This window comes from Sylvia atricapilla, chromosome 8 (assembly GCF_009819655.1).
Source record: "Sylvia atricapilla isolate bSylAtr1 chromosome 8, bSylAtr1.pri, whole genome shotgun sequence".
Lineage (NCBI taxonomy): Eukaryota > Metazoa > Chordata > Aves > Passeriformes > Sylviidae > Sylvia > Sylvia atricapilla.
In genome coordinates, this window is record NC_089147.1 from 29,700,940 (window position 1) to 29,773,028 (window position 72,089).

Consider the following 72,089-nt stretch of genomic DNA (forward strand, 5'->3'; position numbering starts at 1 on the left):
ACAATAATAACAATAATATATATAAAAATAATCTCAATAATATTAATTACATATATATAGGCAGTACATATATGTATATATAGATACATATATGTATGTATATATGTATGGGAGACCCTTTTTCAAATGTAGTTTCATGCAGTTTCACAGGAGGATTTTTGTCCTCTAGAAGCGATACAACTTTATGCAAAATACAATTGCTCTGTGGTTTTGTCAGCCCTGTTAATGAGAAAACCACAAAGCCCACTCAGTGTTCCTCCCCATGCCCAGATTTGAAAGAACTGAAAAGGATGTAGCTGATAATGTGAATGGTAACATTAGTCCCTGATTATTTTATCATCACTTTAATAGCGTGTGGAGCCATTACGCCAGACAGCTGATACAATTTCGAGGCTGGTTTAAAGGGCAGTCAAATATTGACAGTTCAGTTTTATTCTGATATGAAGAACTATTACTGTCATGTAAATGCGGTGTCCAAAGCAGGGCGGCAAGCTCAGCAGCAGTGGCCCTTGCTGCGCTCCTGCTGCCCGCCCTTACAGGTGAGGCTGCTGCGCCGTACAGGGTGGTTACAGTTCCCAGTGCCATCTAGTGGTGTTCTTCCCGAAAATAACTGCAGGAGAGACATGAAAAGACTGTAATTTCCCTGTATAATTTCCCGCTAGCCTGGTGAATTCTTCCTTTGGGAAATGGTTAAGAAACTGTAATAGGTATTGGTCTAAGCTCAGGGACAACCTCAAAAAGCCTTCCATTTTATATCCATGCATGCTTCTCTGCCCTTGCATGGGCCCTGGGATTAGGGAAAGGCTGAAGGAATGAGAAACAGGAGGAATCAGAAACACCTCATCTCATTTTCTGCACAGTGCTAAGATGTCTCCATACACTGCCCTTCTGTCCTCATCTCGTTCTTTTTTAGGGGTTAGAAGGAAGGCTAACAGGAAAAAAAATCTGGGTGTTGCCTATTTTCCTTTACTGGAAAATTTCAGTGCATTCATTTTACCTGATGTAGCAAACAGCAAGAAAAGCTCTGTTCTTCTCCCTCTGTTCTTACCCCTCCCTCACACCCATTCTGCCAAGGCCTCTTGTAAAAGCTCCCTTTTATATCTCACAGGCATATGTTTCAATTTTCACTTGCTGGGTGTGATAGTTGGTAACATACGGATGAGTCATATTAATAACTTACTAAATCAAAACATAAACTGCCCTCAATCATTGTGAGATGTGCTCTAGCCTTTGTTTTTGTGGTAGCACCTGTCCAGTCTTAATCTCATGGTGCTGCTTACTGCACCTGGGCTTTTCTCAAATGGGTTAGACCTAGAAACCTCATCAGTTCCAGCTCTAGCAGAAATATCTCTCTACTCTTGATTGCCTGACGTAAATTTTCATTTTAGGCCAAGAAAGGGCTATGAAAATCCTTTAACACAAACCATCTGATGAGTCTCTTTTTAGAGCAACAAGCAATGAAAACTGTGGAAATAATTTAAGTAATATTTTTACTTTTAAAATAAAATATTGGCAAAATATAAGCAAAATGTTAAGAAAACAAACCCTGAGACTGTGTGTCAACATAACCACATCTGCTACAAGCAACATGGGAGTATTTCTTTGCTGTACATTGTTATAATTTTCCATGCAATAAAACATCACAAAATATGCCTTAAGATGAGACTGGAGCCATCTTATTCTGTATGACAATGTCGGATGTCCTGTCCTACAGTAAAGTCTATAATTTTTCCTACATAAAAATTCTCTTAGAATATAGTGATCATAGATCTTACTGAGAGTGATACCTCTAAGGCTCCTCTCATTGTTTCATGGCCAAAATGGCACAGAACTGCTTGTCCAGTAGGAAAAATATTAGATTCAATTATGAATTCCTGCAGGTGTAGCAAGATAAAAAAGATTTCATTTTCCACAGAAACACTTCACTTTTGCTGGATTTTGAATTCCCTCACCGTCTAGGCAAACATCCTTAGTCCATGTCCCATGGACAGTGGCATTAACACTCACAGGTGTAGTGCACGTTATTTCCCACCAACTAGCAAATATTCCATCACCATTCTAGGCCACACTAAGATTTTTAAGAGGATATCTGAGCTGCTTGAGAACACCGAGGGAGCAAACCTCTCTCTTGGGAATAGATTCCTAACCCTCTAAATCAGCCTGGAGTCAGATTCACAGCTGGAAATTCAAAAAGGCCCAGGAGATTTAAAAGAGAGACAGAGTATTGTTTAGATGAAGGAGAGGAACAGGATGACACTTCTGTTGAAATAGGCAGTGTGGGTTATTGCTGTCCTGATTTTATGCAGGGTGAATTTGCCATGTTGATGATGACTTGTACAAAACCATCCTGCTGGTAAGAGGCAGAGCCAGCATTGTTCAATGCAGGTAATTTTACAGTTCTTCATCAGCTGTGCCTAACCAAACATGTAAGAGACTGCTCTAACCAGGATTAATATTTCCTTTGATCCTGTTTCCATTGTTCAACATTTTATTTGGAATGACTTTTTTTTTCTTTTGGGTATTCTAGAGATTTGTTAATCTATGGGAAATAGTCATTATAGTATCTTGTTAAAACATTCCTGGGAAAAGGTTTTAAGAAAAAAAAATTTATTAATTGCTACTGCTCAGATGTTTCTTTGTGTTTTGCACTACCAGAGCCATTTCTTGTTTTTATAATGATATTGCTATAGTTCAGGACATAGAGTCAATGGAGTTTAGTCCAGATTTCCATTTTTAGGGTTTTCTGTAAAGCTTTCATTTATACAAAGGGAAGAGGAGCAGCTTCTCATTGGGCACCATAGGCACTTCGCCTTAGAATGAGCTAGTCCCAGCCTTAGTCTGTGAGCTACAGCCTTCCTTGACAAGTGCTGCACTGCCTTCCTTTTGTGTAGAAGTTTACTCAGCCCTGACATTTGGATATATTTATCTTCTCTTTCAGCAGAGTAGAACATCTAAACTTTATGTTCTCTTATGCTGATTAAACAGTACTAGAGAGATGAGTCCCACTGTTCTTCTGCAAGAGTCAGTACAGATGTTTTTATTTCTTTTTAAATGGTCTGTTTTAATGATAAAAATCCCACAACATTCCTTTTCTTCTTCTCTCCTTTGAGCTGACTTCTTCCATGATAAAGTACAAAGTACAAAATGTACAAAAATACCAAGCCCAGGCAACAGTTGTGGTAGAATAAAAGTTCAAGAAATCAGTTCCCCTCTGTATCCACCCACTCTGTAGGTAGTAAGAAGGCAGAGCCAGTACATTTGGAAAATGCTTTTCACCCTCAGACAAGGTATGTGATTGCCATGGAGGGAACTGAAGGGATGCTTTGTGCCATCTATCAGAGAGTCAATTGAGATGTCATTCTGAAAGGTGAAAGATGAAGTAAGTCTGGAAACTAAAGGATCATCCACAGGAACCACAGAACCAGCTTCTGAAAGAATTAGTGCTGTGGTCCTGCTGTGAAACAAAGCTCCAGCTGCAAGGTAGGTAGTATAGGGTTAAAACCCAGTACATATCATCATTCTTGAATGCTGCCAAGCAGCATTGCCCCATTGAGCAGTATTAATCCAGCCCACAAAAAGACATATCAACTGCAAAGGAATAACCAAACTCAATCTAGGATATACAGTGCTGTCATAGTAAGAGTTTAGTCTGAGGTCACCTCAGGGTGACTACAGCATGTACTGATGGGATCTGAACCCCTCAGTGACAAATAGGTTTCAAGTAATCATTTCAATTGGCTAAGTTCAGCCAGATTCACTCCAGAAATTTCCCTTCAGAAGTCTCAATCATAAAGGCAAAATGCAGCACCTGAAAGCAAAGTTTCCAAATGCTTTTTAACATTATTTTTATCTAGCACATACTAGTTCATGTAGAAAGAAATTACGTGCTTTCCCTGGGCTCTCTTGATATACAATTTTATTCTGTGATAAAGATTGTAGTTATCAGTGCCTGTTGCTGGGTATGCTCATTAGATATTATCAGCTTCAAATACAGGAAACAACCTTTGCTCCTACTTATTTTCATGGGAAAAATGATAGCACACAATGATTTCTAGGCATCAGCCTGCTTTTCTGACTATTTGGTCATGCAGCATGCCTTAAAGAGATGTTTTTGATTAAAGGAGAATTGAAGTACATATCTAAGTGTGACCTATGGCATGGGAAAAAAACAAACAAGAATTGGAACAAAGAGGTACGTCTTTCTGATTTGTGCTATCCCTGAAAGCTATGTGGATAATTAGAGCTTTTTCAGAAATTGTACATGGAAGTTGGTTTATATATAATGAAAATTTTTTTAAATTAAAATTCTTTTAGTAATAGAAGATATTAACTGGCTGGAAGTTGAGAGAAAGATTCTGTCAACTGTAAATGCAAGTATTGCCAAACTACTTCTGTGTTTAAATCACTCTTGATTTACACTTTCTAAGAGATTGTATCTTCTGAATTTTATGCTGCTAGCTTGAAAAGAAGAAGGAAAAGATAGTAAAAAATTAGAACCTTTACTGCTCTTGTTTAATGTGCTAAGGACCCCTTCCTATGTAGAGTGTTTTGAGCTTATCAGTGGTACCAGGGGGTATTGCAGAAGAAGCCTGCCTGTGGTGTGAACAAGTGACTGATATCCTCTCACTGGTGGCCAAGCTTAGGGAAGAAGCTGAAAGACTAAGAGGTATTAGGGAAAGTGAAAGGAAAACAGATGGGTGAAGTTCTGCCCTTCCATCCTTGATGGAGGCCCACCAAGAGTCAGAGGACTCCCATGGCCCCCACTGCCAGGCAGTAGCAGAGGAGTTGGTGGGTGAAGGGGAGTGGAAATAGGTCCCTTCTCAGGGAGGTTGCAGGGGGAAAATGGGCTACTGAAATAAACCAATCAATATGATTGCAACAGAAGGCATTTATTGTTTCATAAAGCTGCATTTACAGTTTCTAGCACTACTGTTCACACATACAGGAGTCTCTCCATCGGCTAAGCCATTTGTCCATCAGACAGGCACACATCCTTCAGTGCACCTAATTGGTCAAGTGTCCATCACCATGCTGCGTGTCTTCTGAGTTTTGCGTTTCTTGTAGACACTTTCCCAGGCTCGTGCTTATTATTTTTACACCTTTTGTTGTTCCCATAGTCTTGATGAATCCTTGAGAACTCTGAAAAACAAGACTGCAGGTGTCTTCTTATCTACAAACAATTTGGCTGGTACAAGGAATGGCCTAAGTTATTCAAATACATCGCTACAGGAGGTAATAAAAATTCCTCCTGACCTCCATCACCTGCCCAGGTGCCACTTCAGAATAGGTATGAGGCCCTGGATGTAGAGGGGAAGCCAGATGAGAGGGGAAGCCAGATGAGGTGGAAGAAAACAATCTGCCCAGTGAGCCTCCCACTTAATGCTTCATCTGTCAGCTGGATCACCGGCTCTGACATTAAAAGAAGGGTACTTGTAGTGGGTGACTCCCTTCTGAAGGGAACAGAGGGCCCCATGTGTCAACCAGACCCATCCCACAGGGAGGTTCTGCTGCCTCCCTGGGGCCTGGATACAGGAGATTACTGAGAGTCCCCCTGGGCTGATTCAGCCCTCTGATTATTACCCACTGCTGATACTCCAGGCTGGCAGTGATGAGATTGAAAAGAAGAGCACCAGGGCAAATGAAAGGGACATTGGGGCACAAATCAGATGGATTTGTGTAATGTACACCAGAAATATTACTAACTGGAGAGCATTGTGCTTCTCCTAACCCTTGGAGTAAACACACTGCTTCAGTTCCCCCAGATCCCTCTCTTCACCTTAGCCTCCTGCTGTAATGTTACCACAGCATTTTTATGGTCTATTCCCTCCTCCAAGAAGAGATGAATGGGAATCAATAGCAAGCCCTTTCTTATTTAAATAGATTTCATCAGACAGCATAAATTTGCTCATGGATTAATATTTAATGGAAAATATTTGAGTTTCAGAAAACTTGGAGCGAAATGCCAGGTTTCTGGACAATAAGTTGCCTGCCAGTTGTTTTGCTTGTGCTACTGGAAATCTTCTGGTGATCTGATATCATTGCTCCAAGGAGCTTTGCAGCCAGGGTTCATGATATTCCTGTCTTCATGCTGAATACTCTGAGAGAACTCTGAGGACTTCCAGGTAGTTCTTACCACAGTATGGAAAAGGAGCTAAAAACTTCTGTCCTGAGTTGTTCCTACTATAGTGCAGCGTAAGGGACCTCTGAAGATAGACAAACACATCCTCTTTCCCCCCCACATTAAAACCTCCCTCTCTGAATTAGTTATTTTCCAGTTTAAAAAGTTACTTTTCAGATTGTTTTATATCCACAAGAATCTTTAAAATGCTAAACTTTCATACTTAATTGGAATTTACACTTGGGAGAATATTAAGCTCTAATGGTTTCTTGAGAAATAACACATTCTCAGCACCAAAACCCGATAATGTCTGCTTTTCTTGATTGGTTATCTGACCAGAACCTCCCACTCCTTGATGCTTATTTATAAGGACCCACACTGAACAACAGCCGCCTTTTCAGCTTCCATGAAACAAGATGTCTTTTTACAGCTGGGAAACTGAGGGCCAAGAGGAATATCACTTGCAATGTCATGCAAAAGTCAGTGGAAAGCTTGGCAAGAAAGATCTTGATCTGATCTGACTCACACCATCTTCTACTTGCTCTTCCATGCACACTCCAAAAAAGAAAGACTACTCCTTCTCTCTAAGGAACAATTCTAGTAGAAGTTGGAAGCAAAACACTCTCTCCTCTACTCTTTTCTTTCTTCCAAAGTTAATGTCTGGAGCCTTTTAGCGGCTCCATATTGCCATCATTTAACTCCTGGGCACATGCAAAACCGCTCACCGTTCTAAGGTGGTAAGAAATTGCAGGAAGTTGCAACCATAATCTCCCTATTAGAATGAAGGAACTCTGCCTTTGGTCAAGAACTTTTTGCCCTTTTTCCTACTGAGAATTATATATTTCTGGGAAATTTGCTTTTGAGTGCAACTGGCAGGTATTTTTTGTTATTTGGTTCCTTTTCAAGTGGTGAGTCTCTGTATACAGCCAGGCCTCAAGTCGTCAGTGTCTAACGAGCCTGTCCTAAGCTAATGCTTCGTGCCCTCCTGCATCCAGCTCTGCAGCACTAATATGCAGCCAGGTTAGGAAAGGTGAGAGTATAGTTCTGCAACACAAGCAGAGCACTTCAACACAGGGCTCTTCTGTCTTTCTTTTGTGTTGGTAAAAATGTTCAAGTGAAGTTATGACAAAAAACAAGAGTTGTTCTATTAAAAGAGAGAAAATAAATTTGTAAAGTGTTCCAATATCTTCCTAAGGTTCATCAAATGACCTGAAGGCAGACAACTGAAATAAATGTGAAAGTAGCTGAAATTCAGAGGTACAGAGAGAAAAGTACTCTTTTCAAAAGAAAAAAATACGTATTTTCTTTGCTGAAAGATGTGCTGCAGTTTGGTGTTCAGACAGTACCTGATCAGGACCAGCTCTTGGGTGATGCAGTGGCTTGAGCAAAGAGTAACACATGAGCTGGTCTCTGTGGATATTCTGTATCAGTAAGATGCCTCTGAGTCAGATTTCTTCGGCTGATCATGAATGGAGTGGGTAAGAATTTTCCTTCTGAGTTAAGTTAGAGTGATGACTAAGATGCCTTTCCTTCATCATGCACTACTGGCTACATCAGGCAGCAAGGAGCTGGGGTTTTCTCCGACCTTCTCCACATGGGGTGATGAAGCTCTTGGAAGAATTGGCTTTTATTTCCTTTGTGTTGATTTCCATCTTCAGAGGGGCAGAACTCACAGGACTCACTGTTCTGGGTTATGATAGAAGCAACTCACACTGTGAGTTGTGGTAGAAGCAACACAACTACTGTTGCTGTTGTGCAGCAGTTGGTACCAGTGGAGTCCATGTCAGAGGTTCCCCCTCAGTGAGTGCACTAACTGGATCTCCTTCCTTCAGCTTGCTATTTAATTTCATGGAACTGGTAGGAATTTTTCTGTTCAGTTGCTATTGCTTGCCAGGTTTAATTAACATTGGTTAGTGGGTGTCCAAGCTACTAGGGCAAGAAAATGGTGGCAGCAAGGGATGCAAATATTTGCATAGTATGATCACACAAGGCTTGTTTTCTTGTGTGTTCTTTTTCCTTTTTCTAAAGCCAAAAAAATTTCTGAATTTGGCATGCATTTTTGTAGTGCTGGCCTCAAAGTTCAATTTCTTTGTCAAATCACCCATTAAAAGATTTTCTTTAAGTTCCATCCAGTAGCCTTGGTTACTCTTCAGTGTAGGCTGGTAAACAGTTTGGAGAAGAGTGTGTGTTTTTTATTGCACCACTTAGATACACAGGTCATTTTACACTGTAATTCAAAGAGTCTTTCATATCTCAGGAAGGAGAAAATGGTACTAAGGCAGCAGGTAACTTAAAAGAAGACTCAGTGTCAGCTTCTGGTGCCTCCTGCAATTCATTACTATTATTATTATTATTATTATTATTATTATTATTATTATTACTTTGCTTAAGCTGAAGACGCATACCATAGGGCAACATGGCAAGGAAATAGAACACAGAATTTGTTGAATTAAAAATCTGCATCAGAATCACAATTGCATAGTGGAAACAAATCCTCCTTTTTTCTTACTTAGAATATGTGAACTGAATGATATTAAAGAGAATAAATATGGATCTAATAAACAGAAAGACTACCTTAATTCAGTGTCTGGTAAATCTGTTAAATTCATTGTCAAGGAAGATTACCTAGACTAATATTGAAGCAGGACACTTTAAGGGCGCTGAATAATTTTATGACCAATAATACCTCTAACTCCTTAAGCTATGTGAAATCTCATGCTTCAAATTGTACATTGATAGCAAACCACTTTTCACTGCTCTTTTCTTTCTTTTCATCAGTGGCTAGAGTTTGTCTTCATGGTGCTTTCTGCACTAAAGCACTAACTAGAGACAGGATTTTCAGGATGAAAATCTTACTGAAGGCAACTTGGTAGTCCCATAGTTCCTGTATATTTTACATGCACAAAAATTTAGCCATACTGTGAATTCTATTATAGCAACAGAGAGATTTTTTTTAAAATATGTCTTTAACATACGACTTTGTCAGGGTTGGCTTTCAACAGAAATAGGAACGGCAACTGACTTTGTTGTAATTCGTAATACTAAGAACTGTTTGTCCTCTGCTTGTTCATTTTATGAAATTGGATTGGTTCGTGTTAACTGAGAAAAGGGTAACTTTGCAATGGATTTGACTCAGCTGCACTGGTTTACCTGAGGTGGATGAAGTGTTGCGCTGAGGTATCTAATTTTCTGTAAGGTAGGACAAGATTTTTTTAGATGGGGCAGAATTTCACTTTGTTACCCTTTCATAGGAAATTCAGTCAGCATGGCTTTTTCTAGGACTAATTTAAATCTAATGTCCAGGATTTTTATTGTGTTTGTAGAAATTCAATATGAAATTAAGTTAAAAACCCCACAAGGGTGTACAGCAATAAGCAGGACTTTTCTTTGCAATTTATCACTGCCCTGCCCTGACGATCTGGACTGTTCAGTAGTTGGAATACCCATACAACCTGATGGTCTGTTGATCAATTTACCTGACCCCATCTCTCCCACCCTGCTTGGCAAGGGGCAGTTCCATGTCATGTAGTGTACACGAGAGCTGATGCTGCAGCAGCACTCTTAGGAGAAGATGCCACTTTGGTTCCAAAGTATGGGTGCAGTAAGTAATATTCTTTGTTGCTCCCTTAAAGAGATGACAGTGTTTTAAATAATAAAACAACAATGCAAAGACTAGAGGGAAGAGCTGTCACAGCCTAATTGAAAGTTCGTTATGCTGCTTATACCATTATCATAGAACTCTTTATCATGTGTCTGTAAATGTGCAAATTAAAAACCCAGAGGTAATTTTGTATTTTATCTGCATTAAAAAAGATTGTGAAATGATCATCTCTTTCATAGTTAAATAACTTTAACCTGTATGCTGACCTTTGAATATGCAAATAACATAGCTTTGTTGGATGGAATACATTTTGTTAATTGTAACACGATAAGTGGAGAAAATCTGAAGAAAACAGGAATTCATTTTGAAGTAATCATAGTGGAAGGTTTATGAGATAAGGAAAAAGGAAACATTTTATATTTATGTGCAGGCTCAGAAGAATGATTGTCTACTGGTGTTCAAATCTGTGACTCTGCAGCTGTAATCAAAACCAGCAGGAGAATTTCTAACTTACATCACCAGCAGCAAACTTGGTGAATACATAATGCATGCCTAGAGACTTGAAGAATGTCAAGTAGGTAACAGGGCTTTTTCTTTTTTTTTTTTTTTTTTCAGTTTGTAAGGCATCTTTGAAAAAACTTGATGCTGTGACCATGAAACTGAGTAATAATTAAACATTTTTCTGCAGGTCAGAATGATCGTTTTCACATAAAGAGGAGAGAGAATGTAATGAACACAAGGAGAGAATTAGTTGCTCTTAGGCATAGTACAAGTTGGTTTTGAACAAATCTGTCTTGTCTCTTGCGCAGACAAGCATGCTGCCATGCTATCACTCTGTCTCCAGACCTGCTCTCTTCCCCTGTGCGTGTGTGCTCAGGGACATTTTGAGTGACCATCTCTTCATTCTGTTATCTCTGGAATGAAGTGGGCTTGTATTTCCCTTTATACCTGTGACTTGGATTAGAGACGCCAGTTCACCTCTCCAGAGGTCTCTTGTGGGAGTCATGAGCTGCTATATTGCTGTAGCCATTCTGGAGTGCACTCACACCCGACATACCATTACACACCCAGAAGCAGCAAAGTTTAAGCAAATTTCACCACTGATCTCAACAGGAACAGTTGCAAACTCTCCATGTTATTTATGGCTGACTTGCAAGCAAAGGTTTGGAAAGAGCTGGTAATAAGGTCTGCAGAATACAAAGCTTTAAGCAAGGGATCCTGGCTTGAAGGTGTGCTTGGTATCTAAGACAGAGGAGGCCTGTGCTCCTAGGTCACTTACTGCTGCAGCCCCACGCACTGCCGGAGTGGCTGTGTCTGCTGGGCAGAGCAAACATCAATGTTACTGTAATAATGGGGCTTCTTTAGGCAGCTTGAGTTCTGTTGGATCACATATAAGAAAGAATGAGAGAATCAAATTCCAACTGTAAATCTGGGTGAATTCCATTAATGTCTTTTTAAAAGCATTTACTTATTTTCATAATTTCCATATTAACAAATGTAAATTACAGTCAAGTCTTTCTTTCATCTCTTATTTACTTTTCCAAGTGTATCTATTCTCTATTGAGCTCTACCATGACCAATTCAGATTCATTGCTTTGAGGCTGAACTGTTTGTTTTGCAATTCTGCTGTATAAAATCAGAAGATAACCTCCTTTGCTTGTGTCTCACTGGATCCTGCAAAACTGGCTCTTTCTCACAGTAGATCTTTCTGATTACTGCTTACTCTGTAAGTTTTGACAGGAAGTTAGACAGACTTGGAATTAAGATTCCAAGGGGCTGCAAGCACACTATGTTTTGACTACTGCATATGGATATTTTTAAAGGCTGAAAACTATGCTGTCAGTCAAAAATACATCATATTAGCAAAATGTGGTTTCTCTGGCTAAAGTGTGAAGGGCTTTATCAAGGGGCACGGACATTTTTAAAAAAGAAAACCTCCAAAGACAAGGTTAGTCAAAGTGTCTCAAAAGAGCTGGCAGCAATGTAAATAATTCTTGAGGATATTTTTCTGTAAACATTTTTTAAAACATTCATATGCTTGATCCCATAAAGAGAAACCTCTTAGGTTGTTACGTACCACAAAGTGCAATAAAGTATGTGAAAGTAGAGAAAATTGAATTTTAACATGTAGTGAAGTTATGGATCACTGGTTGAAACAGTCTAATATTTGCACCTGCCCTGGTAATGTTTCATACAGAAACTTCAGTGCTGCCATCATGCAAGTCACAGCAGCTGAAGTTTCTATCCTTTTCCTACAAACTCCTCCCTATGGGTTTTCATTCCAGAGTTCACTACTTCTGTTGTTATCTGGTTTTTGTTGGCATCCAAATCATAACAATATCATGAAGGACTTGGGGCAAATTCAAGTGTAGGCCAGACTTAGTTCCTTTCATTCATGGAGTGCGACTCTAGTTCCTTTCATTCATGGAGTGCAACTCATTTCTTGAAATCAACTCAGAGCTGAAATCAATGGGAATTGCTTAGTTCACACATTTCCTACTGAATTAAATCTCTTAGAAATTATGAATATATCAAGGCCTTGAGGACTGCCGAGACAGAACAGCAAATTATCACCCTTGGAAACTCTCTAGGCCTCCACGTGTTGGGGAGCTCCTAGGACATCACAGCTCCAACACCCATCCTGGGGCTGTAGGGGAGAACACTGTTTTACATGGGCCAGAAACATGCCAGAAACTATCTCGTCTGCCTAACTCCACAGATGTTCACAATCAACTACCTGCAAGTGTTTGGGGCATTATTTAATTCATTACTGCGCTTCAGCAAAGCCATACAGGGCCAAAGAGCTTCCATGACGAGGTATAATCCAGCTACCCATGCTTTATGCACTCCTGGGAGTACAAACAGAGTTGTCTGGGCAAGAGCAAGCTTCAGGGGTTTCCTGTGGTCTGAACCAGGATCCTGCAGGCATCTGCCTCAGGAACCCTTAATGGAAATTTATTTGCTGTGCTGGAAAAAGCTTTGTTAGATAAGTACCTCTGTGTCTTATCTTGTATTTCAGCTTCCTTGGCAAAAAAGGTGATTGCAAAAGTGATTGTGGTGGTGTTTGGATTACTGGTAATGGAAAAGAACTTCTGTGTAGTTTTATTTATTTTTGTGTTGCAAAGATAGAAGACTGCAAAAGTTTGAAACGTGAGCAGAATAGTAAAAAACATGTTGCTACTGTTTCTGGGGAGTATTCTTATGCCAAGAGCTCGTTTGTGCTCTTATACTGATAAAAGACTTATCCAAACAGGAAAGTCAAAGTGCAGACATACAAATCTAAAAAAATTAAATTCACTAATGTTTCTACCTGATTTCTAGACATGTTGAGGGAGAAAGTTGTCTGAGCCAGAGGAGGAATCTGTCCTAAGAATAAATCAAAGATTCAGTTGCCTATAGCATTCACTTGCTCTGACTTTCTACTAGCAATAGGAAGATACCTGAGGAAATCTATTTATTGTTGCTGTTCCTAAAATGGAGCTGAGCTGCTGAGGACAGAAATATAAGTGACAACTTCCCACACATCTTCCTATTTCCTCTGTTACCAAAGAAAGCCAGACCTCATTTAATCATATCTACTTGAGTATTCTCATCCATTAGAGTAAAAAAATAAAAAAGGAATGCCATCCTATGGGAAACCAGGGTTATCTCTTCACAGAAGCTACATTCCATCAGTGGGCTCATTATTTACCTTTTCACAACAGAAGAGCTAATTGTACCTCTGAAAACACAATGTTTCAATATTTGCCATTCTTAGGTATAAAAATGTAGTCGTACATTACCAACTCCAGTGACAGAACTGAGAAGCAAACATGCACGTCTTATGCCGAAAGCTGAATTAAAAATAGGAACAGATTATTACAGAAACTTAATAGAAAAAAAAATCTTTCCCACCACCATATGGTTGTGATATAACACGAAGTGTTTTCCTGCCAAGATATCACATTACAATGGCAGGCTGCCAGTAGCTTCTCTCTTCCTCACTTAAACAACAAAAATATCCAAAAATAATTCTTTGGCTGAATGATGCTGTTGCTTATAAACATACTCTTGGCTGGTACTCAATCTACATCTCAGTTTCTGTAGAGGCAGTCCATTCCACTGTGTTTTGTTTAGAAGAGTACTGAAAAATGGTTTATCCAGCTCAGATGCTCTAGGACATTTTTTTCTGTTCTTGATCTTAGAAAGAAGAGGTGTTACATGGCTGTAGTCATCTGTTCTGATTTCTAGTTCCTGCTTGAACTAATTTTGATGTTGATATAAATTTCAGCCCATCCTGGTCATCTCTTCTTGTCGTTACATTAATGCCTGTGCAGCTTGAAGAGGTGTGAGGTCATTATTTTCTGGACAGTTTGGTATGGTTCATTTGTTCAGTAGAGTTCAGACTCAGAAAAGCCTGCTGAACTGGATCTTGTCTCTGGTATAACATGCCATTGGTCATGGCATCTGTATTTGCTTCTTTAGGCTACTTTATGTGGCTAATACATGTGGCATCAAATTGTACTTTCTATGTGTCAAAATGAGGAGGCTGGGAACCTTCTTTCTTTTTTAATATCTGCAAGTAGAAAAAGCATAATATTTTAATCACACACCCTAAGGTAGTCATTAAAAACCCCAGTAATGCATGACTAGGTAGGGATTCTCTCCTATACAGCAATTTCCCACGGTGATGCTGATGTGTGTTCATGAAGCATTAGATCATTGTAACCACTGGTACCTGTTCCTCTACCTGAAATACTCACCTCTAGGAAACACACCTGTTAGCCTTTACCTGAAGTCTTTAATGAGGACGTGGTTGTATGTTCAGCCACATCCTCAGATGGATAAATTGTTACAGCTTTTTTTGGCCTTTTCATAGACATCTCCCATTTTCTACTTCTCAACTCTGTCTATCTCTACTAAGTAAAATGCTGTTAGAACTAGTTACTTTGTGACCTGAAAGCACATCATCAGTACCACAGGATATCTGACTTCATTACTGTTCTCTCTGTCTTTATCTGCACCTTTGTTTCTGTGTCATTCCCTGGAGATCATGGATATGTATCAAACCAAATAACTGTCCTTCAGGGGGCAAAACAATATTTGAAAAATATTGAACAATTTGTCTTGTGGCAAAACAATTTCTTACTGTGTGTTCTTGCTGAGCTTTCAGCCTTGTTGAGCATAAGGGTCCTATTTTTCTTACTGTCCTCACTTCCAAACCAGTGAGAAACTGAGTGCAGCCCAAAGAGATGCTCATATTGCACTACCAATAATTTTCCTCAGTTTCATCTGTGTAAGTATTAGTCACAGGTAATTTAATTTTGTGTGGACAGACTAATGTGATTAGCCACATTTAGATTTATATGTATGCTGACTTGAGCTGCATTACATAGCTGGTTTTTAGGTGCAAATGGTACGGTGGTTGATGTAATCTCATGTTCTAAATGAGATAAGTGTCTTATCGTGACACTTTGCAGCTTTTGCTAATAACTACATTACTTTTTAGTTCAGCTCATTTAGATGAAGATTGTTCACACATTCTTTTTCTCAGACAACTAATGATGGAAACCTTTGGAAAGCAATTAAGGAGTCATCTTGGATACTGCAGAAATCTTTGACAGTCCTTGAACAAATCAAGAATAATACATGGAATGATAGACAGAGGTCCCCATGGCTGCCAGCTAACCTGAGAGGTTGCCATTTTCTTGCTGCAAAGAATTTGAGGAAGGTGTGTAACCATTATGATTGGCTGAGTTGCAACAGGTCTGATCCTGTCATGCTCTGAAAACCTCTGAAGTAGCTTCTATTTAGCACTTCTCTGCTGTGCTCCACACTGGATCTTTTAGCCTCTTAACAAGTGAACAAAGAGGTGCAGGGACTCACATGTCCAGCTGCCAGGCTCTCCCCCAGGCTCCCTGCATTTGGTCACCTGGCTCTGCAGATGAAGTTCTGTGCTCTGCAATGGAGATGCAGTTACCATTGTGTACAGCACTTCAGCAAGCATATAAGCTGGCATGCTTGTAACACTGGAAGACTGCTTGCTGGTAGAGGCTCAGGAGAAGGAATAACAACACTTTCTTATCTGCACTTGTAGTTTACTGAACACTGGGGGCCCAGGCCTAGACTCAGTCTTCTACGATAACAGCACCAGCTGTCACAGTGAGACTGAGGGTGTTAGACCAAGTGCTAAATCTTGGTTCAGTGAATTGCAAGACCAAGAAATTTTGTTAGATTAAGAACAATAAGTGACAGATCCATTTCCTGAAACTCAAGTGTATGAAGACATTGAGCAAAAATCTGTAGCCTCCAAATGAGGAGTGGGCTATTTGCAGAGATGAATAAAGATAATTATAATATCAAAGTCTAACAGAACCAGAAGAGTTGGTGGCTGAGACACACAATACCCTATCCCTTATATAATTAATGATTGTCAGAAATGATCACTGATTTTTAGCAAAACTCATGACCTCCAAACATGAGAGTCCACTTGATATGCTGTTGTAGTCATAGGGCAGCATGAATAGGAAACTGTCCACTGCTGACTATTCTGGACCTATGGCCTGACAGCTGTGTTTGTGGTCTTCATATCCAGCCTCTATTATCTTTCTGTCGCTGTGGCTGAAAATATGAATATAGACAAATAGAAAACTAGATGAATCACTTGATACTCAGACAAGCTATGGAGCCCTAAAGAACTTTCTATCTTGTAAAAATTGCCAGAGAAAAGTGGGGACTGTAAGTCACTGTACATAAAAATCTCTTAAGTCTCAGATCAGTCTCTAAAATGGTGATTTAATACAATTTCTTTCTTCTGCTCACAAGCCAAATCCAGCAGTACTAGTTATTCCTTGTTAATTCTTTTTCCAGATATATTTGAATGCGGTCAGAGCCCAAAGTGGATGAGGCCAAAGAGGTCTTGACTGATCCCATGTGGGATCCCTATCCTCTTTGCTATTAAGGAAATAGAAAGACATAGGGAAAAACTGGAAAACTGCCAGAGGTGCTGTTTTCTACTCGGGAAAGGATTCATCTCTCTTTGGTCACTTCTCTATCCATTTTCTCATCAATGTCTCACAGTCTCTTGTTCCAGCTGTGAGCACTTATTTTGAATATACTTGTTCCACTTAAACCAGGACAGAATTCAGCCACTGCAGTTTGTCCTTCCTGGAACGCTTTCCAAGTGCAGGCAAATCTGAAGAGGTTTCTGCTGTTTTGTTGTGTTATGCACTGGACAGAGATAGCCTTGGATAATCTTCTTGTCATATTGTGGGAGTCAGCAACAGAGAAGGGAGAGCTTCAAGTCAGTAATGATCCCCTAAATGCAAGTTCAACAGTTAAGCATAAAAGTAGTTTCCTGATCTGGCTCTTTCCAGTTAGGTTATGTGAATTGTCATTCATCAGGCAGTAAGGCAACACAGCTGAGTTTATGCAACAATGCACAGGGCCTCCTTTCCCTGACTCTACTGCTTGATTTTCTGCTGAATTCAAACAAGGAGCTGCCAGTTGCCACCAGGTGAGCTCCAGGAACTGCAAGGAGGAAGGGAGGGACTTAGTGAACTGGCAGCTTGGAGGGTATAAACTTCCTGTTGCAGGTAGGGAATTAAATTAGGCCAAGTGTGTCTGTATATATTATTTGGCTCTTAGATATGAAGTGGACCACCCTGAAGAGAACATATTTAGTTCTCCTTTGTTGATAATGAAATTGTGAATTTAGAAGCTGGGTATTTTGTAAAGTTTTCCTATGCCTTTGTTCAGCGCAGGCTCAGAAAGATGTCAATCACAATGTGTATAGTCCCACAGTAAGGCGAAGGGAAGACCAAGCAGTAGTTCACCATTTTCTAAGTTGGCCGATTTAGGAGGATTCATTTGTATCCTGAAAGCAGATGAGAGGAAGGTAACCACTTCTAATGGGACTTCGTTCTTTTTGAGTCTCCTGAAGGTTTCCCATTTACAAGACAATTGAAAGCAAGGATATTGTAAGCACAAATGATGAATGCTACCTGTCTTTTCAACATGGAAGGTCTGTGGTGTGAAGAAGTGTATTTTATTCCAAGGCTGTGCAAAATTGTGTCAAGGCTGTTACAGGAAGCATTTGATTATGGTAACACTGGGGTTACCACATTAAGGAAACAGGATCTCTGCCTGCCCCGGGGTAAGGTGTAAATGCATAGCCTGTTTCTGAGTGAGTGCCTTTCTGCTCTCTCTGCTTCCCTCCAAATACCTATGGCCTCACTGCAATAGTTTTGTGTTTAAGCAAAGCACTTGCAAGTGACATACAATTTTACCTGAAATGTTACTAAGTTTTTGAAGAAGACATGGTCCCTCACTGTTTCCTTGAAATATGCAGGCAGAGGGTTTAGCTGCATGTTTGTGCATGTAGCTGAGTTTGAGCATGAACCTTCCTGTGATGATATCCTCTTTTCCATGTTCATGTGACTCTTTCCTTCTCCTAACAAAGCAGTATTTCCAGTTACAGTTAACACTGCATTCCACCAGGACAAAGGTGCATATGCAGCTTCTGTTCCCTTTAACTAGTGTTCCCAGCTGCAGGGAGATGCAGTGGGATTTGCTCACTCTTATTTTCAGGTTTTTTGTAGTTTGAGACCTATCATTCAGAAAAGGAATAACAAGGGATCCTTGTCTGTGCAGCTCCTTGGAACCAAACCTGTGTCAGAGCAAGGAGGTGAAAGTAATCTTCAGGACAAAGAAGAAAGGTAGAACAAAGAGAATTAACTACTCTTTCTGCCATAATGACTCAGTGAAGGGCTTTTATTTTTCGTTTTTCATAATTTTTTTAAACACTTGTACAGTTCAAGATTTTACTTTCCATTAAAATGTTAAACATAACCCATCCTAGGATAAATCCCTTCGTGCTCTAATTTAAGTGTAATGTTTAATATTGTCTTTGTTTCTGCTTAGACCTCTAATCTTTCAAGGTTTTTATGATAGCTGTGTTGCTAACTCCTCATCACCCTGTGAAACTGTGGGTTATCTCTTGTGGATTGGGTTGTTAATTGGTGGCCTGTTTTGTTTTTTTCTAGAGACTTCGAGGGCAGTATAAATCTGAGGTAAGGAAGTAGTACAAGCAGAAGCAATTGTGCCTGATGACAATACAGTAACCAGAAAAGAGGCTGAAGTCTATAAATAGGAAATCACAAAATACAAATTAGATAATGGGAGGATAGGGAGGGTAAACATGAAAATTGGAGGGCTCATGGTATTTTATAAGCACAGAACATGCTCTGTCGTGGCTGTACTGTCTTTAAGATCCAGGAGAGGCTGATATGATTCAGACCTTTTAAGATCTAACCATTCTGTGGGGAAAATATTGCTTTTTCTAGTTCCTAGTAGGCACCAGTTTTCTCAGTGAAGTACAATGAAGTTGCTTTTCTGAAAAGGCTTGGTTTTTATGTGATGTGAACAGTTGGTGTTATGCCACATCTGTTGAAACCACAGTGCCAGGCCCTTTAAATAGCAAAATGGAAATATGCTGAAATTTGTTATTGGAAACACTTCCATGGAAAAGCCACTTCTCAAGAAGTAGCTTAGATGTGTAGTCAGTTCCTGTTGTTTCTTTACAGGCCACATGTTTTTTCCATTTTCACTGCTTTAAAGAGAACCTTGGCTGCAGAGCTGGCTAAAAGGACAATTTGCTCAACAAAGTTCTGTCTAGGATGAGCAGTATGGAGGTAGACACAAAAATATTTGGTGCAAATTAAAATGTCATGAGCCAAAGATTATTTTAAAGGAGGTATTAAATGAAGCAGCTTCATGTGTGGTATTCCATCTACAGACATGGACCTTTAAAACACACACTTCAAGTTTTTCTGGAAGAGAGAAATCTTCCCTTCTATGTCCTTCTTAATTTCAGAAGGACATTATTTCCTTTACCCAGCTAATGAACTGAAGGAAAATACTGTAACTTCTGAACTATGATATTGGTAGCTGTGTTAGTTAAGTGGTATTTTCTGAGGAATTACTCTGTGGCTTTAAGGACCGCAGTAAACTTCCAAGAGGTGAGAATAAAAACTTTTCCAAGTCTAGTTTTATGATGTTGACTGTGTCTAGGCCAGTTTACCTCTTGTGTTTCATGCCCTTTTTCTGCAGTGGAAAAAGTGATGTAGCTAGTCCTTTTGAATAAGGAAATGGACTTGAAATCATCTGATGAGTGAGCTGTTGAGGTAACACAGTCAGGAAGAAACAAAGAGCCCTTTTAAACACACTACTTGTCCAATTGTGAATCCTTTCCAGAGTCCTAGAAAACTGTATCCAAACACAGTCTTGATTTCAAGTGGCTCAATGTTGACTACTGTGATGCAATAAGCTGCAGGCAGAATGTGAAGGTTGAGTGTCTTCTCCAAAAGCAGCCCAGCCTCTTAGCATGCTCCTTCATCATGGTGTGTGTAGGCTAAGCTCACTAGGCAGCCCCTCTAATTTAACAGCTTTTCCTTTGTGCAGTGCTGGAGATTGGGATTTCTGTCCGCATGTTTATCCATTACCTCACTGTTTGCTTGGCCTGTGATAGACAACTATCATTTAACTTTCCAGCTCTTACGAGATTTGCCTAAGCTTATCATCTTTTGATGTAGGGTCTCTCTTTCTTCAATTCTTCTCATATTTCAAAGGCATTGTCCTACTTCAAAGATCTCTTTTAAACCCACATGTTATACTTCTTCTTTTAATTATAATCTACCTGTGAGGTTTTGGGGTATGTCTTTGTTACTACAGTGAAGCTCAGAGCCTTCTGATATAGGAATTAGTGTTTCTTTCTAAGGTAACTTTAGAGTCAGTAATATTATAGGAGTGAAAATTCAGTTGCATCTGAATCCTGTGGAAAAGAAGCCCTGTAACTTTAGTCACACAAGCTTTCAGTTCTCAGCGTTGTTCATTTAGAAAAAGAGCATCAAAATCTAAACATCTCCTGGGTGCATCTATTTGTCAGAAATATCCACTTGTAACAGAGTATATATGTATGGATTCTAAAAGTTAGTGGGGGCTTCAAAGCATCCTCAGACCCCTGCATTCATATTTGGCTGCTTCTCTCATATGAAGTTTGCCCCAATGCTAATTTAGCTTCTCTCCCAACCATGTTTTTTGACAGGTTCATGCTACAATCATTGGCTCATCTTCAGTTGTGGTGAGCTTTAATCTGTCTCCCTATGCAACCATGGCATCTCTTCCTGTCTGAGCTATTGCAGGGAACTGCCTGCCTCTGTAGGGTTTAGGCTTCTCCTCAGCATTTGTTCTATTACCTGAAATATCTTGAAGAGGTGTAGGGGAAAAATTAAAAATGCAAAACAAAAGGTGATGGAATTGTGATAAATATTTTATGGAAGGCATATGTATTTTCTCTGTGTATTTCATAACAATGATTGGAATCAATTATTTTCAAACCTTTAGAAGAACCCTGTGCTCTTACTGCATTATTCTGTATTTTGAGAGGAGTTTTTATGCCTGTTCTCTGTGTCAGCAGTCCCTACAAAGGTCCTGAGTATTGTACTCGAAGGGAATACATTCATTGTAATCAGGCTACTGCAGTGTATTACTGTTCTCTGAAAGCAATATTACCATGAATTGATGGCGGTATAAGAGAGACTACTCTCCAGCTCCATTAGTTTAAACTTGGAGGAGGGTAATCAAAAGGAAATGCAGTAGTGAAATCTTCATTTCATTATACATGATTTCAAATAAAGAGCTGCAAAATTGCTGCTTGATTTGTTTGAATGTTTGTGGATTGCTCTAACCTGGCATTTATTATTGTCAGTTAAGAATTCCCAAGCCATCTTTTACAACCACCATTATATTTTAACTCATTTTATTCTCCTCACCCTGTCCTTCTCACTGTTCTCTAGCTTACACACTGTACTGCAACACCGTAAAAGGTGCAAAAATTTACATAACAGAGTGGCAACTGTATTTGTCCTTCTAGAACATACTCTACTGCAGCGTAAGTACCTTGTAGTGTAGAAATTGCCATAGTAACTACTCATTTCTTATTGATTAGATGGATAAAAATTCTCATAATACACAAGCAGAGTAACTTGCTGGCATATGGCTTCAGGCTACCCCTGTAGCAAATCTTACTCATGCATTCCCTCTTTTTCCTGCATGTAAGAGGTTTTTAAAATGAATTAGTATTCCTTGGATTAGACCAAAAATAGTTCTTTTTTTTTCTGCCACAATGGAGCTTAAATTTTAAGTTAGACTTGATATGCAGCTCCTAAGGCAGAATGTTAACTTGCATTGGTTTGTTACTGGATTAGGATAACCAGGTTTCACCTCAGTGTGAAATCTGGATGGAGAAAGGTGAAGAAAAAGCCACCTTCCAGAGTGGCAGAGCTCTGCTTCAGAGCTGACCTCTAAAGAGTATAATACAGTATTTTAGTTTGGCAGTTGTGATAGATCTTTTTGGAAAGTGCTTTTTGAACGTTCTAATTGGTTGCCTAAGAAAATGAGCTCTGTCTTTATGTTCCTCTAGTAATACTACAGACACAGCACTGCTCTTCAGCTGTGGCACTGTGAGTGCTCACTGAAGGCAGGATGAGGCCTGCAGTGAGTTATAGTGTCTGACAGCTGTCTGGGTTCATGTGCTGCGCTCGCCGAGCACACGATTGTCTCCTGCAATTCCAAAAGATGCTCCAACAAGGCTTCTATCAAGTTTGTTGTGGAAGACAAGCTTTTTGTGAATTCTATCAGGGGAATGAAATTGTGAAGCACTTAGGCAGGATGTCAGATAAAATTAAGCCTAACACATTCTTCAAATGTGAAGTATCAGTTTATTCAGAATAATAGAAAATGAAAGAACAGCAACACTCAACTGGTTTTTTACTCTGTAAATCTAATCTAATGTTCTTCTGGAGTCTTCCGTGAGGCCTAGGTATTAGTTCTGATTATATTTGTTCTGTCTGATTATTTTAGGATAATATTAGTTAGATGTATAGGAGACTGAAGATTTTAGACCAATTTTTAGTTCAGCTCTTCCAAGCTGTTATTGCAGATGCTACACATGCAGACCTGTTCTATTGGGCTTGGAGGCCTTTCCCATCTCCCAAAAATAAAAATGCTGAGTTGGGGCATCTCTTTTATATTGTACCACCTTTCAACTCCGTTATCTTTACCTACAGCCTGACAATCTCATTTCAAACTTTGTGTGACCCTACAGTTTGAAAGTGATAATAATCCTTGGGGCCACAGGAAATGATGCTGGTCTTTCAATAAGTTAGTCCTTCACAGAGACACTACTCAGGAAAAGATTTTTCTCCCTGCAGTAGCCTAAAAACAAATGGAGGAAATGCTTTGGCAGCTGTAGATAGCTTTCATCTTTAACAGGAAGAAGTAGGCTTGGCTCTTCTTAATCTTTGGCCTGAATTCTTGTGTGCTTTTGTCAAGACTTTCACAGGAAGCAGTGAGAGGTGCAGTGCTGAGCATGCTTTGTCCATGTGCTGAGATCTGGAAGGTGGGCCCAGAAAGCAGGCAGAAATGTGGATGAGCAAAGAGCAATATGTAGAGGGTGAGGTAAGGGTTTAGGTTGATAAATGAAGGGGGGTTTATAGTTATATTGCTTTCACTCCCATGCCTTTTGCTCAATCTGAAGGGAAAAGACAACCCAAAGAAGACCAATTAGGAAAACTTTGCACAGAGGATTTCAGTGATACCTGCAAGACAGACTTGGGAACACTGGAATTCCTGTCCCAGCACCTTGCTGCAGATACTGGAGGGGAGTTGGCTGTTGAGAACCCTTCCTGTGCTGGCTCTGGAGGGCCAGGAACAGTTTTCAGAACACAGCTCATATATGGTTATCATAGTCATTAATATCTGTTCCATTAGGTGTCTGCACTGCTGTATTTCCCTGCTGGTGCAGTGACCAATCTTGGGTAAACATCTCTGCTTCTTTTGCCACTGTGATCCAGCTTTGTTGTCTCACCACTACAGACTAGGAATGATCTGTTTTCTTTCCTCTCATAAGGAAGAAGACACTTTCCTCCTCATATAACAGTGTGAAAAAAGCGGAAAATTGAATCCAAAGACAGAGGGGCCAGGGACTCTCTAACCTGCTGATTTCAAAGCTTGCCTATTTTCTATTGACATAGCTTCAGAGAAACAGCCTTGTACAATTTCAAACACCTTTGTGCTGGTGTTGTGTTCTAATGCTCGCCTAAAAAACTTTATTTTTGAGGGGAAACTGATGTTTAGGTACATTGTATTCAACTGAGGAAAACTGGATGGAAAGAATATATTCCAGGGAACTTCATTCTTTATTTTTTTTTTTAAATCAGTATATTGTTCAGAGTATGGTATGCTTAGTATTTAAGTTTCAAGATACTTGTAATGCATAGGTATTTTCTGTTAGTATTTCGGAGGTGTCTGCAGAAGGTTCTTACTGTCAGAGTCTCCCAGATTGTTACAGAAATAAAAGCTGCATATTGGGCATTGCCAGGTGTGTGTGAGGGTATCTAAATGCATGCATGTATTTATATGTGTATTTAAAATGCCTCCTGTGTGCAGATATTAAACACATCCCCTTGGGGATTGCACTGTGACTTGCATACTTGGAGGCAAAGGCGCTGAATAAAGAACCTATCCAGAACAGAGTGAAATGAGCTGCAGTTGCTTGTGGGTTTTCAAAGCAATGGCAGCAGTCAGAATCTGGCCTAAGTAATTAACTTACGAAGCATGGAAAGGAAAAGCAGCATGTGGAAGATATAATTAATAGGAACATATAACAGTCAGCTCTCACATAATAAATTGGCAGCTATGCATGAGGTAACTGCCTTTTATTTGCAAAATGCTGTTGGAATTTTTTAAAAGTAATTGCACATTTTCTTCCATTTCCACATGGTCACAGAGAACATAGTACAGTACAAATACCAACAGGAATGCAATAAAATCATCACTGTTGTTTGTTGTTTTTCCTGCTTAGGGCTATGATCTTATTTGAGCCAATGTCCAAAAGAAAGGAGGAATACATTTTAGCTCAGAAAAAGACATGTAGTAAAACATTTTAGTGAGGTTTAATATGGAATAATTTAGAAGGACAAGGCAGGAACAACCAGAATAAATAACAGTAAATGGTCAGATAACTATTTGCAGAATAGATTTAGTAATGTGTTCTCCTGACTTGAGTAAATAATGGTTAAGATAAATGTTCTGAAATTCTTCCATTTTGGAGACATGAATTTTCCCCATCTGAAGGTGTACTGCAGCTTTCCCTGCAGAGCAAGCGTGACATCTTTGGGTACACCACAGATGCTGGAAGATCTTCAGGCAAGTTCATTCTACCCCTTACCTAGTGCAGAGCTCTGGAAGGCTGTGGGATGGCATCAGGGCTCCCCACAGCCAGCTGCTGCTTCAGCTGCCTCCAACAGCCTGCTGCAAAACACAAAGCTGCAGTCCTGCTCCAAACATTTGCAACAGGAAACTGAGGAGGGCTTGCAACTGGGGTTTGCTGCTCTGCCCAAAACATACAAATTACTGGACTTCTTATATGTGATTCCTCTCTCTACCCAAGTGGGAGTTTATACTACTGCTTTGTTAGTCTGGATTTTCTTTTGGTTTTAAGCAATTTGATTGCCATCACTGCAATAGTGGGGAGGAAAAGGGAAGTCCAAATCTACTCTATTGTAAACGTGAAGAGGATCTGAGCTATTTTTGTGAGTGAATGAGGATGGGACCCCGTAGTAACCACCTAACACTGGAGTGAGTTCTTATCACCATAAATGTGATTAGAAGCTTTACTGCTGTTTAAAATTGAACTGCCTGAAGACCAGGAAATAGAGTTTGCTGTGAAATATTCCTGCTGTAACCAGTCTCTGTACTGCTGACCCCAGGGGATCTTGCATTTACTGCAGGCTGAGTCTAGTAGGCAGCTTGTTGCTGAACGAAGACTTTAAATAGCAAGTTTTAAAAAAGTACATCCTTGCAATTTTTGTGCTGATGAATTTAGAATGATGTTCTAGCACGCTCAGTACACTCCAAATTAATTAGCAGTGATCCTTTTAACAGGATAATTACTATATCAGCAAGTGGTAAACTCATAATGAATACAAGTAGCTCCGGCTTGCATCCACAAGGAAGAGCTGTGTTGTGGTTCTACCAAGTGATTCCAAATTCATCCCAGTGTGAAAGGTTTTAGACACCACAGCTCATCATCAGAGCTGTCACTTTTTTACCTCTAGACTTGAATTAAAATCCTAAATGAAGTTGCATTCCATTCTCCATATGTCTACCTCACAACACCATGGCAAGTAGTGATTGGCTTTGTAAAACTGCTGCTGGAAAAAGGCCGAGAATAAGGAGAGAGGGTGTTGCACATTATTACTACTGTATAGATGGTAGACAGGGCTGTAGATAAATAAGTACATGACTGCTGCAATGATGGTAGAAACACTTCCATTCATTCCCGAAACCAGACTCTGGTTTTCAGATAGCTGAGGCTATCTGAATATATAAGAAAATAAGGTTTAATTTTGTGTTTTTAATATGGGAAATTACCTTAATTAGGTCACTCTATATGATTTTCTGCTTTCTTTCAGAATGGATGCAGAAATCTGTAAAAGCACCTGCCATTTTCTGTGAGAATATAATTTTTAGGCCGACATTTTAAAAAAAATCACTTATCTTACTTTCAGCTTCTCTAAGCTAAGTAAGTCCAGCAAAGTCAGCGATCTTACACTGATCTCAAGTGTGCTCTTGGGAGAAATTGGGGCCTATGTTGTTCATCCCAAATGTGAAAGTAGTAAAGTAATAATTATTAGCCATTTCTTAAAAATGGATCTTGACACTCACCAGACCAGACAATCTCTCAGGCTATTTCATGGGACCTTGTGGTGCTTTACAAAACATGAAATGCTGGCCTGAATCCTCTGGCTTAGATTGCCTTGAGCAGCAATGCCATCTTCTTTCTAGAGAAATTCTAGAAATGTCTAGGTCAGGCCACTTTTAAAAATCATACAAAATGGAGACATTTAAAAAACTGTCCTCAATTGTAAAAATAGAACCATAAAATCAAGAGGAATAAAGTATTTACAAATATTTTGGTGAGGTTTTGTCCATGTGTGTTCTGTGCGTGTTTGTTCTAACTGGTAGAAATAGAAAGGTAAGCAGCTCTGTAGAAAATGCCTGTAGCAAATGCAGTTGTCTTCGAGTGATCCAGGGGACTGCTTTTTCCTTCTCATTAAGGTTTAGGTAATTCAGACCAGGCAGGTCATAAGAGTCTTTTGTGTGCAGTTTCATGGTGTTGCATAGCTCTTAACTGAATCCAGCCAAAGATGAGGTAACATCTGAAGAAGGTTTCCTTACAGTTCTGGAATGAACAATGTTCTCATGTCACAGTAACAGCACTAGCATGCCTACACAGCTGCTGCTGAAGTTCCTCCTGCATATGGTGAACATACTGGTCATCACACTGCAGTTAAAGCCCCACCATTCTAGTAGAGCTCAATGCTTTTCTGCTTCCTGTAAAGGTCAAGCTTGTCCTTCCAATTGAATACATGCAAGTAAATAAGTCAGCACAGTGCCACCAATGGTAATAACCAATCTTGTTAGTACTCCCAACCTTTCTTGATACTACAAACTATGGCTACAAAATCGCTGTGAATAATATAATATGGAACTAGTCACAACCCACCATATAAATGGATTTTTAAAGAAGTCCCATTTCTGTGAATGTGCTTGAGAAAGTTCCCCTACAGTTTACAAGAAATTAATGTTCTCTTGATGGAAAAGATGACTTAGGCACCCAAGATGTATTTGATCATAGAAATTGGCAAAGCCCTTCTGAAGAAGCTATGGGAAATGCAACCTCTTCCAAGTCAGTAACTGCTCAGTGATCTTCTGATGGCGCTTGAGATTCCTCTTTTGGAGGAACAGCAACAAACTCTTTCATTTCATTCCCTTGGTGACCAGTAGCGTGAGCATGAGCTTCATAAGGCTCACATGGGCAGCAACAGACTTCTCCTTTCCTGCTCTTCTGCAGAACGGTGGCACGGAAGTCTAACGTTATCACTGCCAGCCGATACAACTGCAGAGTTACAACTAAGACATTCTTAGCTGTAAAAAACACCAGCATCTGATTGAATATTCTGAAGTGGCCCATCAGAATAGAACGCACAATGAAGAAGGGGCCGTCCTGGATGAAAAGGCTGACCCCGATGTTCCAGAGTTCCGCACTGTACCTGCACAGCAGCAGGCTGGGGATCCGCCTGGTCGATGCACTTGGTTTGCAGCCAATGTGCTGTACTGGAAGTAAAACAGTTATGTTAAAACAACTTTGGCAAGTGGAGCCAGGGCTGGCCTAAAAGGCATTCACAATACAGGGTACCCTGGATTATAAAAGCGTTCACCTGTAAACTGTGTAACATATAGCATATCCAGCTTCTGGGATGTTTTTCAGCAAACACACTGAACTCAGCTGAGGCACTTATGCCGTCTGATAAACAGGACTAAAAACCACTTCCCCTTTTGTATCCCTCAAACATACCAGTATTTATACACTTCTACAACAAGAAGCAGAAATAGATCACCTAATGATTCTTCACAACTTCCCCAAACCTTTTTTCTGTAAATCAACCTGTCTAACCAGTATGTGTCCTTAAGGAAAAAAACCGTGCTGAAAAGGAGCAGCCAGTGTTGTAGCACTTCACTTTGATCCAGGCTGTCTAAGACATTTCTTTTAGAATGTTCACCAGGTAGCCATTGCCTTTTTCATGTGACATAGTAAGAATAAGGCCTGTCAGTGTCAAGCCATATACAGCATTATGTGGTTTCTGTCTTCCATGGAAGGCTTGAGGCACAGTTACTTGTTCTTAGCCTTGTGGGTATCAATTTCACACAACTACTGGAACATGCATGCATGGGTTCCCCTTGGCTGTAAAGGTGGTGGTGGCCTCAAATGTTCTCTGTGGTGTAGTGCCCAGAGAAGGAGCATTCAGAAGGATTTGTGGGGGTAAATTTGGCTGTGTCTCACAGAAATACAGGAAGCTTAATTAACCTGTCTCTTGGACAGGGAGATTTCATAGGTTTACAAAAATCACTACTTGTGATTTTTTTAAACCAATGAAATCAGTGATAACCACAAAACACTTCAATTTGCCAAAAGAATTCTACTGTTTAAGTCAGTGCTGGGGTGGGGGGAAAAAGAGATGAGACTCAAATGGAAAATGAGTTGTAAAATGTAGAAATTTGCTGAATCCATTAGGCAAGGCTTCAGCAGCAGCTAATTTTTTAATATGCTTCTGTGCTGTTGCTGTTAATAGTACTAACTGCATTGCTGTCATCTAATCGTAAGTGCCTAAAAATTTCTTTTACGTCATGTTTGATATGTGAGTAAATATTCTGATGCTTGAACAAAAAGTACTATCTGTGCAACTGTATAGAACTGCCTAAAATAAACTGTACCCATAGTAATTTCAGGAAAATGTGTTCAGTAATTTAATTTTTAACTGGTAAATGTAATTAAGTAAATGGAAAAGCAACAGCTAAAGGAAAAAAATGAACAGATTGTTTGCGTGCTGTTTGAATTTATTTGTGTGGTGATGTATATAGGAGTTTTATTTGGTTGGTTGAGTTTTTTTAAACCTGAGTGCTGTGCATCTTTAATAGAATATATTTTAGTAGTAGTAGGAATGTTAGCTATGATAAAGCTGAAATGTGATTGCATCAGATTTTTTAGGAGGTGAGCTGCTGAGCTGAAATGCTGAAATATTTTCATAATTTCCCTGTGGAAACAAAGTCTAGCACTGTCCATAAAAAAAAGTTAACGAACAAAATAATATTCCAGGAATTTTTAATTTATTATTTTAGTCAGCGTGTCAGTCTATAAATCTATTTTATATAAGATTCTACTGAGGATAATGCATTTTTAGACTGCTATAGTTGTTGCAAACTTGTGTTTGGAGGCCAAAAAGGTTGGAACAGATGATGCTTCAGACAGCTTTCATTGTTCTTTTTGGACAGGGAGAAGCCCTTTCTGCCCAGGGACAAACACAGCCCTGAGCTGGCTGAATAGCTGGCCCTTTTAGATTGAGATAACAGTGAACAGTCCCAACATCATATGGTCCTTTAGGTCTCCTGTGAATAGGTAATTTCTCCTGTGCTTTTGGCTGTGCTGTTCTGTGATTCACAACTTCCTGACTCTCTGTAGGGTCTAGAAACCTACCCAAATTTGAGCTATAATATAATAGACCAAATGTAACTTGAAGCTCACATAGTGAAGTTTAAGGCAGTAACAGGCAACTGGAGCAATACAATAGTGCAATTCTTCTTTCCTTTTCCTGAAAGTAGAGAGCCCTATCAGAGAGATCAGAGGTTAGCCAGAAACAAGTGTTTCCTCAAAAGAAACCACAATGAGCTTTCTTCAAAACCTGTTGTCATATGAATTCCTCTCCACCAGAAGTCCTTGGTACAGCCTGTAGTGTGTGCACAGCCACAAGATGTACCAGCAAAAACTTAAGAGTATTTATTCTCTTTTCTTGTCTATGAGCAAGTACTGACCTGCAAGATCAAGTGGAAACTGTAACATACTCCAGGTCCATACAGCAAGAATTGCATTTATGAGAACGAAATTCTTCCTATGGGAGGGGGAAAAAGTGATAACAATGAAGATGCAGTTTCCTTATGTGATCACAAAAAAGCTTCCTGTAGTGTTTGGAATGTCATTTGAAGGGTAGTTGAGTGAAGCAGTGATTGACTGATTGATTTATACGTGCTTTTACGATGCAACACAAGGAAAACAGAAGCACCTTTTGGATGGAATTTTTGCTGTTAAGGCTTACATGTTCCAGCTGTGTAATTACACTAAATATCTGAAGCTAATGCTATAATAATAAGCATATGAGAATGGACTCTGTGGCTCAGGGGGGATATCGTTACCCTTGCAGTGATTACACGTTCCGTGCAAGCCTGAAGCTTCTCTGCCAAGTGGGAAGGACTCTCTTCCTGCTCTAAAGGCATTGCTATGATATTTACAAAAAAAAAAAAAAAAAAAAAAAAAAAGCTATTTGTTAGAGAGGACTGTGACTCTTTCTTTATGACGGATGTTCACAGCTCATCTCTCAGCAGTGTGAGGGGGAGGTGAGCTTACTTTCTCTGGGAGAGATCACAGTGCTGAAAATTCACACCAGACTGTGCCATTCCCTTTCTTCTTATCTTTGAACACTTTGTCACTCTACCATGAAGTACACATGAGATAACCAAAGCAGCAACTTGGATAATGAATCACTTAGGCCAGCTCTAGTTGCTTCCTTGCCTGTCTAAAACAATTCATTAACCTGTAGGAGGCTGACTGTGCATCCAGTGTTTCAGCTCCTGTGGCTGTAAGAACTGATGCTGCCTGGCAGTTATGCTGCTCGTTTGGCTCTCTGAACCCTTTCATTGTGATGATGTGACATGCTCCTCTGCTGGCAACACATGAGTAATCCCTAAAAAAGCTCACAGGACTTAGGCCTGTCAGAGAGGGAAAGGCAAGAGCAGGCACACGGAGCCCTTGAATGTAATCTTCTGTTTTCTGTGGGAAACACAGTTTTACCAGTCTGAACAGTGCATGTTATACAAATATCTTGTACAGTGCAAGTTATTTATGTCAGCAAAAAATCCTTACCGAACATCCTCAATGTCCAAGGTTTCACTAGCAAATTCAAGTATATCTGCTGCTGTTCCCACAAACATGAGAAGCAGCTGAGACAATTGATCCCGGGTGATTTCAACCCCAATGGGGAGAAGCCATCTCCCAACTACTAGCAGCAGTAGGAAAGTCTGGTGGAGAGCCAGTGTCCATACAGTCTCACAGATTGTGGAGAGCTGATTGACAAAGACTTTAGCCTGTTTAAAAGACAAAATAATATACTGTAACTTCAAGAGACTCATGTTATAGGTACCTTCAGAGATTCTATTTGTCTTTGAGCCTGCTTTTGTTCTCTTTCATATTGTATGAAAACAAATATTTTCCAGCTGGCAGTCTTGGTTTGAAAAAGGCACTTTAATACAAACTTTGGATAATGAGTATCAAATCTTTCTCTGTATAGTACTCCTCTTGTTCTCATTTTTCAATTGAGCATTATACTTTACAGAATCATTACCCAGGCACTTTCTAAATTCAGTTACTGAGATGTGCAAGAGAATGGTAGGAGCATCTCTTCTTTACACAGTGACTGGTCTTAGCAACAATAGTTGCTGTATTTTCACAGCGTGGTTTTCTAAGCTATAAGTATAGATAATATACATGTCTTGGGTTGTATGCTGCTTTTTTTTTTTTTCCCTCACTCTGCAAGGTGCTTATCTCTAATTGTCATAAGATCTCTACCAGAAACAGGAAAAGGTACCCTACCGTCTGAATGATGTGGTGATCTGCTCCCTCACTTCCATGACTGCTGTCTCTGGATTGATTGAAGTCTTGATTGCTGACATTGACCTGAACTGCCCCAGGCTCATTGCCACAGTACTGTTGTGAACAAAAACATGACACACGTGTAAACATCCCACCCAGGGAGCAGATGTGCTCTGTGGCTGAGTGTCCTGTTTTGCTGAACTGCAGAGGGTTCATTTGTGAAAGATATCGGATATTTACAAAGGTCCTCCCTCTTCGTGTAATTCCCCCCTTCTTCAGGTGGGAGGAATTCCTCTCATGAGAACACGAGTGCTGTGTTGGTAGATTCCTGAGAAATTACGGGGTTGTACTGCTGAAGAGGATGCAAATTCAAGGGCCCATAGAGTGGAAGATATCTCTGTGCTCTTGAGTCTGCGCCCTGTGAATATGATCTGCTTGCAGCTCTCCTGAACTGGCTACTGGGTTCTCCACATGGTTTCTCTTTGGTTAGAACAGTCTAAGTCTAATAAGGTAAAAACTGGTTATGGTCAGGTCCTACAGGCAAACTTGTTCTCAAAATATCAGCTTCTCTTTTCTACTATCCAGGAAAAGCTCTCTGAAAATGTCACTGTTTCATTTTTCTGTATGACTTCCCTCAAGGCTGAAAATGAGTTGAGGTAGGATATTGGGGTTGTATTCTCCACATCTCCTGCCCCTGCTGTGCCTTATTTTTTAAGGAAATTCATAGGGTGAGAAGTGAAATAAAGGCGTATTTAAGAGTAATAGACCTGTATTGTTTGTTCTCTATCCCTTTGAAATAGAATAAAGGGTATTTTTACTTTCTGCAAAAACAGGTGGTTTGGGAAATTGAGTGTTGGCTAAAACATGCTGTTACTCCAACTACAGTAAACCAGTGGTGGGGCTACATTCTGCATTCTGTCTGCAGCACTGTCCTGCTGTTCTGCCTTCACACCCAAGGCAGGCCCAGGAGCAACTGGGGGGCATGGCTCCAAAATCTGTCTTCATAACAACCCATAACATCTCTCTCTATTGTAATAAAAAGAGGATAATTAGAAAATCAAACCATGCTGTTCCTAAAGACTTTTATCCTGTCCTATTTTTGCCAGAGAACTGCAGATGATTTGCATTTCTCCACTGGGCCCCCCACCATTTTATTGCACAGGGATTGATTTTCTGCAACAATTGGAATGTGTTTGAGAGCATACTGAGTAGCTGTGTTCAGCATAAAGCCTGCCAATACAAGAGAAACATTTTCCAGCAAATTTCAGATTCTACTTGGATACCTTGCTTGGTCTCTGATAATGTTGTTCAGTATCTGGGTAAATGCTGCCTCTTGTCTGACCTTGTGGTAGATAAATTTCCTGTGACTTGAAAAACCTGGAAAAAATGTCAGTGCTTGTTGCTTTTAGAGCTGGCGGTAAAGAGTCTTAAGCTGAATGCTTGTCTTATTTGGACAGTGGGTGTGAGAGTCATGAAAGATTGACACACAGATGTGGGGAAGATGATATTTCCATTTAGTCTAAAGTTCTGGGAATGGAAACAGTGAGATGGAGGGGCTGGTACTCTCTGCCCGGCTACAGCCTTGTAGGGCTAATCTCCCTGAGTTTGCCCTTCAACTAAAGGAGAGAGAGGGAATGGCTTGTTCAGAGAATGTTTTGGAAATGAAGTTTAATTGGTGCTCTGGAGAGGCATCTGGATCTGCTTCCTACAGAAAAACCCTGAAGTGTATGGAGACCCACCCCCAAGGTGAAAGTCAGGCTGAGTTACTTCCACTGGCTGTGTGACACAGCTGAGACCACAACCTAAAAATATTGCATAACTGTCCTAACCACTCCAGAATACTGAGAAATGAACATCAACAAGTAGCCTGGGTTAGGGCAAAGGGATGACTAACCTGTGCAGGAGAAGGAAGGCTGATTCTGATAGCCTTTGGTTTGTCATTAAGTCTGCATTAACTCGCCCCTCTGGCCCCTTGCCTGGTCTGGCATGGTAAGAGGAAAGCAGCCAGGAACCTGTATAGAACTTCACATCCAAGTCTGAGGAGCTGCAGGACTCAGCAGCTTGACTGCTAGAAGGAGGCAGAACCATGCCATGGCTTGTAGGAAAGCCCTTCTTCTCTTGTTCTAGTGGCACAAAGGTGCAGGAAATACCTCTAAGAAAAATAATTCACATTACTGCTGTCTTTGGTAGGTATGTCATTTTTGTGAGTACTTTGAGCTGAGAAGTGGGTTACTATTTCAGAGCAAGGCTCCATGATCTTGGACTGAATGGCAAGCTCAGGGCTAGTCCATAGCTCTTCTCAATTGTTTCTAGGCAGGAAATGGAAATCTGCATCTGCAAAGCCAGACGTTTAAGTAGGCTCCTGTTTTTTTTCATTAAACTATGTTAATATCTTGTTTGGGTTTGTTCTCCTCTGAATATTTATTAAGTGGTGATTGTGAAGAGATTCACTTGAAAATTTGGAGAAGATCCTTTATTTACATCATGTGTACGCATGTAAATAGGACTGTTGGTGCCAGGCATATTTACTTATTGAGTGATGGATGTGCAGTGACTAAATGGGAAAGTGACAAGAAGAAAGTGAATTTTTACTGTTTTACTGTTTCATGGGCATTTGATAAACATAGTTTGCCTTTTTACTACTAGACCATAATTAGTCCTAGGTATTGACTGTGTACCAAGCTAAATAAAAATGGTTTAGTTTTCTGTTTTTTTACTGTGCAATGATAAAACAAGAAGAAGCTTTACACATTTTATATCAATTCTGACTTGGCTTACTTTCTTTTGTTTCTTCTGAGATGAAGCTTACATACCCCTGATTCATAAGCCATCTAATCAAAATGGAAATGTTGTTCCGTGACATGGTGATGTCCCAGTGCGTGGCCTGCAGAGAAGCTCACTGCCAGTGCATGGGGGACACCTGAAACACCAAACTAATTCAGCCAATTTCTGTTTGCACCTTATTCACAATCTATTATTTTCAAATAAAACTGAGGCTAGCTAAAACTTTTCATCATGGGGCCAGCATTGGGGTATAAAATTCACACTTGAATGTTAGGGTGGAGTACCCTCAATTTATTAACATGCATGGAGGCTGAGGACATCTAGGAGAGTCTAGCCCTTCCCTGGAGCAGGCCCTCTTGCCAAGCAACAGGTACCTGGCTTGGTGTCTGTGCTTTGCTGCAAACAGTGTGGCTGTCACTATGGAAACATATGAGATGTCAGAAATTCAAAGCACTCCCGACTGCTTCATTTTGCTCATACAGGAAAGCTGAAATGTAAAACATGAAGAAAAGATTACCTAAGTTGTTTTCCAAATTGAGGAATATAATGGGTATGGCAAGGAAGGAATGGTGAAAGATGTAAGATCACTTTGAGGAGCTCATGATGGTATAATTTTAGCTGGTAAGAGAATCCCACGTCAGAATGAGGCTGAGGGAATGGACAGTAATATTCCCTATATCCCCAAGATGTTCAAGTTAAGGTGGTTAAAAATAATTACAAGGTCTACCAAGTATCTGTCTTATTCCTATGTGGAAGCCTGGATTGACTACAGCCCTGGTAGATGTGAAAGCCCTGCAAAAAGTAGTCAGTTACTGATTTCTGTGGCAGAGGTACACCAGGCATTTGAAAAGGTAACAGAGCCCTGAGATCCTGTACATTATTATGAAAGAATGTTTGGGGTTTTTTATGGATTAAATGGTTTCAATTTGCTTGACAGCAGACAGTTATTTTTTCTCTCTGTACAGTTCAATTGACTTTATCATCTCTTCCAAACACATATTTCATCCCCAAATATGCTACCACAAAGCAGTAGTTTCTACGCAGTCAGTATTTCACCCTTGACATATGAATGGTATTGTATGTCCACTTCTGCAGTACACAGAGAGGTGGAATTGCCTCTGTGTTCAGGAAGAGAGACTGCTATTAGCACCTGCTTTAAATAGCAGCACTGACACAAGCAGCTGGTGCTTCCTGGTAAAGATTCAACATGAGATCAAAGTTCTACTGTCTTAAAGACCACACACTGTTTTCATAGAGTGTATATTAAAAGTGTGGATCTAGTGACTGCATGATTACCCATTCTCTTTGCATTTAAATAATGAAAACCCACGAATATTTCAGTATCAAGAGTAATACCAGTCTGGGTGTTGTGTTTGAGGCTGATTGTTAGGAAAGCTGCTCTCCTTCTGGAGATAGTGTTTTTGAATCTGTTAGATTATGTGTTTCCAGAACTCTCTATCTTATTTCTCCAGGTATAAACTAAACTGTTAATTTGATATACCCCCTCTTTAATTCACAATAGCAGTATGTCAATAAGAACAAAGTATGCCATGTTCTAACATCATTTTGGGAAATAAACTGCTGCCTTTGACTACAGAATTAGCCTGTTTCTTGGACGAGATTTAACTATGACAAATGTTCTCAATATCCACATTACCTGTCTGTGACTGTTTAAGGAGATTTGGGAAAACAAGAAGACAATAAATTCCTCCTGCTGTATTTAGAAAAAGCCTCAGGCATTTTCAGTATAAACACAATTTTAAATATTTGATTATGCTTCTGTGGGCTCTAACAATGTTTCAAAGGAGAAAATGAGGCACTAGGTCTTTTTAGTTTAATTTATGTATTTTCTTCTGTTACTTTTTGTTCTTGTTCCAATCAGAATCTTTGCTCTGGATGTAAGGCACTGCATATATGCAAATGCTGGGACAGCCACAATTTCCTTTTCATTGCATGGAAGGGCTATAGGGACTTGAAGCTAGTCTGCATGAGGTTGATTCAGTGAGAGCTGTTGGGCAAAGTGGCTGTGCTGTGGCCTTGACCCCAGAACACTTGCTCTTAAAATTTTTACCATATGCTTTAGTCCTGAATTGGAATCCAGCATCTCCCCTCCTTGATGACTATGCAGCACAAAGAAAGGAAGGGTAAAAACCTTGTCAGACATATTTCCAGCTATGGTAACAATCCATGTGTTCTCCTACTTTGCAGCAAACATGAGGTAACCTGAGTTTAAGGCCACTCTCACTGATAGCTGCCTCAATTTTTACTTGCTTGGAGTTGAGGTATTTGCTTTTAAACACTGTGAAACTCACTTTATTTTACAAAGGCCTGTAAAGCAATGAAGATCTTTTACCCCACAGAGCAAGATTCATGCTGGTAACCTGGGGGTGAAAGGCTGTGTTTTTCAAACTTCTAGTCCTCAGTTCCTCAGATAGATACAAATCATTTTAGCTAGGAAAGAGGCTTATTATCTGATAATTAGGAAGTGTACAATAGTCATAATATAGCTGTAGCTAGGTTTGGGACACCCACCAGTATGAAAGAGAGAACTGGAACAAGACTTAGCAGACTCGTGGCTGCATGCCTGAAGCCAACCCATCAAATAATGCATAAATTTCAAACTAGTCCATCTTGTCATATAATAAATACCTGAGTCCCATGATGAATTTCTAGTAGCCATAGTGATGGTACTATGCAAATCAGATATAAAAATATTGCTGGTGAAAACCTGTGAAGAAAAAGAAAAGATACCTTGGTATTATGACACATCATACTTTCCAACACAGATAATGTTCAGATATATGGTCTCCTGTGCCTCTGCCATATGGGATGCTAAGAAACAGGGTAACTGCATATAAGATTTGCTATTCTTGCTGGATTTGTCGTGCTGTGTATTATGAATAGTAGGTTTATCTGTATATGTAAATTTCTTTAAAATCTCTTTTTAAAGAACTGACCAAAGGCACTTGGCTGTTTGTATTTTATCACAGCATTTTCTGTATTTAAAAAGCCTGTAGCTAACATGCTCTTTCTGATTTCATGAAGAGTGAATTAATATATTGAGTCACTTCACTGAGTGATGCTGAAATAAAGGCAGTTGCTCACAACATTGACACAGAAAAGGTAGAAATAGCATCAGTTGGCCTAAAACAAGCATTGCTTTGGTAGAAGATCTTTTAGTTGCAGCCTGTGCATTTAAAATGGGTTTATGAAAATGGGTCTTGGCCTTGTTTCCCCACTTGTCCTGGCAGTGGTAGAATTTTCTAATTCTTCTCTTCCTGCCAGTCTTCTATATAACTATGGTGGGTTGATCCTGGCCAAGCAGCAGTGCACCCACAAAGATCATTTATTCAGATAAAACCAGCACAATAACTGATGTTGATGAAGCTTTATTACCTTCAGCTTCTTTAGCTGGGTTTATTCAGAAGTAATGGAGAGGTTTCATGACTTCTGCAAGTAGTGATTCTTGGGAGAGTTGCTGATGTTTTCTTATTAAACACAAGACATTTGATTGGGGTGGGGTTTCTTGGCAATTCTTTCCTTTTGGAGTAGGAATGAGGTGCAATGCCACAAATGTTCCATCTAGCTCTGCATGCCACAGTAAGGAGTGGGCATTGCTGCAACGCCCTGGGACTGGCCAGTAGGGTCCAACATTTGCTTGGTTCCTTCCATCCTGCCACTGGCACATTCTGCAGTGAATTTAAACTGCTTGTAAGTATGCAACTGCAGCAACATTTTGGTCAAATGTTGTTGCATTTATTGTTTGTTCCTATTTTGAATGCATCTTTATTTTGGTAATCATGACTTTTCCAGGGAAGATTAAGTATTGAGGAAAACAGAATATCCTGCTGCTTAGGGAAATTACTGCACTTGCTCTGAACTGTTTCCGAAATGTTTGCTGAACTGCTCTAAAATGTTTCAAACAATCCCTTCTAAGATAGTCTGGGTTTGGGTTTTAATTGTGTTTTTTTGTTTTTCAGGGTTGAGAGGGTGTTATTTGTTTTGGCAGTGGGGTTTTTTTGTTGTTGTTAGCCTTTTTCCCCTTAAAATGTAAAAAAAGGTTAGTGATTCTGTGGCTTTTTAGCCTGGTTATTTTGGGAGAAAAAAACACCTCTCATTTGAATGGAAGAACAACATTTTACAGTATTTCCTGTAGGACTTGAGCACATGAAAAATCCATCCAGCTGGCAGGTTTGCAATACTGAGCTAATGATACCACATCAAGCCAAGAGACTTCAGGGGCTTTAACCCTGCCTTTCTTTCAGAAGGAGCAATCTACAGGAAGTATTACATGGCCAGGCTCACAAGAAGACTTTTTTTCCACAGTGCCTTTAAACGTTTTATACTGGTGTAATAAGTAACAGTCCTCTGTCAAATATGAACAGAGAATATGAGGGTGTTGGAGGCAGGAGTCCTGCTGGATGGTCTGCCCCTTGCTTGGATTGGTGATTGTCTGTGGAGGTGTTTCTACAAATGTTGCTGCTGATGCCTGCTCTGAATGTGACTGTTTTCCACTGGAGCAGAAAATTATCCTGATACAAATAAATGCTGGCTGTTTGTCTACAGTTCTCACCTATAAATGTATTTCCATTTTGCTGCTCAAAGTGCTGGACCACATCCATTTCAAAATCTTCTTCCAGATAAATTTAGCCCTATCTTCTATGTATTCATCTAACATGGATCTGCTTTTGGTTTCTATTTTTGTTTGAATTTTTCAAAAGCTCCCGTTGCAAGTGTTCCTTCATGGAGATTCTGCTGCTGCCTCCTCTCCCAAAAGAATTGGGTCTGTTCAATCTGCCTGTCTCATAACTGCATTTGGGGCTCTGCTGCTGTTCAATTTTCCAATGTCCCAGACTTTATCACTGCTTTTATTACATTCAAATTTAGAACATGGAACTCTTTTGTGAATAGGTCACACAACACTCCTTCTGTTATAATGACTGTCATAGGTTGCAATGGGCAATATTTTAAGAACATGGGACCTTCAGGGCTCTTTAGTCCTGGATTTGTCTCAAGGCCTGCCTGCAGTTTGAGTTTTTAACAATAAAAGGTCCTAGTGAAATCTAGACAATTAGTTACTTGACCGCCTCCTTTTCACAGAGCATTTTGGTTTGGCTGCCTGAATGCTGATGAGCTGTAGATGACAGCAGTAATTCTTTAGATGCATGTAAATCCCCATGTGCTTGGCCAAGCTCTGCTATGACTAACTTTTTTGTTCATTTCTCGGGCAGCCTTTCACGCATGAAAGTTCCCCTCTGGAACAGCCTCTCAAATCCAAATATTTAAGCCACTCTTGCTGTTTCAAAGCAATGGTCGCTACTCATCTTTTATTTTTTTACCAAGTTTAGGTTCATGCAGTGGCGTGGCGTTAGCACTGCTGCACGGAGGAGAGAAGGGGTATTCAGTCCTAGGGAAGGAGGTGCGATGCAGGGCACGGCAGGACGGGGTGTAAGATGCAGGGCATTTGCAGGGTCCCTCCGCACCTTTCCGCCCCTGCAGCGCGCAGCCCCAACCCGCTGCGGCTCAGGAGCTGCCCCCAGCCCGCCGCAGCCCCACAGCATCCAGCTCTTGACTGCAGCAAGGAGACACACAGCCACACGGAGTGGCAGTCCGCTGCACAGCTGCCCCTCCTGAAAGCCCTCTGTCTGTCAGTGGACTAGCCAAACTCTACCAGTTCTCCATCCCTGCCTCCCAGGAGCAGCCGGGCAGCGAACGCGACCCCTGACCGCCTGGGGCCAGGGCAGCCCTGCCCTCGGGGGACAGCTTCCCATCTGCAGCACCGGACATGCACAGAAGCGAGAGGCGCCCCGGCCGAACATGCTCACCATTTGTAGCCTCTGCCTTGCTTAAACTTGAGGGTGAGCCCTGTCTCCAGGCACAGGAGAAGATTGAGCAGTGCCAGCAGCCAGTACTTGGGTTCCTTCTTCACGGCAGTCACTCTCCAGACCCCGATGAGCGAGTGCAGCACGAAGAGCAGGCGGGTGACCAGGGCATTGAGCAGCACCATGAGCTCCATGCCGCCCCGTCCCCTCCCCGCGCCCCGCACCGCCGGGGCCCGGCGCCTTCAGCAGCCCTGGCGAGTGTCCTCGGGAGCCACCGGCAAGCCCGCGCCCCGCCGGCACACTGATCTCCTCTCCTCTTCCATCTCCACAAAGGGGCCCATTATAACAAAAAAGAAACAGCATCGCCCCTCCCCCAGACTTCCTGAAAACTTTTTGAAGGGAAAAAAAAAAAAAAAAAGGACACGCTTCCATGCTGCAGTGGTTTGCAGGCTGGGAACAGCCCTGGCCAAGGCAGGGGTGGGGAGCGTTGTTTCTGTCCCCTCTATCATCGGCTCAAGGACCAAGCACGGCGAGATTTTCCCTCTCGCCCAGTCACCACCGCTCAGCAGCCCCACTTGCTGCTCCTGCCTCGTGCATTTCCAGCAAAGACACAATGTAAGGCACGTTACTACTTTGAATCATTTTTGCTGAAAGCTCCACTGCATTTCTGAGAGTGCAACCCAAAGCCCTCTTTCTGCTACCCCTGAAAGAGAATTCATTTTTGGGAGCTTTTAAAATAGTTTGTTTAACATTGCAATATAGAAAGCAGAACCTGTATGCTTGGTACAGTACTGGAATACCTCACGCAGCAGGAGTCAGAAACTGAAATCTGTTCAAACAACTCACTCTGTTGTATGATCTACACCCTGCTGCAAGACTAAGAAGCAGGCCAGGTGCAGGACTTCAGAAACAGGATGAAATCTGGGCTAACACTAATTTTACTGAATTGTTCAACAGAAGCATATGCAAAAAATACACTAAAGCTTGACTATTAGGTCAGTTACCTGTAGACAGACTTTTTGTATCCTGTGGGAACAGTGTATGAAGTACAAAATTTGTTTTAAAATTTCTTTAATGTTTCCCATAGAGATTATAGATTGTATTTGAATTTACACTTGGGTAACCAAAGAGAAAATTCTTCTTGATCAAAATTGGCTCTATGTTGCTTCAGTTTTGTGTTAATTTACTGCCAAAGCACTTAAATCAAGATACACCATTGTAAAATGCATATGGACAATCCATGCAAAGTACTGTGGTGTTTCAGAGGTCCTAACTTCCTAGATTTAATTTTAAGAAATCCTCTTCTATTTAAACACAGGAAGGTATTCTTTGAGTTGTGACCTTTCTAAGAAGGTATTTTTCCTCATTTGCTAAGATCCAAGTTTTCCTTACTGCAAAGCCAAGCCTCTTCCTTTATGAAGTACTGGTGCTGGCCAGCTGATATCCTTGGGAGTGGGGGATAAGGGTGAGGAAGACTACTTTACTTTAACCCTGCCCAGAAAAAAATGGAAAACAGAAGTGTGTTCCACAGTAGAGATGACTCACTTGGGAAATGCCTGAGTAAATAAATGGAGTGTGTAGCATGCCTATTCAAAGGGACAAAATGAAGCTCCTCACACTCAAAGGAAAATTAATTGAAGTCAGGGACCTGCTATTGATAATCCCTGCCAATAGCTACTCTGCCATATCATGCCTTGGGTGCTGCTGGTCCACAGCCCTTCCTCTGGCACTAAGGTCAAATGTAGTTGAAGAGGAAACTGGGAACAGACAGGTTGAAGAGATTGTTTAAACAAGATATTTCACTGTGGGAGTGCTTAATGTCAAAGAAATTACTTGGGGAAACTGGTATGTCCTGTCGTTAATGGAGGTCCCAACAGGGCAGACAGATGTCACACAACTTGGAAAGATGCTGGTCAGAGCAACATTCTCATGGTACATTCTCATGTGCTCAGGAAGGATTCAGAGAGCTTTGCTGAGAGCCAAATAATTCTGCATACTGAGGATATGTGGGAACTGAGCTGCTTAACAGGGTAGCTTCATCGGTGAACAATTCTATCTTCACATCAGTGAAAGTCCCAAATTTAAGTAGGGAGAAGATACAATATTGACTCTGCCTGCTCAGTGGTGGACCATGATGGCAGCACGACAGCCTGAGTAGAGGGGGAAGTACTCACGGATAGCTTCATTTCTTTGGCCTAGAAGAGGCAAATATTGCATCCAGACTTGACGCAGGGTACTTTGAGATGTTTCAGTGGGTGTTTTGTGGAGCAGCTGGTCCAGGAACCCATCAGGGCAGTGCTTGACTTGAATCCTGGGTGGTTTATGGGACATGATGTAGGGAGTAACAGCTGAAACAAGGACACCTGAAAGCAGGATCTTAATGTGCTTAGATTTGGCATCCTTGCAGGAGTAAGACGAGCCAGAGTTCTCTACCATTGCTCTGCTCATCTTCAAAAAGGAAAACTAGATGCAGATCAGCAGGCATGTTGAAAGTAAGACAGATGGAACACCTAACTCTTTGCAGGAAGTGTGGATACTGCTTCTGTAAATCACATGGGAAGTGCAGGGATAATAAGTGTGCATCAAGGGAAAGAGTGAGAAGCCAGCAGTTACAGCGTAAGTGAGATTGCAGGAGCATGAAGGCAACCTTCAAAAAGCTGAAATGCTATCCAGCTGAAGAAAACTGAAAAAATTATCAACTCTAGCATGGACAAACGTGATAAGGCTGGCTGAAGGAGTGTGAGGGACGATTGACAAAAACATAGTAACTAAAATGTCTGTCACCTGTTCAAACATGTCATGACTAGGAAGTCTGCCAGGGAATTGTTGGGTCACTGGGCAGTCAGGTGGCATGGAAGCCCTCATAGGCTGTGAGGGAGGAGTGCAGTCCCACCGTGAGTACAGATGTACACTGTAGTAGGGGAAAGCACTGACTCCTGCACAGAGCCTTACAGAAGGGCTTCTTTAGAATGTTGTGGGGTTTTTTCTCTATGAATCTCTATGTGCTAGTGTTCCACTATTCAGTTATTTTCATAGTTTCTGCAGCTCAGACTTGTCAGGCTAATTGATCATGGGCTAGAGAATTCTTGAGGGAGAAACTTAGTTTACCTCACTTTTGTACTCTTTCCCTGAGGATGGAATTAGGTCTACTGTTGGATGCAGACAGTGGGATTAGATGGACCTTTCCTCTGACCTGAAATGGCTACATTAGTAGAGACTTTTTGATCTCTGAAGAAATGGGTCTGGATTGGGTTGTAGTGTTGGTTGGATCCAAGCTGAAAGCAAAGACTCATGTCTGTCTGCATAGAGCTGCTCTACTAGTGATGTATCTTCTTCCCTACCTTTTTAAAAATTATTTCTCTCTCTCCCTCTCTCCTTTTTTTTTTTTTTTATTTATTTTTTTTTTATTTTTTTTTTTTTTTGGAAACTCTGGTCTCTGTCTGGGGGCCCTTGAGAGTTAATGTTTGCAGGAGCTGCTGTACTCTGGCAAAGCCTGGACACAATGATCTGAACATGTGTCACACCGTGTGGGATTTTCATCCAAGACACCTTGGCAAGATCTACTGCACAGCTCTGCCACGTAACAGCCAATTGCAGCATGTCTGATGCATTTGGGAAATGTTAAACCTTACTTTGCCCCCAGCACCAGTGACCTCCTTTCTGCAGGAATAGGGAATCTGGCACTTTAAAAACTGTGCTTGCATTGAATAACCCCTGCCTTTAGGCTGAGTCAGTATGATGATTGCACTAAGCAGACTCCATAACTGTCAGAAATGTGAAATTGCACCAGTTCCCAGCAAACTAGGGTTGGAGGTGGTTCACAAGCTGAACACAAGCTGAGTTAGCAATGCCACACTGCTCTTAAATGGAGGGTCACATCAGCACACAGATACGGAGCTGAAACCTGCCAATGTATGTCTTGGGTACTTAGGAAGGCCTTGGCTGAAGTGCTGTCCTACCTTGGCTCAGTGAGGAAGGAACCAGTGGAGAAGGACAGGAGTGTTTCTGTAGTAGGAAATTACTTACATAAACAAATGGTTCAGTTTTAGATAGTTAAAGTGACATCCTTGTCAGGCTGAAGTGCTTATAGAATCACAAGACCCCTGTTCAAGCACCTGGAGGGACTCCAGTTTGAACTGGAGTTCAGGGCTTAGGAAATTCTGTGAGGAAGAATTCCAGAACAAAAGTTCTGTGAGTTTTTGTGATAATGTGCAGGGTTTTTTTTGTCCTGTTTTAGGGGGTTTTTCTTATTGTGGGAGCTCTGAGCAAAGAGACTCTCAGAATTTCCTTCTCTTGTTAAAAATGGGATGTTTTAGGCAGAAAAATTTGGGGGTAACGGCTAGTTGCCTTCATTTAAGAGACTTTGAAGATTTGATTTACAATCTTCATAAAGAAATAATTACTGAGTATTAAGCTGGAAGATGAGAATAGGTCATAAATTCAATATGAGTCAGCAGTGTTGTTCTGCTATGAAGGAGGAACACTGGGATGTATAAACAGACCTGTAATGTGCCAAATTTCAGTTATTTCTTCTGCCTTCCTTGGGAAGATGGGAAATGCTGGGAAAAACCTCAGCTTAACTACCCTAATTCTAGTGATGCTTTTCCAAGGGAGAGCTGACAGGATAGAATGTCAGAGATGGACAAGACTGCTGAGGAAAGAATAAGATACCATCATTCAGTGTAGAGAAAAAAAAAACAAACTGAGGAGAAATGGAAGTGGCCAAGTGTTCAGGAATAGCCCATTGACCAGGCTCAAGCAGAGGGACACAAGTAAAAAGCTTAAAGAGGAAAAATGGGGAAAAAAAAGCAATTAGATGTCTGAAGACATATCTTTGTAGGAAGGACAGTGAAGCACTGAAATAGTTTGTGTAGAGAGATGTCCACTGTCACGGGCTTTTAGGCACAGATTAGGGAAACATCTGTCAGGGATGGCAGCAGTTTAGTTGATCACTTGGGGTAGAGGTCTGACTAGGTGATCTCTGGAGGTTTCTTCAGGTCTTACCTCCTAGGGATCTACGGTTTGTTTCTTTATTATCCAGTCATTGTCTTGAGTCTCTAAGGAGGTTTCTTGCTTAAATTAAATCTGTTTAGTTTTACTTGCATAGGGTTCTTAAAGAAGAGGAAATTGTTCTGCTTTCTTAATGCTTGACTTCAAACTGTGAATAATTATGACAGCCTTATAAAGAGATCACCACAAGTGGCAATTAGCATATATGTTGAAACAAATGGGAATGATTTAGTAGTACATGTGAAACAAAAAAATCTATCCAATTCTATCTTAAGTGAAAGCCTAACTATTGCTGATCAAATGCAAGAGAGGAAAGCCAAATATTTCAAAATATGATATGTGATAGAAGGTACTAGCTATAGCTCAGTAAGGGTGTGAAGGAAATGGATAAAGGAGTGAAAAAAACAGAGTATAAAAAGATTAGCTCCCTAGTAAAGAGCCAATATGATTGCAGAAGCATTAAAATCCCTGCAGGAGATTTACTGAAGACTCTGCCCTAGATTAGAATTTGATATAAAATAATTTAACTGAAGTCATACAATTTCTATGCCATTTGTAGCTGAGTTAATAGCATATGTTCCTGGAGGATTACAGTCAATGATTAAGGAAATTAGGTTTTGTTTGAATTTAATTTAGTTGTATAAAGCTGCTACAATAATTTACAGCTTTGATATTTAATAACCCAGATCTTAAAAGAATCTGAGGGATAGCAATGTCATCATATATTGAAATATCCCCATAGGTCATTTATATTTGCTAGTTGAGAAGAATGTTCATCAACTAGATGGGCTAAACCAGATACTTGATAAAAAACCAATGCAGTTTTATAGGTAGTGGTAGTGAAATCTTTCTGTATCTCTTATCCTGTAAATCATAATTCACCTAAAGAACTTCTCAATCTCAGTTTCAGCCTTCATAAGAATATACCCCTGATAGTTTTCTTTCATCTAATTTCTTAGCTTTTGCCTTTTTGAACACTACACATCCTGTCTATTCTTTCTTAGAAACCTGCTTCTGCTGCTCCCTCCTTTCATTTAAAAAGAAGAAGTAAAATGCTCAATCTCCAATTTAGCAGGGTACCCTGTTTCTGTTCAGAAAAAAGGAGACATGTAAAAACACCCTTGTCTGAAAATCAACCCCCCGATATTTTCAGGCACCTTTCTATTTGCCACTAAGTTTATAAGAGCCACAAGACACGGTCCAAGTCCCCTCCGTTCTGAGGCAGAATCCAGTCTCAAAATATATTTGTGTGAGCTTATCATCCAAAGTGCAAACATGTGCTTAGGAAGCAAGAAAGCAAAAGGCTTCCAGTGGCCAGCCTGCTCTCTTGCATCTCTCCATGCTTCCCTTCTTGTGCTTGCAGCTGTTTCTCACCTTGTCTGTACCTTTTCCTAGGAGGAGAGGACCCATCAAATGGTTGGCTGTTTTGGATAGCTACCACCTATTTTGGGCAACTGCCTTCCAATGCTCAGATCTGCTAAATGAGGGTGAGCTCAGCACAGACTTCAGCTCATTTTTAGTGCCCTGTGAGTCCAGGCTTTCAGAAAGGAGGGTGGAAGCACTGACTGCCTGGTGCTGCAGTTCTGAGTGCCCATGGCTCTGCCACAGACCGGGGCCCTGGCTGGAGCATGAGGTGCTGTGAGCTGGCAGAGCTCCATTGACATCAAAGCTTCTGCAGCCCCAAAATATGGCAAAGAGGGGTGTGTTTTCCCCTGTGATAAAGCTGGGGGAAAGCACAGAGCAGTTTATAGCTCCCTACAGTTATACATCTTTTCTATCGGTTTTACAGTTCAGAAAAAAAAGCCCTTTGGAAGCACCATTTTTTTTCTTGAAGAATAGGAAGAAAGAAAAGGTTTCAGGTGTTTTATTAGGATTTGTAATTCCTCCTTCTGCCTGGGCTCTATTTCTGGGAACACACAGTAGTTCTGCAGCTCTGTATATTTCAAAGAAGAATAGAAGCAACCTTGTTCTGCAGGCACTATTTCAGCCATGACTGAAGCGGAAGACCTGAAGTTACAAAGAGTGAAAATCTGTAGAATTTGTCCTGAGCAAAGAGGAGAACTTCCCATTTTTGACTGGGAATTGTCTCTCTAGTCATCCTCTCTCCTGTTTTCCAGTATAAAGATAATGCGATGAACTGATTGGAATGACACTGTTCATGTCTGGAGCACAAATAAATGGAGGCTGGGCACATGTTCCTGGTACAGCTATTGCCAGTGAAAAGGCCAAGATCTTCTCACAGAGGGAATACTAGGCAGACAGGCAGAATACCTCAAGCTTTAGACAATGTAAGCTAAAAACTGGTGGGACTGTTTTTGTTCACCTTCTGTGTGTGTTTGCATAGTCTTAACAATTAAGTTTTTCCTCCACGGTCTGAATTTACTGGAATTCCTACGGAAGTGTTTATTATGGCACCCAGCCTAAGCCAATGAGTCTGAAGCCAAGCCAATGCAACCTGTGTCTCACTGCAACTTCATTTCTTGGGCATGGTGTCTTGCTAATTACAATTACATGCCTCTGATAAACTCAAGTCATAAGTAAGAGGGATGAAAAAAAAAGGTCTATAAAAAGAAAATCCCCAAACCTGTAATGTTTATGCTGGGTACCTGTACTGGGTCAGGTCTCACAAAGCCAGGCTGTATCTCATCAGAAGACTCATGAAAGGACACTGGCTTGTCTTCTTACCTGTGCCTGATAAAATGTCTTTGTTGGTGGTTTTTTTAATTTTATTCTTTTTATTTTCACTTATGTACAGGTTCTGTGTAGGCCTTTGCTATCATCTGTGCTCAGAACAGTTAAACAATGGTACTTGGCTATGGTCCTAGCAAGCCACTTTCCTCCCTGGCGATATTGGGATCCAGTGATGATCATCTGCATGTATTTTTTATGTGTATTTTTATACACCTATATAGATTTTTGTCAGTCCCCTGACACATGTTCAGAATTTAATGAAGAAAATAGTCATGAAGCTGTGTGGAAAACTCCATAATATTTTTACAAGCTAATTAGTTCAGCTGACTTTTTAATCTCTGTGCTGGAAGGGGCTGAAAGACAGGACTGTAGCACAGCATGCAGACTGGCAGATTGGGAAATTACCTCACAAATGCAGGCAAGGGTAGGGGGAGCATGTAAAGAAAACAACTCTCCCATCCACCAAAAAAAACCCCTGCTAACCATATTCATCATCACTGCAGTAGAAATATAATGACATGGGTTTTTGTCTGAGAGCAAGGCTTCCATAAACCTGTCAAGATGCTTAATTATGGGCTGTTGCACTGGACTGCCACAGACCTGCTAAGAAAAAAATATTGCCTACTTGTCTGACAATATCAAAAAATGAATGAGCATTGTTTCTGATCACCCCCACTGTAGAGCTCACAATGCCAGTTTGTTTATAAATAATGTCATCTGTTGTCTTCTCTTGAGTGCTTTATCCCATTGACTGTACTTCCCTCATCCTTTATTTGAGACATCTGTCTGTGCTGGTCCTGGTATGCATAATGACTTGAGAGATGTGAATAAAGAGAGCTCATATGGTGTAACAGGCACATCCAAATATCTGCTGGAGTTTAGACTCAGCAATGTCACAGTGTGGTCCTAATGGTCTTTAAACTGCTTTGAAGTCAGATGTCAATTCTGAGTACTGCTGATGGGAAAAAAACACTTAAGAAAATCCAAAAACCTACCGCCCAAAAAAACTCAACTAATGATCCCAGCAAAGGGCTACTAATTCTTGTGGATTTGCTGAGTCTGATAAAACAGTATTTGAAATAGAAAAATTTTCCTTGACAGGAGAATCTTCGGCATCTGGCAAGAAATAATGAGCAGTTTTTAGACTGAGTTTTGTAACTAGTTGCTGACTTTTCACTGTTTACTATATACTAATAAAACATTACAGGGTCCAAATGAGATGGTAGAAGAAAGGGTTGTAGTGATAGGTCTGGCATGTGCTTATGGCAGCTTTATCCTCAGACTCCTTTAGAGAAAACTTTAGGACTATATCTGAGTATCTACCCCGCTAAATAACAGTCATGGAGCATCAAGCTCAATTTTTTTGAGTTTTATTGCGGTAGTGGTGGTGAATCAGTTTTGAGTTGTTTTTTTCTCAAAAATTAACTATTTTTATCCCACCAGAGTATTTTAGTTATGCCATCTTCTGTGAAGTTTCTCAGTGGGGTAAGATAGTCTTACTGCCCTTTGAAAAACCTTGGCTGATTAATATTCTCCAGTAGCTCTGTGTTCTGGGGGTCTGACTGGGAACTACTTGTCTAGTGTTCTTACTTAACTTCGTAGAAGTCAAATTTTATCAAAATGCAATATATTTTTAGAAGTCCTACTAATGAGTTCTTTCTGTCAGTGACTGGATTGGAAAACAGAGGCTCTTCCAAAACAGGATTCATAAGATCCTTCCAGTTCTCTACTTGAAAGTTGCTTTCAGGGTTTCAAGAACAGACAACATGGTTTTTAATGTGCTTGTTGGATGATTTGAGAAGAGAGATATCTTCTTCACAGAATGAACTTTTTTATTATTTTTGACTGGACCAAATAAACCCAAAATCTTTTAGAATAAGCCAAATACATGGTAGATCTCAGTGTGTCAGCTCAAAGACAGAGCTGCTACATTCACAAGTGCTACAAAAAATGGACCACAATTAGAGTTACAGCAAAACCTCTTGTGTTGGTAATTGCAGCTAATCTGGGTGGTTTGAGTTTCAAGGATTTGTTTTAGGTATATGAGAGTAGGGCTTTGGGGTGTGCGTTTATTTGGTGAGAGTAGGAACCAGGGAAAGAGAGGTGAGCAAGGATGGTGGGTCTGATCAAGTTGTCCCAAACTACTTTTATTGCACAGAGGTAGTATAAATCATGGTAAGGTACATTAGTTCCAACAGCAGCCCAAAATGACCAGAAGTTCAGGATTTACTGCCCTCTGAGCTAAAGACATTTTGCCAATTCTTTCATTTCCATAGTGAGTCAGGAAATATTTAGTACTTTTCTTGAGCATATTTTGAAATCTTGGGCTTTTCTAAAAGTTTGTCTAATACTGGCAGGAGAAACCTTTGCAAGTCAGATATTCAGACACCTTTATTATTTGAATTAACAGAATATGTGGCTCCCAATTGTTGCAGCAAGGAATGTTGCCTTGTGTGACCCTGGATTCCCATGGCTGTTGCAGGAGTCAGATAACACTTATTCAGCAGTGGTAGATAGAGGGAAGTACTGACCAAAGTGATCCAGTGATGCTCCAGAACTGGAAACTGCCCTCAGTGAGCCAAACCTGAAGCACCAATGTGACAGAATGGCACATGAGCATATGATTTGTAAATTGTAATTTGGCATACTTGGGGGAAATGTAATACATGTGAATCCTGTCTACATTGTGGAATACTGATGTTGCAATATAGTAGTTCTGGACTGGGTCCAGTTTCTGCATGAACTTTATATTTATAAATAAATAAATAAACATATATGAAAATATTATATATATGTATAACTGATTAACTGATCTTTGCCTTGACAGGAGCTCTTTTTCTCTTAACTATCTTGTACATGTTTGATGGCAACAATAAGCTGCAAGTCTGTGAGCTGTCATGCACAAAGGAAATGGATACTTTCCAAATATGCATTTCTGGAACAGGAAAAGTTCTACCAGAAAGAGATGGGGGGTTTTATTTCTTTTTGTAATTATTTATGAGCATGTTTATTACATTGATAAGACAGTAGTATGAGGAGTATCCACATATACACATTTATTATTATCTTTTTTTTTCATTGTATGTTAATAGCTTTTCTATTTTCCTGGTGGCACCATTTTCTTCTGCACATTGTTTAATGGAATTAATCCAAACTGATCACTCATTCAAAGGATTGAAAGATAGTGGGAGTGGGATTTGACTGGAAAATTGGATACAAACTTGAATAAACTTTTTGTGTGTTGCTATGGACTGCAAGAAGGCAGGGAGAAAGTTGGTGTACCAAATGCAGAAATTAGGTCATGTTAGTGTGTAATGAGAGGTCACCTGTAGGTAAATTAGGATGATCAAAATAGGCACAAGTTGAAAGAGAGATCTGTAAAGGAAGAAGTGAGCCTGGACAATGAGAGCTAGACTCTGAAATCATAGAATGGTTTGAGTTGGAAGGCACCTTAAACATCATCTGGTCAGCAGCTCACCACCACATGTGGGACACCTTCCACTAGAGCAGGCTGCTCAATGCCCTGTCCAGCCTGGCCTTGAACACTACCAGGGATGGGCATCCACAATTTTTCTGAGCAACCTGTGCCAGTCCCTCACACTCTCTCAGGGAGGAATTTCTTCTTAATGTCTAATCTAAATCTACCTCGCTTTAATTTCAAGCTGCTCCCTCTTGTCCTATCACTGCATGTGCTTGTTAAAAAGTCCCTCTCCAGCCTTCCTCGTAAAATGACTCATCTGCTGGTGCTTCAAGTTCAAGAATCTTCCAGTGTGCTGACTGGACATGCATTCCTGAACTTGTAATAACAGTCAGTTCCTGAGCCTGATGAAGAACCAGAAAGGCAAGATGTGGCTGAGATTTCAGATAAGGCAGAGTTGAAGCTGAGTTGGAGATGTTGAAGGGCAGATTTACAAATGCATCAGGGACTGAGAGAGGGCAGCATTGTTTGGTATGATGTCACTAGTGAAGCATGAGTTAATATTGCTAGTAATAAATGTAGCACATTGTGTGGTGTCCTAAAGGGACATAGTGCATACTCTGGAGGACGTGGATGAACTGTCCACCCATTCTTGGCAAGCTCCACAGTTTTGAAGTCCTACACGCCAAGGTTACAAAACTGAACATATAAAAAATGAGGCATTTGGGAACTGAAACCAGAGCCGCATTATGCTGTACGTAAATACGATTACAATCAGAGTTGAGTAAAATAGAGGAGAAGGAATTGGTTTCTTACAGTCTGGAGTCTCTGGCTCTTCCTTTTGTATTTTGAGGATGTTACCCAAACAAAATAGAGAAATCATGGGATTACTGGTTCAGTGGTAGCAGAGATGTTTTACATCATCAACTGGGGCAGCAGGATTGGTGTTTGGTTGTGGTTTAGTGTTTTGTTGGTTAGCAGCTGTGCTGCAGGTTTGTGCAGGCCCTCAAACTCATCCTTTTCCAGCTTCCTTCTCAGAAATATAAATAGCTTTTTTTTTTACTGTCAGCTTTTTAAAAAGAAAAGTTACTTTCCGTAGTGCATCTGGCTTCTTCAGTCTGTCACTACCAAAAGTCTATGAGGGGGGAGGAGGTTATGTCCACACTTACCACTGATGCCATTTAGCTCTTAATTTGCAGGATCATTGCATTCCAAGAGCAGGATTTTCTTTGTTTTAAGAATAAGATATTTATGCACTGTTATCCATATATTGTATACCAGTAAAATTTGAAAGAGGAAAAATGTCACAGTAAAGCATATAAAATAAGGGACATTTCATGGAATATGGAAAATATCATAAGTCAAAGTAACTAGTCTTGAAAAACTGGCAACTGCTATTGCCATAAATACAGCTGTACCAAAGAGGTGAAAAAATATGTCTCTATGGAGGTATTTAAAGATATTTTAGTACTTCTGTCACTACAGTAACTATATACCATCCACAGGTGCAACTGTAAAATGTTCATATGTGATAAAATAGCTAAATAAGGAATACCAAATAATAGCACACAAAAAAGCGTGCATTTTTCTTTTGTAATGTATTTATTGTCTAAAACATTCTTTAAAATACAGAATCTATGTCTGTGACAAACTTGCATGGACTTAAATTAGGATTTTGAATGTATTCATTCAATTTCTTGCATTAGCCTCCAAGAGCAAGCTTTAAATGGACTTTTGACCTCTCTTGTACTTGCACATCAGCAGGTTTGAACCCTTGCAGCAGGGTGGGCAGAGCTGGCCCCTGGGTGTTGCTCAGGGACCTCTTCTAGACACCATGTCCTTGTAAACAAAGCTACCAGCACAGGAAAGTCAGCTGTGTGACAAAGCTTGGGCAGATAAGCCACTGCTGTGTTCTGATGCTGGCTACTGGACTAAAAGTGGTTTGATGCATTGCCGTGTTCCTGCCTGAAGCCAATGCTGAAGGAAGCTAAAGGTCAGACTAAAAATATGTTGATAAATAAAAACCCTCTTCTGGCTTTTGAGGAGATGTCAGCCAGGAAATCTCTGTAAGTGTCTGGAGCAAAAGGAAAAAGTGTCTGTGGGTGGCTTTTCTCCTTGCCATGGATGATGCTTGATCACTACCGGTGTTCAAGGACAGTCCTGTAAGCCAACATGACACAATGGAGTGATTAGTCACTGTAAAATTGTAGGTTGAGCCTGCATTGCTAAGCCAGAGACCAGTTTTCAGACATCTCCTTAAATAAAATACTGCTGGCCAAGTTCTAGATAGTGTAATTGAAGCGTCATATTGCAGTCTTAGAAGAATCCTGGACTTTGAGGAGCTCTCTCCAAGCTTAACCAGTTCAGCCGGTCTGAGGTGGTCTTGGTGGGCACTGGTGAGAGGCTATTCTTCAAACTAGAGCTAACTCTTTCCATTCCAGTTCTTGTCCGACTGCAGAGGGCTGCATGGGGCAGTATGAAGGGGACACACGCTGCTTGTCTCTTCCTCCAAGTGACAAACACGCTGTCCCACTGCCCTGCGATGCCGCTGCAGAGTGGCACAGTTAGTGGTGTTGGACAGTAGACGGGAGAAGGTAAACCAGAGATGGGTGCCAGGGATTCCAGTCAGCCAGCAGGGGAATCTGTAAATGCCCTTGTCATAAGACACTTTCCAAGGGGAGCTTAGCAGTACCTTGCCATAAAGCCTGGTGAGTCTCAGAAACTCCAAAGAGCACAGGAGTCTCCTCACCCCCAGGAGTTCCCAGAACACATCAAGCCTATCTTCACTGTGCTGACTTATTACTTGGCATTGAATGAAGTTCAGCTCCTCAATCCTTCTATTCAAAACCCATGGCTTAGGCTCAGGCCTGCTAGAAGGCAGCTGACACCTCTGGGTTTGATATCTTTGATGAAGCACCCTTATGGTCAAGAGGTCAGTGCCAGGAAGTAGACTTTCCAAAGGGGGCACTGTAAGAGCATGTTATAAATTACCCCCAAGAGCTAGGGACCTTCAGAGATCTCATACCCTGTTCCACGTGTAAAACACATCTCTTTGGTCTTGGTTCCTCTAAGAGAGATATGTGTGCAGTTTTTTTCTTTTCATTTCCTACCAAAACAAAACACTTCACTGCAAATGCCTTCCCCCTTGAGGGATGAGAGTACTAATGACACATGACAGATGTTAGTCATGGTCGCTTTGTACACTACTGGAAGGCACTTGGGTGCCACGGAGATGTTTATAGCATAAGAAGTTTTAGAATAATGCAGTTGGAGCTTATGTTGGTATTTAAAGTTAATCACTGGCTTTCAGGTTTTTAGCCACTAAGTTGCCAATTATTTTCAAGCCATGTAAAGGACAGGTCTCAGGCAGAAAAATAAGTTATTTTTCTGCCCTATATCAGTGCATTAGTAGTAAATCATTTAAGTTCAAGGGAACTTGAAATCCAGTCCATAATGGTGAGGTATGTGAAGTGTATGCATGTGAAGAGGGAAGAGAAAATTCAATGAGCTACTGATGTGAGTCTCTCATGTTCTTCCCTGGCCTATTTGCAGTGTTGATAAAGATGCTAATGGGCTTCTATTGTGCATGTATCTATTTTGATAACTATAATGCAGGGGAAAAAAGCATTAAGTTGAAGTGCTACTTCTCCAGAAGAGTATTTATTGAGCTGTTCTACAAAAGACAGACCTGGGCTCCCAGCTAAACACCAGCTTCAGATATTAAATTCTAGATATTGCACTCATGGCATGACCCTTGTCAGGGAGGAGCTCAGGGCCTGTAATTTTCACCTGATCCTACACTCATTGGACACTACCTAGGTGAATGCAAACACAGGCAAGTTCCTTAGCATCCCAAAGAGAAGTTTCCCCCCTAGTCACAACATTCAGCAATTCTTATGTACAGCCCAGTCTATACTGCATCTCTCTTTCCCAAAGCCTTACAAAAGATGATGGCTTAACTACGAGGTAGCAGATTTGGACTGTCATTTTAGTTGAAGACATATAGCACACAGTTTTGCATGCCTCAGCAAGAACATCTGTTTGGCAGCTGCTTCTGGTTTCAAGTCAAACCTCCCCAGTTACTAAGAACTGCAGATGAGAGAAGTTAGCTGTGCCTTGCTGCCAGTTGTGTTGTGTGATCAGCTTACCAATGAGGCAACCAGTAAAGAGCACTCACCAAGCATCAGATAATCCACAATGTGGATTTCTGTAAGAAAACTGAATATATGCAGAAAGTGTCTCTAAATGTGCTTGAACTGATCACTTCTTTTCAGGTTTTGGGAAGATAAGACCTCATCCAGTATCATGGAAGAGCCCTGAGTATTTCTGTAGTCCAGGAAATATCGAAGAAAATATCTAAGTGCCTTGCAAAAAGCTTCATGTTCCACATAAAATAATACAGTATTTGTTGCTATTTGTATTTGTTCTTTGTAGGAAGAGTTATGTCTGTAAAATGGCACTGGAGAAAAGGACTTGTTGCATGATATATTTTGATTTTACCTTGTTACCACATCTGCAAGGGCTTGCCACATGATCAAGAGGTTTCCTGGATCCTGGCATGCACCACAGTTTGCTTGAAAAGCACAGTATTAAATGGTTTGTGGAATAAATGGGGAGCTGAGATGGTTTTAGAAGAAGAAGAACTGATATAGCTGATTTGCCAAAGAACAGCTGGGTAACAAATTCCATTGTTCAGTTTCTTGGCTGTTGTAAGAAAGTGCTTGTTTGTCTGTTTGTTTGCTAACTCTTGTTCATGCAGTAGCCTGTGCTCATTTACCTCAGTGAGTCTTCTGGGTGCACATCAACTCCAGAAATGGAAAAATTCAGGTACCTGAATGCAGCATCTCCCACTGATTTTCAGCCTCTGAGAGAAGTACTTGCTGCTAAAAGGAAACTTCAGAAAAAATGGGGGATACAGGTACTGGAATTGGGCTTCAAACTACATGAGATTAGGGTAAATGTTGTCATTAAAGGTACTTTAAAACAGTTATCTCTGAAACAAATTAGCAAGGACTTTTAATTTGTGGGGGTGTATTTTTAAGGACCTCTTCTTTAATCTTTTATGATAATCAGGCTCCCACATTTACAATTCAGCAGTGTTCCTCATACAAATAACTAGATAAAATTCTTAATTGGATTATAGTAACTATAGGAAAAAGTTGTTCTAAAAGTGAAATTACAGACTGTTATGACTAATGCTGTACAAATTAGCATAAAGTAGCTCAGACCAAATTATCCCTGAGAGTTTGCAATTAGGAGCACCTGCTATTAGTGCACTTGCTAAACTTTTATCAATTAATCATTACTTCCTCAAGTAACAAGAACAAAACTGAATGTTGTGAGTATTGTAAGAATGATTAATTGCTAGTTGTAAATTGCTAACTAGCTCCATTGTTACTTCTACTTTAAAGACTTTCAGAAACACGTCTATCAGTTTTATGAATGCATAAATTATACTAATGTACTTGGTATCAGTTGAAATTTTTTTGTCCTACTTGGCTGGTAGTATCTGTTCTCGGATTTAGATAAGTCTGAGACTTTCAGAACGTGAACGGTGTAACAGAACGTTGTTTTTACCTTGGATTTCTTTTTCTTCTGTTCTCTTTCGAAATGGACCCTCAACTCAGACTCGTAAATGCTAGACCACTAAATCAATTACTCTATTAGTTCTTTCGAGTAGTGGGTGCAAAGTAATTCCCTCACCTGAGGATACTGACCTTTGACATCTGGAAAGATATTTGGTGTTGTTATCATCATTGCCTGAAGTTACCTATTTGTTCCAGCTTTGTGCTGCAGCATTGTCCTGATTCTTTTTCAATATATAAATTAACACAGGAGGGAGTATTACAACACCGAAGGGTAACTTTAGGGGATATTTTAGTATTTTGTTTTTCAATAAGCCTCTGTTTTCACGGGTCTTTGGCATTCTGAAAAAGGCTAGTTAAGAAGAATACTAATTAATGATTCTATAAATAATGTTATTTGAAGCATTTTTCTTTATATTAACTGGGGGTTGGAGTAGATCTTAAAGTTTGCCAGTTCAGAAGTGCTTTTAGTCCTGTGTAATCAGAGGCATTGCAGCTTTAACATGAATTGAAAAAAATCTAAATCTGAGAGTACAGCATTACAGTTGTTGAGTGAAACAACAGCAGGTTGCCAAAATGCATGGTACTATGTTACCAAATTCATCAGAAATATATGAAAATCTGGAACTGATCAAGAGATGCATAAAATAGCTAGAATTGTTTATCTTGGCTGTTCCAAGATGAAGTCACTGCATGGATGGAGTAATTCTGAAGTGCAGCTTGTGAAAACTGTCAGAAATAAAGATTTCACAAAGCTGGAAAAAAAAATGAGGTTGGAAATCAGCCAGCAGGGGAAGAAAAAATCCAAAAGCTAGATATTTTTGACGTGCCTCAGAGATATAAAGGGAGACAGTATGGGTGAAAGATTTTTCTCATACCCAGATCATCTGAGCTGAAAGGAAGAAACACTTTCTAATAACCCTTTAGCTTCCTGGCATAAAAGTTACCTGTCAGTTAAATCTATGGGGTTTTTTACCATGCTGTTGAACAGGTAGTGCAGGTAAATATGGCTTAGATTACTTGGTACCCAAATGGAGACAACAGAGGAGCACCAGAAAACATGTAGCTAACCTAGAACCTGAAATGTTCTCAAGCTTTAATTACATGATCAATGAGATAATAACGGCCTTTGTCCTAAATGTTGCAATCAAGACAATTGACACGGTGTGGTGGAAATTCCTCCTGGGAGCTCTTGGTGAGCCAGGCTTGCTGCCTCTCCACAAAGTGCCCCTCAGTGGGAGCACTGGGCTTCCAAGCCCTGCTGAAGTGAACTCTCCTTTGTCATTAATTCCTACATTTCATGAAGTGACTATTTGAAGGCAAATGCCATCCTTAAGTGAGGCATTAAGTATGTTTTGATAATATATATGCACAATTTTCAGTTATTCCATAATACAGTTACAGAAATTATTCTAAATGGAAGTATTTTATTGGGAGCTTAGACCTAAGGCATGTGAACCATGGAGGTGCAAACTGGAGCCCTGCAGGAGAAGCCTGGCAATCATCAGAACAGAGGTGGACATGGAATGCAGAAGCACAGTGAGGGAGTCACCAGCAACATCCTTAGGAAATGCAGTAGTCATTAGATCATTTCTTCTATAATTGATAAAAGGGCCAAAAGTATCGTTTCAGCCAACAGCAATGACAATTACCAAGCATCTCATGATGATCATGCTTGAAATTGTAAAGATTTTTGCTGTTTTCTTACTTTCTACTTTAAAGGTCAGGTACTTTTGACAGATGAAAATTTTGTCATCCTATACCTTATCAAGCACAAGACAAACTTAAATTTTGGTTTTTTTAAATGAGCCATTTGTATAAGGTGGCTGTGTGCCTGCTGCCTTCTTTTCAGTAGCCTCAGGCTCTGTATACTTGTTTTCAGCCTTCCTCTCCGTGTATGGAGCTCACTCTTTCTCTGCACAGCGTTCCCAAATGAAGCTGGTTATGTATCATACAATGCTGAAGCCTAAGAACGATCTCCTTGTTTCCTTTGATATACCTTGTATCCCATTCATATTTGCACAATGGTGCAAGTAAGAAACAGCCTTGGTCATGATGGGTGACTATCACCATAATTCTTACTCACCTGAAGCTGCTACCACTCTATAATAAAAGAAATGGATGCCACTGGCTTTGTTCAAAAGAAGAAAACAAATCCTAAATCCTTGGGACAGGTGCTGAGCATAGCAGCAGTGATTTTAAAGAAGCTGCAGTGATTGACACGAGTGGAGTATGTACCCACATAAGGATGTATAGGTCACCAGGGAGCTGACGTTTCAAACACTCCTTCTAGGCATCCCCTTTGGCACTTTGGTTGGCCTAGTTGGGGAGAAAATAATGAGGAAAAACAGTGACTCAAGTGACCACTGTGTAGCAGTTTTCTCTCTCTCTGCTTCTCTATATTCACACAAATCATCAAATATTTAGTTTTAGCCTGTTGACTCCTTTCTCTTCTAAACATAAGGCAGGAGGTGTCACAAGAGTAAATGTCTCTCGTGAGAGTTTCAGCATTTCCCTATTTAGATTGGTTGAAAGTTTTGCTACAAATCCTGTTCTTGTAATACTGCCACTTCTTGTAATACTAAATAAACTTACCAACACTTTTCCAAGCAAATAAGTATCCTAAATATTTCCCCAATAATTTGTAATACAAAGTTCACTTTAGTTCCATTTTTAGATCAAAGAATGCAGCTGCTCTCCCTTTAGTAAGGTAGTTCACCACATTTTGACTCCTATAAGGCTTCTCTTTTTAAACTCTGCTGCCATGTGAATGCATTTGAGTTATGCCCATAGATCATTTAGATGATTGTAGATGAGAACTGCCCTCAAATGCAGTACTGGAATGTGAGCTGTGCTTTACTTTGTGTGTATGTTAGTGTGTGTGATTCATATTTAGGGGAAAAAGCAACATAAATGTTGATGGGCACATACCCAAAGAACAACTTTATGTGCCAATGCTTTTCTTCTTCAGTTCTGTTTCTACTGATCTTGCAGCAAGCAGGTGAGTGAGATCTTCTGTTCCCTCAGCAGACCAAGGGATTCCCTGTCCTGCTGCTACACCAGCACCTCCATTTCCAGCTGTGATAGGAATGTAACTGGAATAAGAGGTAGTCATGGCGCTCAGCTAGCTGGCTGTGCGTTCACATCAGAGCCAGTTGGCAGAGGTCAGAACAGCCCCATCTGTGTGCTAGACTGCTCCAACCCCATCTGCTGGGGAAGGTGGATCCAAACCAGCAAGGACCAAGTGCAAACTCTTCTGCTTACTCAGTATCAAGGAAAAATTCTTCACTGATTGGTGGAGACTGTTCCCAATAGATGTGTGTGTGTATATATATATATGTGTGTGTGTGTGCATATTTATGCTTACATTTTGTAAATCTAACCTTTGTAATTCTTTCAAAAATTGCATTGCTATTCAGATCGAGTTTAGATTTATACAAGCAAGTCTGTTTGGTTTTTATTGTTCTGTACCAAATAGCTGCTAGCTCATTTTGCCTAAATTTAATGGCATTCTAGAAGTTGGAGATTATCAAGTTTCTACATATTTTGCCAACTAGGAGAAAAGCTGTCATGCCACTTGATAGATACTATGGAAAGTCACAGAAAAGTAGGAGAATATACAACCAAGGTTTGGACTTATCCTCCCTGATATTGAAGCCAATCAATTGCAGCATGCCAAAATTAAAGAAATTAGTCTGTTACCCTGCTAGTTTTCCTTGGGGCTGAATGAATTAGTTTCACAATACTACACTTTCTGGTCTTTTTCCTCTGATAACTTAATTGTCAAAAAGTTGTTTTTTACAGAAGGTCTCTTGGAGATTGTCTGTTTCTCAGTTTCACTTTGTCAAAATTTGTGGGAATTTGAGGAGGTCTTTGAAATACTGTTGTAGTCAGGGCACATTTCAAAGCCTTCAGTGACACTGCAGAGACTGAAGTACGTGACTCACTGAGTAAATCTGACTCATGCTAATTGTCTGGGGACCTTTGTTCCAGTAATATATTGTTTCCTGCTCTGAGATCAGTTCAGTCAATAAAAGTCTGGTTTCTTTGAATGCATGAAAAAAACTGAACCCTAAAACTGAATATCACTATAATAGACATCTTAGAAACCCTACAGAAAAAAATGAAATTAGCTCATGGGTACAGGCTTTGTTAGAGGTGACTGATTGTATTCCCTTCTTGAAAAAGTTGTTTCAGTTGCACACGTGCAAGTACTAATTGCTTTGCATCATTAATCCATTTTTCAATACAAATTGGCCTCATTAAAATTGGCTGGTGAGAGTAATATGGCCAACTCTTCTAGAGAAATACGTTGCTGTGTGCAAACAGGCAGTCTCAGACCTGCCTTTGCTGGCTGGAAAGGCAGAAATTGCAAGTGCTCTGCTGCAGCAGTAAGGATCTCAGTGCATACCACGCAACAATATGTCATCACTCCTTCCAGCAACGTGGCAAGGCTCACTGATACTACCAGAGCTCTGAAAATACCCTGGAAATGGTTAAATTCACAAGAATAAACTTTATCCCACTGCAAGTCATAAAGAGCAAGAATGTTGTAATTTCTCAGATGAGAGAGGTAAACTGTGCTGAGTGTCAGCATGATTTATAGATTTTGATTTGTGTAGGCAAAGGGCAGCATGTCTTTGTGTCATGTATAGGTTGTGCATATCTGCAGAAACAATCAGTATTTGACTTTACCCTGTATTCCTGAGCAGCTCCATGCTGTTTGCCTTCAGCAAACATTCTTCCCTGGTTTGCATTAAGCATTTTCAGTGATTGATAGTTTTCTTGTTCAAAGATTGGTAAATGTGAATCTGCTTTTCATCTTGACCTAAAGAGACCCTTGACGGAGTGGAGCTTTTGGGCTTGTTATTTCTATAAACTTTGAAAAGAGGCTGAAGGACTGGATGTTGAGCTGGGGAATGTGATTTATCATGTGTGGCTTGGTCTATCACTCACTCATTATGCAGCATAATCAACTAGGTGGCCAGTTCAGATGGGAATAAAATCACTGTCGGTTTTCTCAGAGAACATGAGTGGACCAATATCCATTGGCAGACTCTTAGCCAAACTCCAATCTGAGAAACAAGCTATGCTGTCTTTATGAGTGAAGAGCAAAATCATGGACTGGTAGAGAAACAAGGAAAAAAAGAATAGTGCAGAAGGAGCACCTGTGTGCAGATCAGAGGAACTGTTTTGCCAGGTCTTCAGTGATTGCAGGTTTTGACATCTTCACTAGGAATAATGATTTGAACTGTAGAGAAACATAGCTGCAAGGTTAGATATCTGTGAGATCTATGAATCAAACCAGCAGGGACTATCCCAAAAAACCCATGAAATATGGAGACCTTGGAAAATCTGAATATAGTTTGGAAACAGTGTTAACATAAGAGGAAACTCTCAACTAAGTAGCTGGTAAGGCTTGACATACAAATGCTTATTTAAACCAACATATCCAGGAAATGTTAGCAATGAAAGTGTTCAGTGAAAATGAAGAGAATTTAAAGGAAAGAATAAGAGCATTTAGTGAAGAGGATTTAAAGAGGGTGAAAATCCATTATGAAGTTACCAGGATAAAAATAAAACTTTCTGGTGATCATGTAGCTTTTGCATCACAAAAATATAAATGAGGAATATTTATTGCTAAGCCATAATAAAGACTCAGTTAAACGTTAAGTACACTGCTACACTAACAAAATAAAGTTGTCCACATCACCAATGGAGAACAATTGTAATTCTTCAACTTTAGGGTGGCAGCTCTGCCTAATACTTGAAACCTCTTCCTTTTGCTCTGGTGGACTCTGCTTTCCCTGGTGGCCTAGGAAGTCTCTTGTGAATCAGAAGAGAAAAAAAAAAAAAAAGCAGAGAGGTGAAATAGTTGGTTACACACATGAAACCAACAGTAAATTACGTAAGTTACATCATTACTCTGGGGCAGTAGCAAAGCTGGAATATAATGAAAGGTTTTGTTTTAATGTCATGCAAATTAGATAAAGCATAAACAAGAGGACCTGAAATGAAAACATCTTGAAAGGGAGGTAGGCATGGGTGGAGAAAGAGAAGTATCTGACATGAGGCTGTGTGTGGGAACAGTGAATTAGAGCAGCTGAACCAGAAAACGTAAGATACATTTGTTTCTCACTTCCTAAATGAAGGGACACCTTTTCAGGAACTGTTTGAATGGCAGCAATTAAAAAGGATTTCCAGGTTAATTGCAAATACTCCAGTTTTCTGTAGACAATGTTGGATATGAATTTGTAGAGGGCATCTTGCCATCTACTAGGTAGCAAACTTGTTTGTTGTGGAAGGAAACAGCATCTTTTGAACCCTATGAAGTTGTTAAATAAATGTCACAAGGTAAATAAAATTTAAAGAATAAAGTACTGATAGAAGCTATAGAAGACATTATATACAATAGGCATCTCAAAAGATGTTTTTATTTTGTAGAGCAGTGGTATTTGAATTTCTCAAAAAGCAGTTGGTTTAAAATATCAGATCCAAAAACCTTTGGTGTGTAGTGTTAAAAAGGCATTAAATTTTTTAAGTTTCACAGTGAGTTTTCATTTGTGGGCCAGAGGTTATTTAGATATTTACTTGATGTGAAACTAAGTGATGAGCTGTTTTCCATTTCAGGAACAAACACTGCGATCAAGGAAAGGAAAACCACATCTGCATTAGAACTAAGTAGTAGCTGCTGTTACCGACTCTTTAAACCCAGCCCAAACAAACAAAAATATTTCAGCTATTATGTCTTAATGCAACAGGGGAGCATGTTCTATCTGCTATTGTTGGCAAGCTGTGAAATAACATTTATGGACCAATTTACATTACTTTAAGCAAAATATTTCCAATAGATGCTTTTAAAGATAATTTCATTCCAATCTGCTTCTTTATCCTTTATATCAATGTTTTGCTAAGATGTTTTTATGCTGGGGTGTGAAGGCAGACTTTACTAAAACCGGCATTGCTAAGGACAAGCTTTCATGCATGGCCTCCACATACATTGATTATTATCAGGGATAAGTTTAATACTCCAGAAACCAGGGAAGCTATATAAAATGGAACTGGGAGGTGCCACCCAACCCTTCAGGCTGTGAAGAGAACCAAAATAGTAATACACATATGAAACACTCAGTTGGGTTCTCTGTGGGTTCATGGCAAGAATGGCTGATTGTCTCGCACACTTTGAGAGTCTTTGTTCCCTCATGGGCAGTGCAGGGCCAGACACACTGAGCTGCCTTCGCACATCCCAGCACCTGACCCAGTAACCTGGTATTTCCTCTCCCTCCCCTGACAAGGTGCTGAATTTTCCCACACAGTGTGATAGCTTTTTTAGGGCTTTTTAAAAGACGTTTGTTTACTTCTGCTGGTGTCCTACCCACATTTCTAGCCTGACAGAAGTTTCCATATTAAGTTGTTGGCCATTCCAGATTTGAACCAGAACAGTTCCAGTATTTCAGCTGAACTGTGACCTGTATCTTCCCATGTGCAGGCTGCTCCTCAAGACTCAAACACATGAATGTAGGTTACCTAGTATGCTGCCATCCCAATTTTTTCTAGAGAGCTAAATTTTACTATATATAACACAGAAAAGTGGGATGGAAGTCCTGTTTCAGGAATTTCTTTTTGCAGCTTTTTTTTTTAAAACGCCCTAGTCTTTACTACTTTCCAGAGAAAGAAGCTAAAATGACCAAACTGAATCTTTTTAAACCTTTAACCAAAGTATTGGAATGAAAACAGAGAACTTTAAAAGTCAGAAGTCTTATCTGCAGCAAGCAGCTAATGTCTTCTATTCTTTAAAAAAGATATTCATATCAAACTGTTGGAGCAAATTTTCCTTGGGAAAGGAATTAAAAGAAATCAATAGTGTGGGGCCAAATGTGCTCCTTCACATAGCTTGATTTTACAGAGAGGCAAAGCAGGTGCAAAGCAGCTGAATTATTATAGAAGATAAGAGCAGCAGTGGTTCAGATCTGTGACCTGCCATTTCATCTCAAGATCCAGCAAAAGCTTCTTCTTGCTCCCTCATCTTTGAATTTTTTTTTTTTTTTTTTTTTAAGCAGGAACTAGGGAGCAGAGCTAGGGGTAAGGATCCTAAGCTGCCCATTTCTCTGACAGCTTTTAATTGCAGAAGCAGCAGATTCTGCTTGCTCCAGAGTCTGTGGGCCACTTGAACCCTGTGCATTGCAGGGGAAAAAGGCAGAATGGGGGCTGCTGTAGGAGGCCAGACAGAGCACTCTGGACATTTGTGCTCTGAAACAAGCTGAGAGATACCAAGTCCTGCCAAATGAGGAGGAAAACTGGGGCTCTGTGTGTGCAGGAGGAGAATGTAGGCCAAAGTCACCGATTGCTGTCCCAAGATCTTCAGTAGCAAATTAACCAACTCATGAAAAGCTGGTATTTAAGCAACTACCCCAATACTTTTGGTTTAATGCAGTCTGTATTTGGGTAGGGACCAAGTGAGCTAGTTATCCCAAGCTTGTGCTTCATGCACTGCAGCTTAGGCAGGCCAGTAAACAGCTTGGTAATGCCACATCAAATATCTTGGCATATATCTGACAGCTTATTGGGGAATATCCTCTAAAACTGATCACCTGCCTCCATTACTCAAAAATAAAATTGAGTTGGTGTAGGGAGGTAAACATTGGTGAGGGTGTTCGAATGCTGTTACAGGAAATTAGATCCTCTGCATATATGGCAATATTTATTTTACATTTTGTGTACTTCAACAGGAAATGAGCTCATATTTATCTTTGCTCTAGAGCAAGATGAATTAAGCTCCAGAGGAAGTACAGCATCAGTCTCCAATGGTTTTCATACTAAGAAGTTATATCCCTGAATCCCTGTTGCCTTGCCTTACATATATGCTCCTGCATGGGATGGAGAGGGCAAAAACCCTTTGAAGATGCCTTTTCTGAAAGTATTGTTTCTGTAGTATTGTTGAGGGCGGAAAGGAGAAGTAAGAGTAAGTTATTTCTGCACTTAGCTGGAATAAGTTATGCCCTCCTGACTCCTCAGGCATTTGACCAATTGGATTTTTTTGGCTGCATCTTCAATATCATCAGGAACAAAAGTCCTAATATATCACTCAGACACTGAGTAAACTTGTCCATTAAATTCTGGACATCATCTGGATACATGAATTAAATTGATGTTACATCTCATTAATCAATCTAAATAACACAATAATACATAAAGAGAAGGAAAAAAATCCACACTTTTGTAACTTGTTTTCTTCCTTTCTACTTTAGGATCTTTTTTCTGCATTAGAGATTAATACAATCTGTCTTGATCTGGTCCTGCTCTAGTGAACAGCAAATTGCAGGGTGGAATGGAATATAAGATGTGTTTTACTTCATGTTTTGAATTCGTTTATTTGCTGCACTTTATTCCTCATTCATATGACCACAGTGCCCATGACTTGAAATAAATGAAACACAGTTATCCAGTAGAGCAAAATGTGCTGGAGTAAAGTTTGCAAGTTTAGACCTTGTAAGGTAAAGAAAACAGTGAAATGAGAAATGTTTCTAGTGATAATTGTGTATTACATATTTGTCCTCTGTTAAGAGTTGAGTGACTTCTTTTTTTCCTCCTAACTGTAACACTCAAAAATGTGATAGCAGAGAAATTATCTTATCCTACTTCTTTATTCCTAGCTCACTAGTTGTTTGGGTTCCACAACTTAAAAACAACTTTCTCACCAAAAGCCCTTATCTAACATATGGCATTGTCTGTGCTGTGACTGAATGCCTCATGAGCATAGAGTGACTTCATTTTCACAATAGCAGCACCCTGAGCTGAGGAAATTTGCAACCCTAATTGGGTGTGGGTAAAAAGAGAGAGGAAATTAAATGCCTTGCTTATTTTTCTCAGCTAACTGCTGCTGAGAAGCCTGTCTTTACTTCTATTGTCTGTAAAGGGGCAGTGATTTTCACAGATGCTAGGAGGATCTTCTCTCTGTACAGTGGGGGAAGCTGTGTCAGGCCTTTGGTGATGCAGGACACAAAGCCACCAGCACATCATCATTACTTTAAGAAGTGAATATTGGGCCTGGTTTATGGTATAGGCTGTAAGATATCTGGCTTTTGAGGCTCAGAATGAAACTAGAAACGTTCCAGTTTAACTAAATTTAGTGTAACAGTCAAGTAGTGCACAGGAGCCAAGGCAAAAGAGATGAAGCTCATACCCTTTCTTTCCAGCAGCACCTGCTGACCAATAGTTTTCTTCTAACATTTTCCTTCTTCTAGCCATTGTATTAAAAACATACCTTAATCAACTCCGCATCAGAAACCTGTCCTGGTGGTTCATCAGCACAAGAGAATGAGTCGCCTTGTCCTGGCCATGTGAAAGTGAGCGGAGCTGATGTTCATGTCCCAGTTGCCTCTGGCCAAAATGCTGATGTAGGTGTTGTGCCCAAGGACACATCTGCAGAGATGATGCAGCCCCAGTGGAATGTGCTCTGCATGCTCTTGAAATTGCTACTGTGAGCTCCTTTTACCTTCCAGAGCAAAGAATGTGGCCAAAAGCCTTCCTGCTGCCATTTTAAACAATCCACTGTGAGAGGTGGCTCACCAGCCCCTTGGGGCCTGTGGTCTAGGACTATTTCACTGCATAGCCAGTGTTTTTACACAGAGTCTTTCTGTATAAAAATGTGAATACTCAGCATCAAATAGCTGTAATTAAGCACTTTGGTTTTTTCCTGAAAGCTCTAAGTATATAATAGGTATCCAAAATGTATTAGAAGCAGGGTACACATTTGTTTCTGTTATGCTAACAACATATACTTCATTTCTTTAGGCCTCTCTCTCTCTTCAACTTTTCTTTCCTCTTCATAGCAGTTCTGAAGCATAATGCAACTGTTTTACAACCTGTCTGTAACCATGGTTTTAGTTTTTTGTTTCCTTTGCAAATGAAAAGAAAAATCAAATCAATTTTATCAAGCTACTGGTAAAGTACAGAGAGCATTTACTGTAATTAGGACACTGCATTACAGAAGTGATCTAAAGAATCCTGTTAAATGTCATTGCTCTTAGCAAAGAAACTACAGAAGTTGAAAAGGAATTTTGAAAAGGAGAGTTGAGTAATATGCTTAGCTGTTCAATCATGTTGACTGATGTACTCATGAGCTGTACTTCAATTTAACAAGTTGGATTTTCTTTCTGCACTAAAAGATTAGGATAAGTCTTTGCTCTAAACCAGGTAATTCCACACTTGCCTGCTCTTTGTTTAGCAGCTGTTATGCCACCCTCCATTCATTCTGGCAGTTGGCACAATGCAGATAATGATGAGGTATGTGATGACAAATACTTTCATTGTCTCATTTCTGACTGATTTCATATGTCAGATTGCTCAAACCAGAGTAAACACAGTGCTGATTAGAGTCTGATTTTTGATTCTTTTCAAGTTTAGTTTTTAAGGAATATAAATTTCCTTCAGAATATGTCTGGTCCTTCAATCTTATCTATATGGATATAATCTGTATCATTAATTCATTGGAAGTAGGTGCTTACCCTCTTGCCATTGTTGATTGGATTTGCAAGATTGGAGCCTTAATAAGAACCTGTGTGTTCTGCAGTGAGGAAGCATTGTATGCTGAAGATCTGCTCACATTTAGCACCATTTGGGAGTTAATCTTGCAATCAAAATGAATGCAGGATTAGCTCTGAAACCTTTCTTCTCTCTGACACACACTAACCTACGTGTCTAAGAGCCAGGCAACTGCTTTGGGAAAGTGCAGTTATTGTTCAGTTGCTACGAGCTGGTAAATACACAGTGGTAAAGGCTTGGCCCTGGCACTTCCTCGCCTTGATTCAGAACTGGTGAGGGAAAACCTGGCCTGGGAAAACCTCAGGACAGAATTCCACAGCTAATGGACTCATTCAGACAAGCTTTTTCTGCTTACTCGTTCAGTTCACCATGCCTGTCCCAGGCCTACTTGAGTTCCTTCTACCTTGGCTGCACGTGTGAAGCCCCTCATCCTGCTGAGAGCAATTTAACCTTCTGTTCTTACTTCCCTTCATGAGTGAGATTGTATCCTCTTTTTAGCACAACTGTGTGGTCACAGAGCCCCTGAGCAATGCACATTGTGGAGGTGGTGATTTTGTGTTAAGTATGTTATTTTTTTCATCCCTCATAGAAACATTTCCTTAGATGGCAAACTGTCTGAATTTTATAACATCACTCAAATGCTGGTTGGGTTGTGAAGGAACTTATCCCCATAGACATGGAGCATAACACTGAATATATCAACTCTGTCTCTCCACGATATCTGCAGAAATTTGAAAGAAAAAGATCAAGCAGTTCTTTAAAGTTCAGATCCTGAAATTGGTAAATTTTCATCTGCCTCCATCTGCCCTCCCCCACCTGCTACTTAAAGATCTCTAAATTTCTTTAGACAGAGAAATGCATTGTAGTATTTTGGACTCACCTGGTTTGAGGATAAAGTACACTCTGCAGAAGAAACAGGAAAAGAAAGTGAAAAGAACACAAAGGCAAACATTCAGTGGTGATCAAATGCGCCATATTTGTAGACAGGATGTCAGGGTGAAATAGATTATTATGAAAGCATGAAGATCTGGCAATTTGAAGGAAAATGAAAAGTGTTCTTGAGAGTTAAACGTTGAAACTTTCTTGAAAAGGGGCTGGTGTTGTAATGAAAACAACATCTGGCTGTGATTGCTAAAATTTGATTGCAAAAGGAAAAACTGAATGATGTTATCTCACACTGATTGACATTAAAAAACTTGAAAAAATGGACATTAAAAAGGAAAGTTAGACAGATGTAGCAAAGGAACAGCTGTTGAAGATGGACAAGCTTTCCCTGGGGATCCATTGCTAAGGAAATATAAGAGCCTTATTCTGATTGCCTGCTGCTACAAATCAGCATTAGCTGCACTGAAATCAAACTTGTGCCAGTGCAAAATTGGCATAAGATCAGAAATAGGTATGGAAAACAAAGTAAGAGAATAGAATATGGCAAAGTTCTATCAGAATCTCATTGGTTTGGCATTTTTGTCACGTGTACCTGGCTTTGTAACCCATATGTATTTTTTATGATTGATGAACGCACTCAAATATTAGCAGCAGGATCATATTCCACCAGGTGGATCACTCAGAGGACTATTCTAGACACAGAAAAAGGAGAAAAGGGTGGGAATGGGTTCATTCTCTTGAGCAGTATCTCAGTGAAAAAACCAGTGCTTACCTTTTCTGAGGGATATGTGGAGGGTAAGATGGGGGCAGAAGGAAGATGATTTGAGTCTGCTGTCCTTCTCATCTTCTTGAAGGTCCTCAGTAACTGTTTCCAATGATGGAGTTTGGGTGTAGCCCAAACCAGGATGGCCTGGCTCTGAGACATACGTGAATCCCCAGCTCTGGAGCACGCTCTGAGCTCCGCAGCCCAACAGTCTCAACTCCCAGGCTGGAGGGGCCCCAGCTCATGGCAGAGCCATCAGTCAGTGTGGATGAGCTGCTTGGGCTGGGCAGCAGCAATGGCACCTTCCTGCTGCTGTCAGCAGATACAGACCCAGTGCTGTGGCTGCTTCTCTCAGTGTGAGGAACTCCCCACGCGCACAAGCTTCATCCCCAGCTGTGGTAAAGTAAATAAAGCCTACAAGGAAGAAAAGGTGCTTCCAAGCCAGCCTTTCTTATTACAGTTTTCTAAACAATTCTCCTGGTTTATAGGGAGGTTTTGTTTTTCACTCTTAACTGTAACTGTATGTTAAGGGCAAGCAGTTTCTTCACACCTTTCTTAACTTGTGTAAAGAGCCCAAGTGGAGGTTGCTGTGTTCTAGTGAATAATCCCCTATCCTCTACATCATGGACAAATGCTGCTGGAAGTGAGTGTAAGCAAATGTATAAAGTTGTGGTAGGGGGAAGGGGGATAAGGCAGATTTAGGAAAGGAAAAAATATTGGAAAATCAGAATAGATTTCGGAAGTAATTTTTAAGAGGCCATTGTTAGTGACAAGGTTTTAACACGGTATTTTGTTTCTGGGTGAAACAAAAAAGAATCTGCTCATAGCCCCTGATGCAGTTCAGAGAAAGGGAGCAGGGATGGAAATGACTGGGAGAGGGTTAATATTTAGAGGAGAATTTGCATGGTCAGCTTTACACAGCAGTCTTGCATTGGTAAAGCTGAAATCAGGACGTGTGCACACATGTGCCTATTCAGAACAATCTACTGCATCTTCTCTTCTGAGTGCTGGAAAACCATAAGGAGCCCAGAGAGAGCAGCCCCCAGCACAGGCACAGAAACACGGCTGCCCCAAGCTGTGACAGTTCCCTGTCAGTGCTGCCCCACAAGCCTGGTGTAGAAGCACAAAATATAATTCCATTTCACTGTATCTGCTTTCAGAGAAAACACAAGATTAAATAAGTCTTACCACTGCTAACTACTGGCTAACAGTAGAAAGGATGAATGTTCTGCCTCCCTTTCTCATTAGAAAGTTAACTGCACACATCCTTTGCCAACCACATGGACTTTGTGCTTCAGCAAATTTCTTTTAGCTGAGAGGAATAGGCGAAATGTGGCTCATCAAATCGGGCTTTTATCCTATTTAATCAAAATTCTTAAGCTTTCTTTCCCCTGGCTTTCTAGCTTGTTTCTGAATCTTCTGTCTCTTCCTCTCACATCTCCTCCAAAGAGCATGTTGTACAGTGGTTTTCTTCTACAGAAACCAGATTTATGTGATTTACAGCATAGGGAGATCTGCTTTGCAGTGACTGTTAGCCCTTGGGTATCAATAGATGCTTTCAATAC

General features: G+C 40.3%; 1 protein-coding gene across 1 annotated transcript; it reads right to left on the reverse strand.

Annotated features, from left to right (window-relative positions):
* Positions 1–27,522: 27,522 nt before the first annotated feature.
* TMEM26 (transmembrane protein 26) lies at positions 27,523–41,040 on the reverse strand. Its single transcript, XM_066324239.1, has 6 exons — positions 40,632–41,040; positions 37,456–37,534; positions 32,023–32,136; positions 31,297–31,517; positions 30,192–30,268; positions 27,523–27,938 (listed from the first exon to the last, which is right to left on the reverse strand). The coding sequence occupies exons 1-6, from the start codon at positions 40,820–40,822 to the stop codon at positions 27,523–27,525; spliced, it is 1,098 nt and encodes a 365-aa protein (XP_066180336.1). The 5' UTR covers positions 40,823–41,040.
* Between the last annotated feature and the right edge of the window lie 31,049 nt (positions 41,041–72,089).

Bases quoted from the DNA above. Each gene is read 5' to 3' on its own strand.
- TMEM26 (XM_066324239.1), bottom strand. From the start codon at position 40,822: ATGGAGCTCATGGTGCTGCTCAATGCCCTGGTCACCCGCCTGCTCTTC. The intron at 31,518-32,022 runs GTAGGGTACCTT...TCTTTTAAACAG, and splicing joins ATCACCACATCATTCAGACG to GCTAAAGTCTTTGTCAATCA. The intron at 30,269-31,296 runs GTAAGGATTTTT...CCCCTCCCATAG, and splicing joins TTGGACATTGAGGATGTTCG to GAAGAATTTCGTTCTCATAA.